General features: G+C 38.3%; 2 protein-coding genes across 2 annotated transcripts; both read left to right on the top strand.

Annotated features, from left to right (window-relative positions):
- The first annotated feature begins 12162 nt into the window (after positions 1-12162).
- On the top strand, positions 12163-24047 carry sult1st6 (sulfotransferase family 1, cytosolic sulfotransferase 6). The gene is made up of 7 exons (XM_067429847.1): positions 12163-12786; positions 18387-18515; positions 18644-18741; positions 18895-19021; positions 21453-21547; positions 21687-21867; positions 23490-24047. The coding sequence occupies exons 1-7, from the start codon at positions 12603-12605 to the stop codon at positions 23603-23605; spliced, it is 930 nt and encodes a 309-aa protein (XP_067285948.1). The 5' UTR covers positions 12163-12602; the 3' UTR covers positions 23606-24047.
- A 12434-nt stretch (positions 24048-36481) lies between these two features.
- On the top strand, positions 36482-71099 carry avl9 (AVL9 homolog (S. cerevisiase)). The gene is made up of 16 exons (XM_067429948.1): positions 36482-36944; positions 46000-46120; positions 50990-51075; positions 51320-51391; positions 51468-51557; positions 52042-52108; positions 52290-52330; positions 52448-52486; positions 52588-52657; positions 55084-55550; positions 57475-57609; positions 60015-60234; positions 63376-63493; positions 64479-64532; positions 68668-68756; positions 70436-71099. Exons 1-16 carry the CDS (start codon positions 36870-36872, stop codon positions 70546-70548), a joined length of 1857 nt encoding a protein of 618 aa, XP_067286049.1. The 5' UTR covers positions 36482-36869; the 3' UTR covers positions 70549-71099.
- The last annotated feature ends 990 nt before the right edge of the window (positions 71100-72089 follow it).

Raw genomic sequence — 72089 nt, 5'->3', positions numbered from 1 at the left:
GTTATTGATCCTGAGACCCAAACATTCTAGATGAGGAGCCAGGACCTGTGGGTTATCAATTGTGTCTCTGACTGGGCTATAACAAGCCAGTCGTCGAGGTAGTTGAGTATACGAATCCCTCTTAGCCTTAGCGGGGCTAGAGTTGCATCCATGCACTTGGTAAAAGTGCAAGGTCCCAGGGTGACCCTGGTGCCAGCCTGACCCTCAAAGGCGAAAGCTGACCCTCAAGAATGGCCTGTGGCGGGGGGCTATCTGAACGTGAAAGTAAGCATCTTTCAGATTGACTGTAAAAAACAAATCTGCCGGGCGAATGTGCGTGAGGATTTGTTTCACTGTCAGCATCTTGAACGAGCGCGTCATAAGCGTTTTGTTCAGATGTCTGTGATCTAGGATGGGTCTGAGACCGCCATCCTTTTTCGGGACGAGGAAGTAGTGACTGTAAAAGCCTGGATCGCTTAGTGTCGGGTGTACGGTTTCCACCACTCCCTTTTTTAATAGTTTCTCGATATCTCGCTTTGTTTTGTTACATATGTTTATAGTGCATTGCATGTTCATTGTTAAATAAAGACTAAGATAATTTTCCAATTAATTTAACACAATCCAAGATACACATTACAGGTTACATTTATTAGTACAAAGCAAAGTCCTCAGTGTTAAAGGAACACTGCTCCGTTTGCATATGGTCCCAATCTACAGGGTAAAAGTAACACTCGTCAGGTTTCCAAGAGCAGTGTAGATAGAAGGCAGAACAAATAAGATGCATTCAAATATACGGGGCCCCGCACATGATGTGCAAGAAACAAAGTAAATTGTGCACACAATTTACTAATTAGTTCTCTCTGTGTATTAATAGTGCACATGATTTAGCAAATCACAGAAACAAATCAGTAAATCATGCACACACTCTAGAAATCGCAGGAACGAATTATTAAATCGTGCACACAATCTAGAAATTGAGGGAACAAATTAGTAAATAGTGTGCACGATTTATTCTACAATTTTTTCCTGCATTTCATGTGTGGGGCTCTGTAGAAATATTAACAGAACACAAATCTGAACCTTAGAGTAGCATTAATGAAAATCAAAAACCAAGTAGGCCTACAGAAACACGGGCATAAATACTAGGAGCAAACAAAGGGAAATAATTAGGAAAGAGCTGAACAGAATGATTAATCAAATGATTCAAAAATTTGCTTGACCAGCTGCAACAGTAGCACAATGCAAAATAATTTATTTCCCTCCAAATTGCTTTGCAGAACATCCTTGCTCCCTGTTTGTCCCCAACCATTTCCTACGCCATAATCTTTTTATTTTCCTTCTTTACTCTGCAAATCAAGCCACAGAAAATTCGCAAGCTTTCTGCAGTATACTTTTAATAACAATCCCTATTGAAATGTAGTTTGCTGACCGGACAGAGCTGTCGGCGATTCTTCCTCTTGTACAGTCATGCAATGTAAAACCTCCTGTCGCAGAACATGCAATGTGAACACAGCAGCGACTGAATGATACCCCTGCAGTGTGAAAAGAGCAGGGATCCGACGAGTTTGAAAATCGTAGAGTCTGAACTTGACGTTAGGCGCTGCCTTATGCCATAAAATTGCTGAGGTGGTTCAGGACTGGTGAAGGAGGAAATCACAGTGATCTGACCCAGGCGGATCCTAGGGAGCCCAGTGAAGCCTGGTTGAGCCGATGGTCCCTGGTGGAGCCGAGGGAGGAAGGAGCAAAGACAGAGGAGTCAGGGAAACAGGCCGAGGTAATGGGATTAGATAGATAGATAGATAGATAGATAGACAGACAGACAGACAGACAGACAGACAGACAGACAGACAGACAGATAGACAGATAGACAGATAGATAGACAGATAGATAGATAGATAGATAGATAGATAGATAGATAGATAGATAGATAGATAGATAGATAGATAGATAGATAGATAGATAGATAGATAGATAGATAGATAGATAGATAGATTCTATCTAGTTCTGAGATGTTGGGTGTAGGGGAATGAATTATTTTTTGAAGCTGTGCGTGTTATCTTATTCAGTTTATTTTTGGTTGTGACTGACAGCATAGTATAAAACTAGTGGAGCAATATAACAAAATGGGCTGGATAATGCTTGTGTACAGTAGTAACAAAAGATGAGGGGCAATGTAAAGAGAACTGAGTTTTTTCGTAGAACATGCAGATGTTGTTGTGAGCGTTTATGGATATCTGTTATGTGATGGTCAAAAGTGAGCTTGTTGTCCAAGGTACGTCCCAGATATTTTAATTTCTCAACCTGTTCTATCATATTGCCATGAATGGTGTCATGATAAGCAGCAATGGTAGTGTGATTATTGAGTAGAGACAAAATTGCAGTGTCATCAGAAGATTTATAGTGTGTTGTACTGGGTGAAGGTCTAATACAGTCATTAGTGTAGTGTGTAGAGAAAAGGAAAGAGGACACAACCTTGAGGAGTTCCAGTGTTAGTTTTTATGGTGTCCGATGTGACAGACCCTGTCCTCACAGCCTGTGGCCTGTTTCTCAAGAAACTGTAAATCAGATGGATGTATTGAGGTTCAATGTTGAGCTGGTGTAGCTGGTTTTTTAATCATCTGATGACGTTGGACTGTATTAAAAGCTGAGCTTAGGTCCACGAAAAGAACAGCAGCAAAGTTACCAGATAGAGGTTGAAGGAGGGAATGAAGGAGACATACGACAGCATCCTCCATCCCTCGCTTGGCTTTATAAACAAACTGATGTTTGTCCATGTTCGTAACATTTGCTCACTATGGGTGTGAGAGGAACAGGTCTGTAATGGTTGAGCTCTGATGGGCGTGGCTTCTTTGGTAAAGGAATAATGGAGGAATTTTTCCATAGGGTGGGCCACTGTGCTGTACTATATGACTAATGCATTATGAAATAGAAAACCAGGGAGAGTTGCACAAAGCCTGAGCACCCTGGCAGGGATGCCGTCTGGCCCCATGGCCTTGCCAATTTTACACCTACTCAGCTCCTGTTGAACATCCACCTCTGTAAAGGGAGGAGTTGTTGGTGGATTTAAAGGGAGAGCATTAAGTAGCTCATTTCAGACAGCTGAATGGTCAGTGACGTCAAATCTAGAATAGAAGGTATTAAGACTATTTGCAAAAGTTGTGGGATGGGTGATTGTGCTATGATCTTGGTTCACATTCTGTCCTGTCAATATTTTTATTTTCTGGAAGGCTTGTTTTGTGTTCATTGTAAAAAACTCATGCTCTATTTTCTCTTTGTATTTAAGTTTTTCTTTAATAATGTAATTTTTCATCTGTCTGTCTAGTTTTTTTAAGTGAAAGCCAATCCTTGGATTGAAATATTTTGTGTTTTTCAACAAGTTTTTGTTAAATCTGTGGTGTAATCCAAGGCCTGCAGTTGGGGAAGTTTTGTAGGTTTTCGTTGGTATGCAGTTACTCATTCAAAACTTTATATAATCCGTTATAACTGACAGTCTCTGGTCCAAAGTGCCATTAAAGGTCCCGTTCTTCGCGTGTTTTCGAAGCTTTGATTATGTTTACAGTGTGCAATATAACATGAGTTCATGTTTCGCGTGTAAAAAACACAGTATTTTTCACACAATTTACTTATCTGTACAGCGCTGTTTTCTCTGTCCTAAAAACGGCCTGATGATTTCCTTGTTCTATGAAGTCCCTCCTTCAGAAACACGTAACGAGTTCTGATTGGGCCAGCGCTTCCCGTGTTGTGATTGGACAGCAGCTTAGCGCACTTTGCCCGGAAAGGTCCCGCCTCTTACCATAACGGGGAGATGCAAGCGCTGAATGCGCGCTCTTCTCCACGTGGGAGAGCAACAAGACCACGCCCCCTATTTTGCGTGTACTTGTGGGCAGAGGGTTTGTCAACAAACGGTTCTAGTGACGTCATTCAAGCCAGGAAGTGCAGAGGTGTAGTCCAAACTGGCCGTTCGCTTTAGGCTTTGAAAGGGAACTTCTGTTAAATAAAATATCTCGCTTGGCACTGAACTTTGAGCTTTATAATTTTACAGGTATTATTTATGCTCCTAAAGCAACATTTGACACTAACTAAAGTTTGAAAGATGGAATCGCGAAGAACAGGACCTTTAAAAACGGTCCAGTCTGTGCATGCAAGAGAACCTTGCAGAAATGCAACTGCATCCGCCGACCACTGAGGAGCGCTGTGGACTTGTGGCTTGATGCGCTTCAGTTCCTGTCTGTAACCAGGGAAGAAGACCAAAACATTATGGTCTGAAGAGCCCAGAGGAGGATGAGCCGGAACTGTTAATGCATCCAAAACATTCCCATAACACAGATCCAAGTACCCCTTCCTTGTGGGACAATGCACATACTGATGGAAGGAAGAAGTACGCTGTCAAGACTGCAGTTGTTGTAATCGCCCATATAAAAAAAGTGGGAAATTCTCTTGGAAGATAGAAGGGATCTAATGATAGTGTTAATATCTCTACGTCCAGTGTACATATGATGCTGTGTATTTTTATGTTAGTACACCAGCGCTTGTTTATAAAGACGCATAGTCCTCCACCCCTCTCCTTCCCTGACTGACGGGTCCTATCAGCCCGAATGGTCAAGAAGTTGTCCAGGCTGATCTCAGAGACAGAGTGGCTGGAATCAGAGCTTGCTATGTGAGGTTATCCAATACTGGCAGCTCCAGTTCAGGATAATCATTTTCTCCCATCGAGTAAATCAATTTTAGAGCTGCATCGTCAAGAAAGGAGTGCTTTGCCAACACACAAAGCCAGGCTGAACAATTTTAAAAAAAGGAAGTTCTTCTCGGGCAAGAGTAATAAATGGTGCTGCCATTTTATTGTTGTTTTTACGGTTGGTTCTTCTGCCACTATTGGTTGCAGGAAGACACATGATAATGAAGAATCAGATGTAAACAGTCTTAAATAGGATCCACAGGCAATTAAACACAAGGCAGGTAAGAAAACACAACCACAGTATAGACAAGATTGGAAAAAACTCAAATGAAACAAGGACTTAAATACACAGATCAAATAAGGTAATTCATGACAGACAGCTATGGCGACTACAGCAGGAAACTGACAATCTCGGTCCTGTAGGGCCACTGTCCTGCAGTTTAGCTCCAACCCCAATCAAACACACCTGGAACAGCTAATCAAAGTCTTTATAGGCCATAGTAAGACATTGATAAGCTAGTTCAGGTGTGTCTGATTGGGGTTGGAGCTAAACTCTGCAGGACAGTCGCCCTACAGGACCGAGATTGGTCTAAACACATTAGAACCATGAAGCAGAGTTGCATTTACTGAAATAAAGTAGATTCACTCTACAGTTGATGATTGACCACTATAACACCTGCAGTTAACAAGCAGGGTCACTGCAGATAAGAGGAACAACAAGAATAAAAAAAAAAAAAAGAGACAAGCAGACAGCACAACAACTAACCGACTTACAGCCTTAAATCAAATAAACTGCAAATAAAATCAATATCTCAATAAACCCAAACTTAAGACTGTTTAAATATTACATTATACAATATGATTCATATACAAAAGTCAGTGTCTGTTTGCAGTCACCATTATGGTGATTAATTTCACCTTTAGTTGGACACTTGACCCTTGACTTTGGTCAAATAAATGATCTTTCAGCAATTGTTGAAAGTGTATGCTATCACTATTTTCCACCATATGTCATGCTCCTGACTGCAATGACTTTTACTATGTGAATTTTTTTTTTTTGGAATATGTGACTAACAGATGGACTTTGACATGCGAGTTCTTAAATGAGCATGACAGTCTTTAAAAACAGCACGCTTCAATAGCTCCATTTTGCTTGAGAACAGCATGACTATGCTGGTCCATCAAGCACTATATCAGCACCATGTGCTGTTGATGTTGTGTTCTGCAAAAGAAAAATATGAGGGATTTTGAAAAAAATAAAAATAATTATAATTATTTAACACGTTAATCTTCAGATATCAGGATAAATGTGTGCACAGTCAGACATATCTCACCAGGGGCAAAAACCCCCCCAAAAAAAACGATTTATTGTAGGGGAGAGCAGAGGCCTGTTGCATGAAGCTAGCTGAACAAACTCTGAGTTTCAGAGTAGGTTTAGAGTTGACAAATCCAGATCAATCCAACCTGGTTTAGATCAAGTTCAACCGTTTCTCAAAACTCGGTATAAACTTTCTCTGTCAACTTCAGACAGAGGAGTTTGCTGAAATGCAGATTATTTGTTTATTGGTGTTTTCAGATCATCCTCACGCGAGAGAGAGCTCGCGTGGATATGGTTGCCAGATTGGACCATAGACCGTAAAAAAATATTGACGACTCGACATCATCCGTTTCCGCTTGGCAGATTTGAAGTTTTTAGGCGGCCTGCACGGCGCGGACATCTTGGGAACGAGTCTGCGTAGTAGCGATTTCGGGACCGGAGTTGTGCAGTAGAGCGCAGGAAGTAGAGCAGGAAGTACAGCTGCGATATCAAAAGCCCGCCCACACTCTCGCAGATGCAGAACAATTAATTATGTTGGTGTGAAATAAACAGTTATGGAAATGTAGAAATTAATGCTAAAGCTCCAATCTGCTCCCAAAAATTTCGAAAAAAGTCAGTTAGTGCCTCAGTGACAACTTCACTAAGAGAAGCCGTCAGTCTCAGCTGTCAATCATGACGTCACACCCCCCGTTTTTATAGCATCAAATAACTAACTCAAACTAAACTTATTTTAAAAAACGAACACTTACGGGGGCTAGAGGTGAAGCATTGATTGACTGATAGACAACTACTCTGTAAGTGTTTGTAACTTTTCTCATTTCATTGTTTGTTCATTTGTTGTTGGATAAGTATGTCTGTGTAGTGCAGTGGTGTGTATTATTAGTTTTGGTGTATTCTCGCGGTGTGTGTGGGAGTTAGCATTTGTTTGGTCATTGCCACGTTGTGAGTGAGCGTTTTTTTTGGGGGCGTTCCCAGCTGCTTTCAATACTCAGGTGAGTATAAATAGCGTGATATTCCGCGGCAGCGGAAGCGGCAGTGTGAAGCCCTCCTTGTGTGAAGACCGACGAGTGTAAAGGCCTCAACTCTTCCCTGTGCAAGGCTGACGAGTGTAAAGACCTCAACTCTTCCCTGTGCAACTCCTCCCGAGCAAGGACCCTGGCAAGGCACTTGAGTATCATCTTCCTTTTCATTATTTGTGTTCGGTTCTTTTCTAATTCTGATCTGGCCTTTTCTCTGATCTGTATTCACCATGTGCTTTCAAATCTCAACTATTACTACTAGCACTCGTAAATCACGCTCTCTACGCACAAGATGCCGCAATCCTAATAATTTGCGCTATATCCTAACATCCTAGGGGGCACCCTACTACCTGTCCACTTGATCCTATACCCACTCACCTCCTTCAGGCCATTTCTTCTTCAATCACTCCTGCACTCACTCACATTGTCAACACTTCTCTTCACACAGGAACCTTTCCCACAGCATTTAAGCAGGCTCGGGTAACCCCACTGCTTAAGAAACCCTCTCTGAATCCAGCACTTTTAGAAAACTACCGACGGGTATCCCTTCTGCCTTTCATTGCAAAGACCCTTGAGCGAGTTGTGTTCAATCAACTCTCTATGTTTCTTGAACAGGACAACCTCCTAGACAACAACCAATCCGGCTTCAAAAGCGGCCATTCGACTGAGACTGCCTTCCTCTCGGTAACTGAGGCACTGAGACTGGCAAAAGCAGCTTCCAAATCCTCAGTGCTCATTCTGCTGGATCTGTCTGCTGCTTTTGACACAGTTAACCACCAGATCCTCCTGTCAACACTTAAGAAGACGGGGATCTCAGGAACTGCTCTCCAGTGGTTCAGGTCTTACCTCTCTGGTAGGTCCTACAGGGTGTCATGGAGAGGTGAAGTGTCTAAGTCACATCATCTAGCTAATGGGGTTCCCCAGGGCTCAGTGCTTGGACCACTTCTTTTCACCATCTACATGTCATCATTAGGTTCTATCATTCAGAAACACGGCTTCTCCTATCACTGCTATGCTGATGACACTCAACTCTACTTCTCATTTCAACCAGATGATCCTACAGTCAGTGTTCGTATCACTGCCTGTCTGACAGACATTTCTGACTGGATGAAGGAGCATCACCTTCAACTCAATCTTGCAAAGACAGAATTACTTGTTTTCTCAACCAACCCAGCACTTCATCAAAATTTCTCCATTCAGCTTGGTTCGTCGACCATAACTCCATCCAGGAACCTTGGAGTTGTGATTGATGACCAGTTAAACTCCACTGACCACATTACTGCAACAGCCCGGACCTGCAGATTTGCTTTATACAACATTAGAAAGATTAGACCCTTCCTATCAGAACAGGCTGCACAACTCCTGGTTCAAGCTCATGTTCTCTCCAGACTGGACTATTGTAATGCTCTTCTGGGCTGGCTGGGCTTCCAGCATGCACTATCAAACCCTTGCAGCTGATCCAGAATGCAGCGGCGAGTGTGGTCTTTAATGAGCCGAAGAGAGCGCATGTTACGCCTCTCTTCATCAGACTGCACTGGTTGCCAATGGCTGCTCGCATCAAATTCAAGGCACTAGTTCTCGCCTACAAAACAACCACTGGCTCTGCACCAATATACCTAAACTCACTTGTTCAGACTTACACACCCTCCAGAAGCTTGCGTTCTGCGAGCGAGCAGCGCCTCGTGGTTCCATCCCAAAGAGGCATGAAATCACTCTCACGGACATTTTCCTGGACCGTTCCCACCTGTTGGAATGACCTGCCGATCTCAATTCGTGCTGCCGAGTCTATAGCCATTTTAAAAAAACATCTTAAGACACATCTTTTCCAATTGCACTTGACCAATACAGAATAGCACTTACTGATCACCACAGTAACGACCAAAAAGCGCACACTCCTGGATCATATCTACGTCTCTCATCCGGATTTGTGCCTTCAGGCGGGTGTGTTACATAGTTATCATAGCTATCATAATCCGGTGTACTGTATTTTGCGTACGTGAGTTTTTGTTGTAGATGGCTATTGCTGCGCGTTTAGCTAGAATGCCATACAAAACCAACCCATTGGGCCACTGAATCTGCATTAACGACAACAGTTGGGGCAACAGCCTTAGTCCTAATGGGTTGTTATCATGGCTATCAAAATCCAGTGTTCTGTATTTTGCGTATGTGAGTTTTTGTTGTAGGTGGCTATTGTAGATGGCTATAAAATAAAAAATAAAAAAATAAATTGTGTGTACTGTGCTAATTAATTGAGACTTCTTACAGCTCTTACAGGTTGTTGGCCTTGTTTGTTTCGTTGCTTCTATTGCTCTCCCCTTTTTTGTAAGTCGCTTTGGATAAAAGCGTCTGCTAAATGATTAAATGTAAATGTAATGTAATGCCTTCAGTGACATAAACTAACTTTGGGGAAAAAATATTTGAAGTGTAATTTTATTATTTAGTTTGCCTCGCGTCCATTAGAAAACACAGAGGGGCGGCTATACTCTATATGGGGAGGCTGCAGACCTGGGGGCGATCGAGGCGCGAAGGCTTCAGTAAATGAGAGGGAGACGGCAGGCTTGGATTGGACATGTTTAGGTAAAACACCGGAGAGTTAGCGATGAACTCTCAATGCGTGCACCTGAAAGTGTGACACATGCGGTAAACAGCCATTCACAGTCCGTTTGATTCACTTCACTTCTGAAGATTAAGAGATCGTTTTGAAAATGTGTATGAAATTAAATGTGTTTACAAGGAATAAACACTACTGCTACAGCGAAAGTTTGCGAAGCAGCTGAAGAAATATCTGACTATATCAATGCATGTGAATTAAAAAATATGCCTAATAATTATAGGTTCACAAAGAGCTCAAATGAATACACATTGTTTAAAAGAATTATGAATGCATGCATTATACTTATATTATTATTTGGACACTTGTCAATTAATATAATATTTGTATGAACATATTTTATGAATTCAAAGTGATTATAATTCATATAATATAAATAAAATAAATAATTACCAACAAAAGATGCACGTTATATTTCTTAAGTTCTCTTTTTATAAACGGCTTTTATCAGAAGGCGAGATAAAGGGAGTGTGGCTTTAATGCATCTTTGCCTGCAGCTGATTGGTCCAGATTGGGTTTGCAATCTCTAACCCAGTGTCAGTTACCATGGTGATAAACCAATCCACCTTCTTGAGCCCGAAAAAACAGAGTTTGCCCAAACTAATCCTGAACTTACCTGGGTAACAACTGAAACCAGCTTTTTGCAACATGCCACTGAGCACAAAGTAATGTGGGGTTAGTTGTAACACATGGTTTAACACTTTCCACACATGCCAGGATGTGAAAGAAAAGATTGCCAAAGAGTTGTCAAACTCACAAATCCATACCATTATTTTACTTGAAAATATTTATTTAATTAAAAATGTCAGTATTTTATTGCTAGTCACTTCCCTATCGTTTCTGCTGAAATTCATGATTCAAAGAAGTTTAGTGCTCAAATAGCGACAGTCAATCATGGCCAGCGGATTGTGTAACTTTATCAGATTACAAGCTTGGAGGCAAAAACAAAGTAAAGGAAGGTAGCCTCTGTGTGTGGTTTAATACATACAAAAGAGAGCACAACCGGCCAGTCACTATCGCACAGACGCACAATAAACCCTGACAGGGTGTTGCAGTGTCTTGGATATTTTTTTGATTATATCAGATAACATTTTAAGATGCCATTTGGACATGTTGCAATTAACCCCTACATGTTACAGTGTACCCCACCCATGAGGCATGTTGTCTCATTTCACTTCCATTCTTTCGGGGTATATCAAGAAAAAAGTATACACTGTATTAATGAAACAAAACCACATAATTGTACTAGACATGCATGATATTAATGTGAGAAAAAAATGATTCCCATAACCCCAAATGGATTTACACAAAATGAGCAAGTCAAATAGCGTTAGGTTGTGCCCGGCTCTCTCATAAGGGCGGCAATGGCTCATGTAGGTTGACTACAAACCAGAAGGTTGGTGGTTTGATTCCCAGTTCCACCTGACCAAGTGTTGAGGTGTCCATGAGCAAGACACCTAACCCCAGCTGCTCCCGACGAGCTGGATGGCGCCTTGCATGTTTGACACCACCGTCGTGTATGAATGAATGGGGGAATGTAAGGCAATATGTAAAGCGCTTTGGATGGCCATGGGTCTGTTGAAAGCGCTTTATAAATGCAGTCCATTTACCATAAGGAAATATAGATGATTAATGCTCTAAATATCTTAAAATGTTAGCAGACTTAACTTTTTTTTAGTGTTTCATTGAATTATTTATTTATTTTGTACATAATGATCAAGTCAAATGATGGAGAACAAAGTCTGTACAGCATGTGTTTGTGGTTGGTCTTTGTGGGCAGACTGACTTCTGACACAACTAAAACTTACAAAGATAACCCATGCCAGATGAGGGAGTGTCTGTAAAAGGTTGATGCGTAGATGTTATTTACATGCGAATTAATATTAAACGGGAGGTTGAAACTCTTACATGACAGTCTTTCTTTGGTTTAATTAACATTTCTTATTAGGCCTGTGTCTTGTAGAATCAGCATCATTTTAATGTTATAGCAGTACATGAAGCAACATGGAAATGATGTTGAAATACTGCAATTTAATCCATGATGTATAAAAAGCTTTTGTTTACCTGGGCATACATAAACAGGAAGCCTATACAATGGATGGATGGATGTTTTTAAGAGTGTAAACTTTTTTTATTAAAACATTTTATTAAAAAAAAAATATTTTTATTTTTATGGTTATGTATGTGTGCATGCATATACCAAATTGTATGTATGTACCTATATGACTTTTTATGGCTATTTTGTGTAAAATGATTGCAACTGGAATTTTGCTTGTTGATCAAAAAACTATGGATTTCAAACATTAATTTATGTTTTAGTTTTTCTTCGGGATTAGTATAATACAGAAATTCAGTTTTCTAAATGGTCACATACATAATTTGAGGGGTTTTCCCTTCTTTTTCTAAATCTCTGGGCTTTAAGAGGAATTCTGGTCTGTACACTTTTTCCATTTAAAGTGGTACTTGTCAGACACTCCCTTGAACTCAGATTAACAGTTAAGATAACATTGCGGAAAGATTGGAATTCAGCCCTGGCTGTCCAAGTTATATAAGTGCCCTGCACTTCAGGAACTTATTACAGTAACGCCCAAGGAGCAGAAAGAAATATAGGGACAGTTAGGAAAAGCAAATAGGCTGAGAGAGAGAGAGAAAAAAAGAAAAAAAAAACACAAGAATGTTGCTCATAGGAATGCTATAATTCTAGAAGAAAGACACTTTGGACAGCAAACAGAACATGAAAACAATTTAAAAGAGTTTAAGCAACTAACTACAACTAACTTTAGGAGTAGGCAAAGACAGTGAAGGGGAAGTGTAGATTTAAGGCTAATAATCCAAGGATCATTTAAATTAAATAAATGAAATTTCAAAAGCAGAGCCTAAAGGAACAAGACAGGGACACATAACTCCAAGGGGACATTTTAAAATAGAAAGATTTCAACAAGAGTAAAGAGGGAGGACTAAAAAGGATAAGAGGATATTCCAGACGACGTATTTGTGGTGATGGAAAAGGAACTGCTGACCTATGAAGAAGCCATTTGGAGGGCAGGCGATGCTATTCGTCGGTTTCCTCTAATAGATGTTCAGGGTGTCCCTCTCATGAGCACCATTGCCGACAACTGGAAATCAATCTGGGAATTCTGTCCTGACCCATCAGACCTACTCATCTCTACTTATCCTAAAGCAGGTAAAAAAAATTACTTTCTAATCATCCAAAAGTCTAGTGCTTTTTAATGTTTACATACTATATGACCAGACTACACATACTGTGTACTTTGAACTCTGTCTTGACACAATTTGAGCATTGGATTTACAGTCCACCCAAAATTAACATCATTTTATCCTTTACTCACCGTTAATATGAATGGATATCTGTCTTCCGTTGTGAGAATACAAAATGTAATAATGTTTAAGATCCACTGATTCTATGTCCTGACATGACATCACATGAAAAACAAATATGAACCACATGATGGGTGAACATAAAGACATCAGTTTAATTATTCGATTAAATAGTTTCCATCCAGGGAGTTCTGCCAGTCTCTGATCATACTGACGGTCAAACTATGTGTTAATGTTGAAATGTCTCAAGTTCTCATGACCAGATTCTTAAACCATTTGGAGGTAATGTTATCTTTAGGGACTAGGTCTGCTGGAGCTCACAGTTAGGGGTAATTTCTTGCGTTGTCTTTAGATGCTTTGGTAAAAGTGGTGTAAGAGAAAAACTGTTATGGACTTCCCACTGAATGTGTAAAATACAAGATATGTGTACTTTAGACAGACTTGAAGACTTCAGTAAGAAATAAAACGATAAACTAACAGAAAAAGTACTGGCAAATAATTACATTTCATGACATTTCCATTTACACAACACAATGCAGTAGTGCACAATGCATACAAAACACCTGCAAAAAAAATCCTCAAAATATTATTTCAAACTAACACAATAGATTTAGCCTTATTTTTATGTGTTTTCTTTAGAGCATGTTCTTAAAAAAGAATCCTGTTAAAGAGATGACTGCCCAGTTGCTCTTGAACTCAACAAAATGAAAGAAAGTCATGTTTCTTGCGACTTTACTAGTCCAATTCTTTTATCTTTTTTTATTTTTATTATAATAATTTTTTTTTTAGATGTAACATTTAAAAACAAATATATCTTAACAACCGGAGCAAAATCTTTCTCTAAGCAAACATCTCATATCATACACAAGTTTTTTTTCCCTCGGTCAGACAAACACAGTCATCCACACACACGCACACACACACACACACACACACACACACACACACACACACACACACACACACACACACACACACACACACACACACACACACACACACACACACACACACACACACACACACACACACACACACAACACACACACACACACACACACACACACACACACACACACACACACACACACACAGTACAAAGTACCCTATCCCTGTGAACTGCAAGCCTAGTACTGACAATAAAAGTGAACAACAAAATGGGACATTACACATTTCATAGAAAAAGTGTCATGTCTATTATTTTGCATTTATACTCCACAAATTAATGGACAGATCATTTGACATATTTTGTCATCAGATTGTTTTGTTCCATCCATTTGTGTGGTTATCTCTGTCAATTGTATTTAATTGTGCATTTAAATACAGCTGTTAATCCAGAAACATTTCAATGTGTATTTAGCAGCATAAAAACATAGCTATGCAGAAAGCGAGCAAAGATCGCTGCCATTATAAATCACTGAAGCTGTCATTTACAGTTTGTCACAACTGGTGTGGTAGTTAACAGAATTGAACAATGATGATCAAATACTAACTTTTTTTAATAAACACATATAAATTAAATAGATGAAGGTACAGTGAATCATAACAAACTACTCACACTACATACGAGAACCGACCATGAATGAGACTAGGGATTGTCATGGTAGCAAAATTCCAGTAGTCAGTACCAATACCATCAAAATTTGACGGTACTCTGTACCAATTTCGGTACCACAGCAAAAATAAATAAATATTTATTTTATTTTATTTAACTATTTTTCAAAAATGGTATTCAATTAAATTAGTTTATTATTTATGATGATAAAAACTATATGTAAATAATGCATAAACATTTAAAGGATAGCCTTTGCTGTTTAAAATTAAACATTGTTTAAAGGTGCACTATGTAGTATTTTTGCAGTAAAATATCCAAAAACCACTAGGCCGGTATTATATATTTTGTTCAGTTGAGTACCTACAATATCCCAAATGTTTCCAACTATTTGTAAATTGTGAAGTGATGGTTCATGGGTTTCGTGACTTTGTGTCCTCATATAGTGACACAAGGCAGTTGGCAGAGACTACAAAGACGGCACGTGAGTGATACGGGCGAGTGTGTGCACACGCTTCCGCGACTCTCATTTACACAGAGACGCAAAACATGCAGGAGTACTATTTAAATAGTATTTTGCAGTTTAATATTCACATACATTAGTATATATTTGGCTTCAGTCTGGAGCCCTGCTCCATATTTTTGTTTTTGAACCTTTGGTTTTGTTACCAAAGCTTCAGTACGCTATGACACTTGTATATTTGCCGTGAATGCACTCCAGATGCTCTAAAGAATGCTATAGACGAGCAGAGATGAGAGCTACAGCTCTCTGCTTGCAGTATGTCAGTGACGCTCATCAGGTAAATGAGTGAAACACACAAAACACACATTTTTATCAACTTGTATGTCATTAATAGCGGTTCACTTCCGCGATTTAGTACGATTGCGTTCACATCAGCAGCGAACTGTACCAGAGTTCACATGAAACAAACCCCAGACCACCTCTTTAAGCGGACTCGGGTGCGGTTTGTGGGTGCGCACCAGAGTTCGGAAGACTGCATTCACATCATCCAAACCAACCGAACTCTAACGTCAATCGAACCCGGGTGCGCAGTGTGAAAGCACCCTAAGTTATTTCCGTGTTGGCATCGAGAGACTGCGGGAGGTTGCCGCTTGGACAAAACACATCTCTAACATTCGCTGGGCAGTGATTCCATTCAAGAATGATTTTATATTATTGTTTTATGATATATATTTATTTATTTTTGGAAAAATAGTGATTAGGGACATACAAGGTTTCTGTCCGATGTATATGCAGTGCTGAGTAGATTACATGCACATTGTAGTTGGTTACCGATTCCAAATCGCATGACAAGAACATTTTATTACACATTTAAGATAATATCTGATTACTTTTTGATTACTTTTAGATTACTTCTGATCTAACTATTCATCCCATTGATTTGATAGGATAATCTTGTAAATTGTGTAGTATAGTGATGGAACTTGTAGGGGTTTCGTGAGTGTAATAAAAAGCAAAGTAATTACACCATAAATTATTATTTTATTTTTTTTGTATAAAGTTTTAAAATAAATTCAAATAAAACACTCACTAAAAAGATTATAGAAAATGAAACAAAATATATTTTATTTGTTTACCTGCATGTCAGGTATAATTATAAAGAACTGTGAACATACATTTATTATTTATTATTATTGACATAACCTTTAAATAAACCTAAAAATGTTTTTTTGAGATGTGTACAGACTGCACATCATTAATACATTTTACCAAGAAGTGGAAATTGGATTTTTTTTCTGAGCAAGTCTGTTCTTCCGGGTTGAAAATCAAAGTTGAAGCAACATGACGGAATGTGAGGTAGAAATGTGCCTTCTTAGTGTGGCTTAGTGTGACTGGCTGTGAGCATGATTCTACATCAGCTGGACCCTCTCCATTTATTCATGAGTCTGAACTCCTTTAATCCAATCATTGCTCTGTATTATGCATGAGATAGCATTACAGCAGAGAATTCAAACATGCACATGAGAGTGGTTTCTGGACCCATTTGTCATTGCATGTAAATACTAAATGGCGTGAAGTTGTACATTTTAGTGTGTTTGAAAGACAAAAGACAAAAGTATTTCAAAGGGTCTGTTTTAATGTAGATGAGCAAAATAAAGTAATCCAGTTAAATAAAAAAAAGTTATAGCAGTTCAGAGTATAGAGTAAATAGGAATACACACACCTTGTAGGTATCTTAGTACTGCCAAACACAGGGAGACAGGGAAACACTGGCGATATAAAGGAGACAGGAACTTTGAAAAATACAGTCTTTCTTAAAAAAGACCAGACAAAGTAGATATCCTAGGTGTGCGCTTAAGTAGGGGGAGTTAATGAGATGAATGGTGTCAGGTGTGGATCAAGGCCAACCTAGTGCATATGTGGCTCAAGGAGCATGATGGGATCTGTAGTGCAGATGTGACTAAGCAGCAGAACGGAGATCGTGACAGTACTCCCCCTCTCGGAAGGGGTATCCTTGCACCAGGAAGAGTACCACCACCGGGGAGGGACCCTGGGTACTCCAGCAGACCGGACCAGGCCTTCCCGCTGCCCCAGCGGCAGAAAGATGGACAAAAGATAGGGCAGACCTCGCTTTACCATAACCCCTTCGCCACAATTAATTTTTAAGGGGTGATGAATTGAGAAATCAACTTTCCCTTGATCTTTTGATATATATAAGGTCATGGTAATATAAGATTATCCTGTAAATTTCAGAGCTGAAAACTTCCTTGTTAGTCAAAGTAAAGCTTTTATTGACACCAAGCCCAGAAAACGATTGTGTGCTTCATCCTGACGTCATCTAGTGGCCAAACACTGCCTCTACAGAATAATAAGCACGTGTAATTCAGTAGCCTTGCACCATTCCTGCCAGATCCAATATAAAAGGTACAACATTGTGTCTGCAAATCCAGCACTTGAGGCTTGTTTACAAATGATTCTGTAGTGAAATTAAGCAAACACACAAACGTTTTTCCCCACTTGAACTTCATTAAAAATCGGTCTCATCGGACCACGAAAGAGATGTCGAAGAAGATATTGTGGAAGAACACAGTTGCTGCATAAGCTTCCTTTGGATCCTAATATTAGGAATGTGTGATACTACATTTATTTATTTAAAAAAAAAAAAAAAAAAAAAACTACATTTATTTTTAATGAAGTTCCAGTGGGGAAAAACGTTTGTGTGTTTGCTTCATTTCACTGCGGAATAGTTTGTCAACAAGTCTCAAGTGCTGGATTTGCAGACACAATGTTGTGCCTTTTATATTGGATCCGACAGGAATGGTACAACAAACTGTGAGTAAAACGTCTTTTTTATAGTAGGCTAATAGTAGTCCCGGGGCTGTGTGTTTTCCGGACGGGCAACCAAAACGTACGCCGGTCGCAGAAATAATATTTTCTTGTTCACGCTTATATCCACAGAACGTGCAGGCCATGTAGTACAGAAAAAATATTCCAATCAATTGCGGGTGGATGAGAAATAAATCATTGTGTTGTTTGATAAAGACGTTTATTATTATTATATACTGTGAGAGAATCCCAGGTGCCGCTTTCAAATCAATATCTTCCTCATGTGAACTAACAGGGGAGCTAATTAAATATGCAAATCTTATCCAATCCAATCAGTGCAGTACGCCCATCAAAACCCAGCGTTCAGAAGAGAGCCTCAAAACCAGTGTAGAAAATAGCCTATAACTAATTAGTTATGTTTTTGGATGTAAAAACCACACAAATGTCATTAGTTGACCTCAGACAACAGTATAAAAAAATGTAAAAAGCCAGTTCATGACACCTTTAAGTCATCTTGTGGCCCACAGAAATTTTCTGAGGCCCCCTGGTGGGCTCTAGCCCCCCAATTGAGAACAAATGGTCTAATGTTTGTCTCTGTGTTAAGGCACAACTTGGACTCAAGAGATAGTTGATCTTCTGCTGCACAATGGAGATGCTGAGGTGTGCAAGAGAGCGCCAACAGCTGTGCGTATTCCGTTTCTGGAAATTTGCGCTCCTCCACCTATACCATCAGGTACACATTTATGTGCATGCTTCATCTATACTTACCACAAGGTTTTTATTATATGAAGGATATGTCAATAAACCTGTGTCTACACATCATCCATGCCTTGTACATACTTATACTTATGCTTCATTTAGGACTTGACTTACTTAAACAGATGAAACCACCGCGGGTCATCAAAACTCACTTGCCAATTCAACTAGTGCCTAAAGGATTCTGGGAAAATAAATGCAAGGTAATAATTCAACTTGAACAACGAAGTATAATTTTGATCATTGCAAACACAGAGTCAAAGTGTGTACTGGTGTATGCTGAAACCCCTTGAAGTACCTCTGACCACAGAGTACCACAAATCATGCCCACTAGTTGCTCTACTTTTTTTTTCTAGGTCATCTACATGGCCCGAAATGCTAAGGATAACCTTGTAAGCTACTTCCACTTTGATCGTATGAATCTTACCCAGCCAGAGCCAGGACCTTGGGATGGATACATTCACAAATTCATGAGGGGGCAATGTGAGATAAAACTAGGGAGAAAGTTGACCAGGGACAGTTGTAACATTTTTTGCCATTTTTAGCCATAGATTAAAAAACATTTATACTGGAATAACCAATTTGTTGTATTATTAACTTCAATCTGTCAAATTCTAAAACAATGTATTTAAGTGCTTGTATGCATTTACTTCAATGTATTTAAGTGCGTATAAAGTATTGTTCAAAATAATAGCAGTACAATGTGACTAACCAGAATAATCAAGGTTTTTCGTATATTTTTGTATTGCTACGTGGCAAACAAGTTACCAGTAGGTTCAGTAGATTCTCAGAAAACAAATGAGACCCAGCATTCATGATATGCACGCTCTTAAGGCTGTGCAATTGGGCAATTAGTTGAATTAGTTGAAAGGGGTGTGTTCAAAAAAATAGCAGTGTGGCATTCAATCACTGAGGTCATCAATTTTGTGAAGAAACAGGTGTGAATCAGGTGGCCCCTATTTAAGGATGAAGCCAAGACTTGTTGAACATGCATTTGAAAGCTGAGGAAAATGGGTCGTTCAAGACATTGTTCAGAAGAACAGCGTACTTTGATTAAAAAGTTGATTAGAGAGGGGAAAACCTATAAAGAGGTGCAAAAAATGATAGGCTGTTCAGCTAAAATGATCTCCAATGCCTTAAAATGGAGAGCAAAACCAGAGAGACGTGGAAGAAAACGGAAGGCAACCATCAAAATGGATAGAAGAATAACCAGAATGGCAAAGGCTCAGCCAATGATCACCTCCAGGATGATCAAAGACAGTCTGGAGTTACCTGTAAGTACTGTGACAGTTAGAAGACATCTGTGTGAAGCTAATCTATTTTCAAGAATCCCCCGCAAAGTCCCTCTGTTAAAAAAAAGGCATGTGCAGAAGAGGTTACAATTTGCCAAAGAACACATCAACTGGCCTAAAGAGAAATGGAGGAACATTTTGTGGACTGATGAGAGTAAAATTGTTCTTTTTGGGTCCAAGGGCCACAGGCAGTTTGTGAGACGACCCCCAAACTCTGAATTCAAGCCACAGTACACAGTGAAGACAGTGAAGCATGGAGGTGCAGGCATCATGATATGGGCATGTTTCTCCTACTATGGTGTTGGGCCTATTTATCGCATACCAGGGATCATGGATCAGTTTGCATATGTTAAAATACTTGAAGAGGTCATGTTGCCCTATGCTGAAGGGGACATGCCCTTGAAATGGTTGTTTCAACAAGACAATGACCCAAAACACACTAGTAAATGGGCAAAGTCTTGGTTCCAAACCAACAAAATTAATGTTATGGAGTGGCCAGCCCAATCTCCAGACCTTAATCCAATTGAGAACTTGTGGGGTGATATCAAAATGCTGTTTCTGAAGCAAAACCAAGAAATGTGAATGAATTGTGGAATGTTGTTAAAGAATCATGGAGTGGAATAACAGCTGAGAGGTGCCACAAGTTGGTTGACTCCATGCCACACAGATGTCAAGCAGTTTTAAAAAACTGTGGTCATACAACTAAATATTAGTTTAGTGATTCACAGGATTGCTAAATCCCAGGAAAAAAAAATGTTTGTACAAAATAGTTTTGAGTTTGTACAGTCAAAGGTAGACACTGCTATTTTTTTGAACACACCCCTTTCAACTAATTGCCCAATTGCACAGCCTTAAGAGCGTGCATATCATGAATGCTGGGTCTTGTTTGTTTTCTGACAATCTACTGAACCTACTGGTAACTTGTTTGCAACGTAGCAATAAAAAATATGCTAAAAACCTTGATTATTCTGGTTAGTCACATTGTACTGCTATTATTTTGAATAATACTGTATGTACAGGTTGCAAAATTTATTTTAATACAGTCTCTCCACTGTTACAACCATCCCAGTGTACAGGGACGGTTGTAACATGTCAGGGATGGTTGTAACATGTCTAAAATAATGAATCAATTCTATACTCAAAATGTTATGATGACTATTCATTTCATGTTTTAAATAATGATTACCTTTTTTCATACTACATGACAAACAAACAAAAAAAAGACATCATCCATACATAACATCATCCAAAAAAGTACATCAGAAAGAAAAGTAATTTTGTTCCCCTTAAAAACAACCTTTTGTGAATAACTCCTTTAGGAAGTTTCAGGAATTCAAGGTGTTACAACCGTTCCCTGTTACAACTGTCCCTGGTCTCCTACATATTTCAATAGATAATTCTCCTAAAAACGATTTTCATATCATCATCTAATCATCTACTTGTTGTTCCAACCTGTATGTGAGAACAACCATGAAGCAAATAATTTGGCTAATGTTTCAACCATTTCAAATGAGACCATGTTCCATTTTTGTGGTGAACTACCCCTCCACTATACAATAATTTAGAATGTAATGCTTAATATGGATTCTTTGGTTACTCTGTCCTCTAATGTTTTTTTACAGTAGGTTGGGGCTCTTGGTATGACCATGTAAAAGGTTACTGGAAGGAATGCAAGGAAAGGAATATTCTCTACATACTATTTGAGGACATGAAGGAGGTATTTTTTAATGCAAAATATCCATTATAGTCCTGACATTTTCCTAAAATGTTATTTAACTTCTCTTTTATTTTATGACCCCTTCTTTTTTGGCTGACTTTCTTGTATTTGTTTTACTTTTTTTTCCCCTCTCACCAAGAATCCTCTTAGGGAAATTAAGAGAATCATGCACTATCTGGACTTGTCTGTTTCTGAGGATGTGATAGAAAGGATTGCGCAGCTGACATCCTTTCAAGTCATGAAAGAAAATCCTATGGCTAACTACTCCTACATCCCAAAACCAGTGTTTGATCAGTCCATTTCTGCCTTCATGAGAAAAGGTTAATATAAAACCATACTAGATATCCCTAAGTAGGGGTGTGACAATACACTCACGAGAAGAGATGATACACGATATTGGATTCGTGACAAGACAATATTTTAACACTATTTCTATGAAATCTTCAATGACAAATAAACTGGGAAAAATAGTCTTTTATCTGACTGAACATCACAAAATGTGAAACAATACAGGCGCATTTTCAAACGTATTAACTAATCTAATTTCTCTTCGCAGTTCTAATTTCTGAGTATGAATTACCATATACAGTAAAATATACCAATATAATGCAAGCACTGTAAAAGGTTTTGTTACAAACTCAACTGGCCATGCTACCATGAGACAGCTTTTCACTTTGACGATATTGTTATGTCTCAATACACCCCTACTTATTAGAGGATATTTATCTTAGTTATTTAAACTTGTAAATGTTTTTAGTTATAGAATGAGAAGCAGGACCTAATATTGCCCAAAAAATAAGACTGGTGTACCCCTTTTATGGCTGCCAGGAAGTTAGATACTTATAATACAGAAATATTTTTAGACTTTAAGGAAAACAAAGAGTAGACACGCTTTTAAGCAAATACAGGGATATGAAATAGCCTATTGATTTTATGCAAAATATTTTTTCTAGATTAGCTAAGACTAGTCCATTGCAGTATAGAAAACAATCAGCCTATAGCAAGATCAATTTTTCAACAATATTACAATTTTAACTTTAAAATCGAGCAACAGTTAAGAAAACGTAATTATTCATCAAGAAATACTGATGTGTTTCGGCTTGAGAGCCTTCCTCAGGGTATATAACAAACACAAAACATAAACATTTTAAAAACATCTCCATATTAAGCTAATCCTTCAGTATTAGGAACCAAAGAAATTCACAATATGTAAAATATAAAAATGTTAAAAATAAAAAAAAATAATAAAAAATTGTAAATGTAAAACAACAGCTGACAAGCTCTACTCACAACGTCACATTCCATTTTAGGGTATGCTTATGTGACAACAATGTACTAAAATCAGACGACAACATTGTCAAAATTTATAGTTACATTTTGTTGCAGTAGTTGAAGATGTGGCTTAAACACCTGTGAACATGTAATACGCATGCACATGACATTACTGTTTTCACAGATTTGCATATTTGTTGTTTACATGGAAACGGTAAAAGTATCGTTTTCAAAACCTTGCACTTTGAAACCCATTTTCAAAAGCTTGTGTTATCAGGTCCCCAAACGGCTGTATTCGTGTAAATGAATGGCCAAAATGGTTCACAGTTGAAAACGGTGTTGTGTAAACATATCCTTAGGAAAATAATTAATGATCAAGATGAAACAATCATCCAGGCAGAATGCATTCTTATCAGATTGACATGTCTTACACTATCCTATCGATAATTGTAAGGAATTCAATCAGCAATCATCAAGGTAATAATTTATTTTTAAAAACACACCAGACATTTACAATACAACAGTCAATGCAGTCATTATACAAAAATATTTTGTTTTACCACAATGAGCAATCATAATCAAGTATCCCGAGGATCATGTATATGATGAATAAGAAATTATACAGCCTATTGTGTTCAAAATGAGTGACTAAGCATGTCTGTTTTCACAGGAGAGGTCGGTGACTGGGTTAACCATTTCACCCCAGCTCAATCCAAGATGTTTGATGAAGACTACGCAAACCAAATGAAAGATGTAGACATTCCTTTCCGCTTCAGCATCCCTTGATAATTTGTGCAACACTATAAATGCAATATCACATACTACTCAACTGATCTCTTTATTACAAATAATATGCATGACAGAAAATAAATCTTTGTTTTCTCTCTCTCAGAGCAAATTAAATTGGTATTTCTATAAAGGTTTAGGCCTCAGACTTTGAGCAACAAGCTTGTGCGTTCATGCACTTAAGCATTATAATGTTTTAATAGCTTGATTTATTTACAGTAAAGGAGAAAATTAACAGGATGGAACCTAACAGGATGGAAATAAAGAGCTAAAGTTAGCCATTGTTCAGTGAGGGACTGAGAAAAAGAGGACATGATGGTGTCCAATTTAAGATTATCTAGATTTTTTTATAACCATGTTGATATTATCATGCAGATCTGGATGTAATGTTTTAAATTTACACAAACCAATAAAAAACTAATACCATAAAACATCAAATCCATTAATTGTGTTATGTTGTTTTCCTCTCTAAAAATTATATTGCTTTTTGGAAGATGATTCATTAATGGCACTTTTGTTAGTTAAAGGGAATTTTCATCCAAAAATTTAAATTATTTTATTAATTACTCACTATCATGTCATTCCAAACCTGTAAGTCTTTTGTTTATATTTTGATTTGATCAACACAAATTAAGATCTTTTTGATGAAATCTGAGAGCTTTCTGTCACTCCTCTGACAGCTATGCAACTACCCCTTTGACACTTCACAAATCCATATGAATTAAGTGTGGTTTAGTCCAAATTTTCTGAAAAGACATGATCAGATACAGATGCTCAGATCATGAACAGATTGAATTTAGGTTTTTATTCCCATTGCTTTAGTATTTTGAAGGGCTAACTATCTCATTTGTAGCTGATTGTCCTATTGCTGGCATTTGCATGCAAGTAGACAAGAGACTTCACCCACAGCCGATGAAAAACCAATAAATATATAGCCTAGCCTACTGATACAGCAAAGACAATGTCAGCAGTATTGACGGCAAAATAGGCTACAGAATATTTTGTTCTGTATTGACAGGTGCAATATTTCAAAATAATTTATTAAAGGTGCACTATGCAACTTTCCGTCCACTGGAGGGCGCCTATTCTAAACAAAGGCGTAGTTTGATGACACATCGTATAAGCGCAGTATCTCTACATGTGGTCTTCACCTCACAGCCGGTGGAAAATAGGACTCGGGCAGAAATCATGTTAATGGATGCTGTACTGTAGTGTACTGTAGTGTAAAGCAGAGCAGAACAGAGTGTTGTAGAGCTGAGCACGGCCGCTGGAGCGATTGTTATAGAAACACACGGCTCGCGAGTACAGGGACTTTTATTATGACGGGACACAGTCGCCGGGCACACACACTTCCGCTTTTTCCGGTTATGATTATGAGGTAAAGCAACTCTGTTTATCATATTAGATACATTTAAGTGTGTTTAAAATTATGTTATGACGTTACTCTGTGCGTTCGCTAGGCGCTGCTGTGACATGTTCACACTGCTCGGAGAAAAGCGCTTCTGCAAAATAAAACCGAGGGAAACGCAGATATGACGCAATTGACAGTTGTTGTAAGTACTCAACTGAACAAAATATATAGCACTGCCCTAGTGGTTTTTGGATATTTTACTGCAAAAATACTACATAGTGCACCTTTAATTACAGTTAGGCCTATATCTACATGTACGCCAACCTAGAGACTTTCAAATATCAAAATGCAATGAATAATTTGTGAGGAGCTCTTTTCCAAAACATTATAAATCCATTTTAATAGTTTTCATGAAAAGGTCATTTTTTTACCCATACATTTTGTTAATATTCGATTTATCCTGTGAAAATGGTCTACTGGCTCAGTCTGAACATGTTAAACAATGATATTTAAATGAAACCACAATATTGTTGATTATAAATTAAAAGTAAAAACTTTTTTGTTTCAGAACGCTACAAATCCATAATTTTTTTATATGTAGCTAGTTGGTTTATGTCTTTTTTTTTAAAAACAACAACAACAACAATAACAACAACAAGCAACACATCGCATGCAGCATATGACATCATGGATCAAGACGATTGCTGGTTACAATCGCGTCCCGGTGGGGGTTTTGTAGATTGCCGGTAAGAATCGCATTCCGTACAGAATTCTGTTCCGGCCAGGATCACGTTCGCGGGGGTACCGCAGCGCGATCGAAAAGGCACTCACTTTGAAAGGGGCAGGGGCTAAAGACGAGACGAGAGGATATATCGCATTTAGTCTAAAAACAGGCTCAATGCTTATAGCGGTTTGGAAAGAAACGGCATCTTGCAGTACATTTAAACAAGAAAATATAGCCATTTGGAACCAAATATTGATGGAGCAGAGAATAGGTTCATTACACCGCAAAATGGCATGACAAACTCAATTTTTTTTGATTTGCCGTTTATCCCGTTTTGGAAAAGAGTTCTTCATGTATTCATGTCAAAATTACATACAAACAACTTTTCCTATTGTATTTTGCCTGGAAATGCTTCCAACACACTTGTGTCATGTGAAAAATAGGCGTTGATTCCATTTCTAGCATGCTTGCTTTTTTGGCGCAGCTCAACCCACGCCTGAGAAGCGTGTCACACAGGCAATGTGCAAGCTCTAACCTATTAACATGGGAGCCGAAATAAAAATGGACACGCTACGCAGCCAGTGTGTGGCCGGATTTATGCTGCAGTTGGCCGATTTAGCTCTTTTCGTTGTGTATGTGAGGTAACCCAGTGCTTTAAACCCAGTGGTTAAAACAATCATACTAAATACATTTGAGTGTGTTGAAAGTTATATTATAACGTTACTAATAATAATAATAATAATAATAATAATAATAATAATAATAATAATAATAATGATAATTAGTTATACATTTATATAGCGCTTTTCTGGGTTCTCAAAGTGCTTTAGCTACAGAAGGGGGGAAATCTCCTCAACCCCCACCAATGTGCAGCATCCACCTGGATGATGCGACGGCAGCCATATTGCGCCAGAACGCCCACCACACACCAGCTGATTGGTGGAGAAGAGATGGAGTGATGAAGCTGTAGTGGACAGCAGAATTCCAGGGCCCAGTTTATGGCCGGGCCCCTCTTTGCCCATAACAGTGGACAAAGGTTTGCTCCATTTTGATTGGATATTGTTGGACTAGCACAAACAAGATGTCCAACCCATCAGATAAAGATGCTTGGACAACATCCAGACACCTCTTTGAGGGCAAGAAGAAGACCTCTAGTACCAAGCCCAGGAAGGACAGGACTTCTCATTGGTCCACATGCAGTCTCTGCCCTTCACCCATCTAGAGACGGATCCCTAATGACCTGATTTGTGACGGCCATAAACATTCCTCGGGACTTCAGCAGTAGTGGGTGAAACAAAGAAAGACCAAAACTGATCCATCCAAATCCATTCACAACTATGTTTGGAAACCTTAAGACTGATACAAATTACACACATCCATTTCATACTTATTCAGAGAAATAAGTATTCTCAGTGACAGCTATTTGTAATGCAACATCTTCCACAAACTCAGCTGTTAATGAACAAATGAATGAACACATGGCAGTTCAATCTTTTTCCATCATGTTTGGTGTCTATGTGTTTAGTATATTGCCAAGGGTATTCTGATGGTGGTTTGGAAAGTGAGAAATGCATTGATGAACTTTAAAGACCCTTTAAAGACTTCTAACTGTGTACAGTATGCAAATGAGTTCCACAGGGGAAAGAAGGGTGGGCCACACTGTGTGCCCTCTCTGATGCCAGCAGCCAATTGCAACACTGGAATGGAGAAGCGCCAAATTGCAATCTCCTCCTATTCGGAAAAGGATAAAGGTACCCTTTCAATAGACACTCCTGGTTCTGAGTCTGTCCATTGAGGATTAGACTGTGACAGAGCAATCAGGTTCTGAGTCTCCACATCCGAGAGACAAACAGTTCACCAAGTTCTGAGTCTGTCCCTTGAGGATTAGACTGTGACAGAGCAACCAGGTTCTGAGTCTCCACATCCGAGAGACAAACAGTTCACCAAGTTCTGAGTCTGTCCGCCGAGGATTAGACTTTGACAGAGCAACCAAGTTCTGAGCCTCTGGTTTAACCAGAGAGACAACACAAGATCCGAGGATCTGAATCTACAGCTTGTGAGGCAGCAACAGATACGACAACGTTCTGAGCCTCCAGCCTGTGAGGAAAGAGACATTAACCAACACTACGTTCAGAGTTTTAGTCCAGCGAGACGACTACAGCACGTCCCGAGTCTCCATGCTAAAGAGAACAGAGCAGATTGACCAACTTCTGAGTGTCTGGTCCAAAGAGGCAGAAGACACACAGAGACATTTGCAACAAGGTTAAGCTCAGGAGAGCAAACCTTTACTTCAAGGTTCCTTTGTCTGCGTGTTCCAGATTAAGGACCTTCTGCACCTACTTCAGGGCCTCATCTGCGTGTTCCAGATTTTAGGACCCTTTGGTGCCCCAGGAGATCCGCATCCCACAGATCTTCGTGTTCAAGGCTGTTGAAACAGATTCCAGCTCCTTTCTTCACTGCACTGTCTCCCAGCAAAACCATTGGAAGAAGTCATCACCATCGGACTGCTTACTCAACCACGTGGAACGTAAATATCACTTAACCAAACCTCTTTCTAGAGACCTTGGCATTGTTGATTATTATCAGTATATGATTTTCTAATTTACATTAGAGGTAATTTAACTGATGCTAGTTAATAACAAATAATCTTTCGTTTATTTGTTTGATACATAATAAGGTTCTTCACCTTAGTTTCAGAGAAACAACAGTTTATCTTTCCGTAAGATAACGTATCTCTTCTATAGCCACACTTAACTTACTCACATGTATTTTACGCATTGTACGCACTTTATTCCTTTATCATTCATTGTATTCATTTAGTAGTTGTGTTAATTGTTCTGTTTATCTTTTGTTAATAAAATCTATTTTATTACAATTGTGTCTTCCTTGTGCTGATAAGGCAGAAAAGGCTCTACAAGTTAGAAATCTCACCAATCTTTCAGATAAATCAGCTGACCAACTCTTCCCCCTTTACATTCATTATAAATGACTGGGCAGCCTCCTGTGCGGAGTGTTCTCATACAGCCAAGGTAAAAGGCCTTGACTAGTGTCCCAAACTAAGAGGGGGGGAAGGTGGTCATCTGATGTACTCATAACCACACCTTAAGTGACGTGTGATCCAAATTCACAACGTCAGCGGTGACGTGAGTACCAATCACTCTCTTACTTAGTGTCCTTGGGTGGACAAAAGTAAAAATCACTACATAATTGGCGTCCCTGGGTGGGCTAACTTAGAATGAAATGAGCCTTCTGTTTTGTCAACACAAGTTAATACACTGAAAGATAAAAAAGGAAGTAACTTTAGCAGGAAACTAAGTCTTTCACCTAGTCAGAAACCAATTGCATCGCAACGAGTGGTTCTCTCTAAGCCTGATTGATTGTTTCCCTGCTCAACTCCTTGGTACGGTTTATGACTAGGATAAGTTGCAAAGTGTATAGAATTGTATTGTGGCACAGAGCTCGCAATGTTTTTTAGCACACGTTGTAATTGTTAATTATAACTAATTGCTAATATAAGAATAGCATATGGTGTTCACCTAAGTCTACCATACTGTTTTATAATTTTTATGAACGTGTCAGATAAGGGTAGTGCCTTCTGACAAATTGAAGACAAGTGCTAGAATTCTCACCCCTTAGTGTGTGTGACATTCATTGTCGTAGTGGCTTAGAGCTGCTTACACTTGTGGTAAACTTTCAGAGTTTAGCTAGTTTGGGTGGTGTATTTATTTATTATATATACACAAAACAAGTATATATATTAAATAAAGATGGCTGATATGACCGCTGAAGCAGTGGGCCAGGCCTTAAAGGGCGCTTCACTAATAAAGCTTCTTTCTAGCCTAGCACTAAATTGGCCTGTACAACAAAACCAAGCCACAGACAAAATATCCCTCGCCCAAGAACAGAATAAAGATTTGTTCCAGGAATTCAAAAATGACCTGTCTGATCTGCGTAGGGATAATTTGAGATTAAGAGCTAAAATATGTAGATTGTCATCTGAGACAAAAAGCTTACAGTCTATTACTGAGATTCAGGAAGCAGAACTTAAAAGAGTCAAAACTGGCATGGTCACTCTGCAGACAGAGTTGGCCCATACCCAAAATGACCTGCTAGAACAGACAGAGAAGTTAAATTCTCTGAGCTCTAGTGAGACAAGGACTAAAGCTGAGTTAAGTTCAGCATTGCTCAAAATTTCTGAGCTGAAGAAACTCCAACAAATTGAGCATACAGACAGGATAAGTCAACTGGATAGAGTCAAGTGCCTCCCCCAGCAGAAACCTGAACTACAAAGTGTGCACCCCCGCTCCTTTGGTTCAGCTGGTAGGGACCCCCTGTTGTATAGCTTTGAACAGAGAAAGCATCATCAGGACAGTGATGTCATAGTCTCAAGCAGCCTAACTGTGAGTGACTCTCCTAAAACTTTCCGCTCCTTACCTAAGCTTCCTAACATGCTACCATCTAGCAACAGACTGCATATTCTTAGAGAATTAGCACATGACATAGAGGTTTTTAACCCTGAGACAACTAAACACAACATAGAGTTGTATTTAAAGGATGTAAATGCAGCCTTGACATACTTTCCTGAGGCCAGCATGACAGACAAAGTCTTTCTTTTGAGAAAGACCACATCACAGATTGTCCATGGCTTCATGGAAAGACAAAGCCCAGATATTGCTAACAATTATGACAAATTGTGTAAAGCTCTTCTGGTAGAGTATACTCTACATCAGAACCCATCTGCCTCTCGTCTCTCAGCTTTCCGAATTAAGCAAGGCCGCCATGAGTCTCCCAGAGAGTACTATGAGCGCTTAAGGAAAATGTATTTTGCTGGCAAAGATGACCCCAAGGCAGAGGAGGATGTTATGTTTAAGAGTCTGTTTGTAAGTAATCTTTACCCTACTGTTAGGAAACCACTCATACTCCTGGTAGATGTTGAAAATATGTCTGCAGGAGAACTGAGGCAGCTTGCCATGCGAGCCTGGGACAGTGGGAAGATAGGCTCAGACAGACAAGACAGGCAGCCATGTTCATCTGTGCTTGAATCTAGACATGACTGTAAGACTCCCATTCATATGGTAGAGTCAGAACTTCCCCAAAACAGATTAGTCCATTGCAGCAATTTCCAGCAGAGCTCCCAGAGCCCTAAGCTCTCAGGTTACAGGGGTCATAACAATCAAAGGTATGCCCCCAAAAAGGAGAGCAAGCAGTGGCAGTGGGAGGATAGATTGCAAGGACCGAAGAAGAGTAGAGATTACTCTGAGAATGGCCAAAAACAGAGAAGTCAGTATTTGAAGTCTAGAGGGACTGAACGTAAGGATGCTGAGAACTTAGCAGAGATCCAGCACATACTTCTTAAAGCCCTCAAAGACCTCAAGTCAGAAGAGTTCCACTCCACTGACAGAGACTTGGTCTTCTAAGCTTGATCAGGTCAGGGCCCTCCCCCTCCACCTAACATCTCAGACTGTGGACAAGAGTCAGGGGAGAGAACAGTAGCCCATAACTGAACAGGGTCTTTCAGATTCAGCAGACATCAAGTCCCTGTTACCTTTTAAACTTCAACTTCAGCCTAAGAAGGGTTCATAAATTTCCATTTTAGTTTTGCTTCAGTTTAGACTTTTCAGTCAAAATCTATAAATCGCAAGGTTATGATTTTGCATGCCCATGACAATCCCTTTGGATGTCATGAAAGGGGGGTCAAAACCTCCTATGATATTTACGATCAACTAATTCACTGGCCACTCGTACAGTAAAATATTGCAGATCTCAGCCAGGGTTAGATAATTTGTTCTCTATTCCAGCCATTCAAACTTTCTTATAGGAGACCTCCAAAAATTAGAGATAGTGGACTAGACCTGTGGTACAGCCTTCCAAAGGAAGCTGCAAACGTCAGGCAGAGCAATCAAATTCCCAACCCCCAGTACTGGTCAACATACAGCCGCTTGAGCATCTAGCATAGCCAAGATAATGGATGTCATACAACTTGACTCCTCCCATTAATTAGTCTGTATAATAATGCAATTATTACTTGTGAGCTTTGCTCCTGATAAGGCGATGAAAGATAAAATCTTGTCATTGGTGGTACCAGGTGATCTAGTTAAGGATTCTGCTAATCAGGCAATGCAAGTAAACCAAGCAGGTGCACTAAGCTTACAGCTTGGATAGTGCTATACCAAATTATGTCAATCTAGACATTTAAATAATTGGTTTCCTGCTAAATCTGATTAAACATTTCAAGTGTTTACTCTCACAACGAATACTCTTTTGATATTCTAAACTGTTTAAGCTAAATTTAGGAAATGTAATTTTCATCCACACATAGGTACCTTCTCTAGAAAGCTTCTAACCTGTTTAGAAATTATTCTACCAAACCTTTTATTTGGCTCATTTAACTCTGTAAAGAAAATATTGAGCCAAATTGTATTTCCAATGCCATTGGTTAAAAGGGAGAGGTGAGGTGTGTGTGTTTTGTTCCTGCTGTTCCATTTCAGTGCATCGCCCAGATCAACGACTTCAGGTCCTCGATCAAGCCGATCAGGGGGGTATGTAGTGGACAGCAGAATTCCAGGGCCCAGTTTATGGCCGGGCCCCTCTTTGCCCATAACAGTGGACAAAGGTTTGCTCCATTTTGATTGGATATTGTTGGACTAGCACAAACAAGATGTCCAACCCATCAGATAAAGATGCTTGGACAACATCCAGACACCTCTTTGAGGGCAAGAAGAAGACCTCTAGTACCAAGCCCAGGAAGGACAGGACTTCTCATTGGTCCACATGCAGTCTCTGCCCTTCACCCATCTAGAGACGGATCCCTAATGACCTGATTTGTGACGGCCATAAACATTCCTCGGGACTTCAGCAGTAGTGGGTGAAACAAAGAAAGACCAAAACTGATCCATCCAAATCCATTCACAACTATGTTTGGAAACCTTAAGACTGATACAAATTACACACATCCATTTCATACTTATTCAGAGAAATAAGTATTCTCAGTGACAGCTATTTGTAATGCAACATCTTCCACAAACTCAGCTGTTAATGAACAAATGAATGAACACATGGCAGTTCAATCTTTTTCCATCATGCTTGGTGTCTATGTGTTTAGTATATTGCCAAGGGTATTCTGATGGTGGTTTGGAAAGTGAGAAATGCATTGATGAACTTTAAAGACCCTTTAAAGACTTCTAACTGTGTACAGTATGCAAATGAGTTCCACAGGGGAAAGAAGGGTGGGCCACACTGTGTGCCCTCTCTGATGCCAGCAGCCAATTGCAACACTGGAATGGAGAAGCGCCAAATTGCAATCTCCTCCTATTCGGAAAAGGATAAAGGTACCCTTTCAATAGACACTCCTGGTTCTGAGTCTGTCCGTTGAGGATTAGACTGTGACAGAGCAATCAGGTTCTGAGTCTCCACATCCGAGAGACAAACAGTTCACCAAGTTCTGAGTCTGTCCCTTGAGGATTAGACTGTGACAGAGCAACCAGGTTCTGAGTCTCCACATCCGAGAGACAAACAGTTCACCAAGTTCTGAGTCTGTCCGCCGAGGATTAGACTTTGACAGAGCAACCAAGTTCTGAGCCTCTGGTTTAACCAGAGAGACAACACAAGATCCGAGGATCTGAATCTACAGCTTGTGAGGCAGCAACAGATACGACAACGTTCTGAGCCTCCAGCCTGTGAGGAAAGAGACATTAACCAACACTACGTTCAGAGTTTTAGTCCAGCGAGACGACTACAGCACGTCCCGAGTCTCCATGCTAAAGAGAACAGAGCAGATTGACCAACTTCTGAGTGTCTGGTCCAAAGAGGCAGAAGACACACAGAGACATTTGCAACAAGGTTAAGCTCAGGAGAGCAAACCTTTACTTCAAGGTTCCTTTGTCTGCGTGTTCCAGATTAAGGACCTTCTGCACCTACTTCAGGGCCTCATCTGCGTGTTCCAGATTTTAGGACCCTTTGGTGCCCCAGGAGATCCGCATCCCACAGATCTTCGTGTTCAAGGCTGTTGAAACAGATTCCAGCTCCTTTCTTCACTGCACTGTCTCCCAGCAAAACCATTGGAAGAAGTCATCACCATCGGACTGCTTACTCAACCACGTGGAATGTAAATATCACTTAACCAAACCTCTTTCTAGAGACCTTGGCATTGTTGATTATTATCAGTATATGATTTTCTAATTTACATTAGAGGTAATTTAACTGATGTTAGTTAATAACAAATAATCTTTCGTTTATTTGTTTGATACATAATAAGGTTCTTCACCTTAGTTTCAGAGAAACAACAGTTTATCTTTCCGTAAGATAACGTATCTCTTCTATAGCCACACTTAACTTACTCACATGTATTTTACGCATTTTACGCACTTTATTCCTTTATCATTCATTGTATTCATTTAGTAGTTGTGTTAATTGTTCTGTTTATCTTTTGTTAATAAAATCTATTTTATTACAATTGTGTCTTCCTTGTGCTGATAAGGCAGAAAAGGCTCTACAAGTTAGAAATCTCACCAATCTTTCAGATAAATCAGCTGACCAACTCTTCCCCCTTTACATTCATTATAAATGACTGGGCAGCCTCCTGTGTGGAGTGTTCTCATACAGCCAAGGTAAAAGGCCTTGACTAGTGTCCCAAACTAAGAGGGGGGGAAGGTGGTCATCTGATGTACTCATAACCACACCTTAAGTGACGTGTGATCCAAATTCACAACGTCAGCGGTGACGTGAGTACCAATCACTCTCTTACTTAGTGTCCTTGGGTGGACAAAAGTAAAAATCACTACAAAGCCAATCAGTATATGGGGATAAATGTGCGGTGGGTGTTCTGGCGCAAAATGGCTGCTGTCGCATCACTTAGGTGGATGCTGCGCATTGGTGGTGGCTGAGGAGATTCCCCCCTCTATATGTAAAGCTCTTTGGATGTCTAGAAAAGTGCTATATAAATGTATGAATTATTATTATTATTATTATTATTATTATTATTATAATTTGGAGGCCATGATAAATAGAGGCCAATTAGCACATTTGGCCAGGATGCTGGGGTTTATCCTGGGGATATTCTGGAATTTTGAATGACCACAGAGAGTCAGCACCTTGGTTTAACGTCGCATCCAGCTGCTTGTCTCACTATACTGGGGTGTTAGGATCCACACAGACCAGAAGGTGAGCACCCCCTGCTGGCCTCGCTAACACCTCAACCAGCAGCAACCTGGTTTTCCCAGTTGATCTCCTATCCAGATACTGACCAGGCTCAACCCTGCCTAGCTCAGTGGGAAACCATCCCTGCGTCCCAATTCGCATACTATCCATACTAAATAGTATTCGAAAATAGAATTAGTATGTCACAAATCATAGTATGTTAAAAAGAGTATTCCAAAGATTCCCGGATGGTTTACAATTTCCGGTCCGAATTCGAAGTATGGATCGATGGGCACTCTAACGGTTGATATTGCCCACAACCCATTGCGAGTTGGACGAAGATTCGATTAGAACTACAAACGCGGATAAAAAGCGTTATACTTATTTATACTTTTTATTCTTTCATTTATATTTATACAATGTTTCCCACATTATATTTCATCTGCAGCAGCATTGTGAACTTTTGTGATGACACGCTTGACCATTAACTTTTAAATGCATCATTATATTTAAACTGCAAACACATGAGGAGAGTCTCTGCATTAAAGACCTACAAATGGCAGATCAACATGCAGCTACATTTCTCTCCGATAAGGTAGGAGATTAAACTGAATGTGGAGGATTTGAGCTGTGACGAATCTGACGATGCCTTACAGGGCAGTTAAACGGTGACGGGATGCACGTAACTAAGCGACAGAGTCCGTTAAAGATGGCGAAGTAGTATGTCTCGAAGCTTGCATACTGTTCTGCTACACACTCCAAAGTATATACTTTTTCTTCACAAAAAGAGTACATACTTTTAGGACGTAGTATAAGTAGGCGAATTGGGACGCAGCAAATGTCTTGGGCTACAGGGTGATATGGCTGCTGGCTAACTTGTGTGTTCGCTCAGTGGCTGTTATGAGAGACTTGTTGCATTTTGCAGTAATCTCGATCAAGGCGACACAAGGACATGAGCCGTAACACTGTTTAAAACAAATGATTTCTCTGGATTTAAACATTGTTGGAAACGTTTGGGTACACAGGTCAACAAAATATATAACATTGTTCTTGTCGTTTTTGGATATTTCAATAAAAAAAATCTTACATATTGTGCCTTTAACGTTGTCAACATACAATTAATTCAACGTTGTTATTTAAAAAAAATGTTTTTGTTCTTTTATTGGTTTTAAAGAATTACAACCAGGAGTACATTGATTAAACATAGATTAAAAAAGAAACAAAGTTAAATAAAAACATTATAATTTATGTGTCCAATTTTAGAAAAACATAAAAATAGAAAAGCTTTCTTATTTTTCAAACCAATATTGGTTTAAGGTAGACAATTAAAGCAGTCTTTAAAATAAAACTCAATAAAACTTACGGCTCATTTCCCCAAAATGTACATTTATGATTACCAAATTTAGCTTAAAGAAGTTGCAGATTAATTAAATAAAGTTCATTGTCATGTCATAGGAGAAAAAACAAACAAACAATCAAACAAAGCATTTTCAAAACACAGTTGAAAGCTGGCTATGATGTGAGCGTTAATAAAGGAAATCTGACCCCAAAAAGCTACTTTTATGAGGACAACTCTAAAATAAATGAAAGCATGTTTCTGCATGTAAACCGCAAAATGTAAAAAATATCAATACACAAATAAAGGATCACTAACCTGGTGACGTCATCAGAACGTGTGTTTGCTAGGAAGTGTTCTTGTTGTTCATAAGGTGAATGATGTTTTTATTTTGTCACTACCTCATTCGAAAAATGAATTATAATGTTATACAATAGCCTATTTGAGACTGTGATGAACTGACCACCGACACATGATAAGCGCTTTGGAAATGGATGGATTGCTTGATGGATGATCTTTGCGAGCCATGGCGCGCCCTCTCTCGGCAGCCAACATGGCTGCTTTTGCCTTGCTATGTTTGTTTGTGCTGGAGGCGGAGCATCGCGTGACATACTAACTGACGGGCAAGGTTGCGGAAGTTATCGACTCCACACATTAAACCTATATTTTACTTTTTATTTCTTCTCTTTTGACCTCTTATCTAATTTTAATTGAGCGGATGGAGTCGCAGTGTAAAGAGGAACCGGTGCTGCACATCGTAGTGGTGGGATTTCACCATAAAAAGGGCTGTCAGGTAAGAGACTGTTCTCATGTTTGTTTATTAATATTAATTTGCTTCAAACGTGTCGTGCGCTTCACTATCACCCTTTACAAAGAATGTATGTGGTTTTACTATTGTATAATTTATTATTTGCCATTGGTACTTTGGTGTAGAAATGCAAGAAAAAACAATATGTAAAATTAAATCTGCTGAAGGAGCTCGACTTCACTGAATGATCATAAATTATGAACTTCGCCTGTAATTCAATACGGATGGTGTGAGATCCAACATTGCCCTCTTCATCTCATCCCAAAAAATAAAAAACAAAACAACACAACAACAACAACTCTGTTATTTGTGAATGAATGGCACTTTAATATGTCGTCCACGCACATGAGAATATTTGAGTCATATATCATAGTGTTAAGCTATCAATAGCAAAAGCTGTTTGATTCTTTATAAAGGTGTTCCTCATGCTGGCTGCCATGTTGATATCATATCACATGACCAGCTGAATAATACTCACTGACTGTTTGAGAAAGAGGTTGTAACGCATCAAAGCATTATAATAAGGCTGTTATACATCAAATCAGTATAAAAAAAATCCATCTTTGTGATGTGGCATTTAGATGTATTTAAACAGAATGTTTAATACGTTAAGATAAGAGGTAAAATTAATTAATATACACTACAATTACAATTTTTGCATTTTAGCTGGTGTGGGACCATGGCTGATGTGTGAGAAAAGATATTCAGCTTCAGTTACAGAACCTATAGTATTCCACAGACAAAGTATTCCTAATATTTTTGGACCTTTTGTTGAAAGTAGCCTACCTTTACCGAAACCAGGGTCGATGTCAGAAATGTTCAAGTAGGTGGACCTTCATAAAACATGTTAGAGTATGAAAACTGCTCACCAATACATAAACCGGAGAGCGTTATAAGAAAACATATAATTCATAAAAAAATGGTCATTTCAACTTAAAAAGTTCTGTAATCAAATGGGCTATCTGAGTCATTTCAAATTAATTTATATTAAAACTGAAAAATCAAGTTATAACAATCTTGTATAAATTATAGAATAAGGTTTTTTTTTTTAATAATTTATTTTAGTTAAAGCAATGTACACTGAACATGTTATATGCTGATTAGACAGCATGATTATTGTGCAGGTGTGCCTTAGGCTGGCCACAATAAAAGGCCACTCTAAAAAGTGCTGTTTTGCGGGTGGGGGGTGGGGTGGGGAGTCAGTATCTGGTGTGACCACTATTTGCCTCACGGAGTGCAAGATTTCTTCTTCGCATAGAGTTGATCATGTTGTTGATTGTGGCCTGTGGAATGTTGGTCCACTCCTCTTTAATGGATGTGCAAAGTTGCTGGATTTGCAGGAACTGGAACACGCTGTCGTATATGTCATTCCAGAGCATCCTAAACATGTTCAATGGGTGACATGTCCAGTGAGTATGCTGACCATGCAAGAGCTGAGATGTTTTTAGCTTCCAGGAATTGTGTACAGATCCTTGCAACATGGGGCCATGCAATATCATGCTGCAACATGAGGTGATGGTCGTCATGGCATCTCTGTGCATTCAAAATGCCATCGATAAAATGCACCTGTGTTCGTTGTCAATAACATATGCCTGCCTATACCATAACCCCACCGCCACTCGATCCACAATGCTGACATCAGCAAACTGCTCACCCAAACAACACCATACACACTGTCCGCCATCTGCCCTGTACAGTGAAAACCAGGATTCATCCGTGAAGTGAACACCTTTTCAAAGTGCCAGACGCCATCAAATGTGAGCATTTGCCCACTCAAGTTGGTTACAGTCTCAAGCATACAGATGAGCTTCCTTGAGATGGTTTCTGACAGTTTGTGCAGAAATTCTTTGGTTATGCACTCTGATTGTTGCAGCAGCCATCCGGGTGGCTGTTCTCAGACGATCTTGGAGGTGAAGATGCTGGATGTGTGGAGGTCCTGGGCTGTTGTGGTTACACGTGGTCTGCGGTTGTGAGGCCGGGTGGATGTACTGTCAAATTCTCTGAAACGCCTTTGGAGATGGCTTATGGTAGAGAAATTGAACATTTAATTCACAGGCTACAGTTGTGGTGGACATTCTTGGACGATTCTCCCGTCACTTTATTTTTGTTTTTCAACCGTTGGTTTTGTTACCAAAGTAATAAAAATGACCTTCTTCTTTTAAATAATAATAAAATCAATAAAAACGACATTCCTTTTCTAAATAACAAGCGTCATTAAGAATAAAAACATAATAATAAGAAGAAGAATCTTACAAATTGTCATGTAGGCTAATTATTAATATGAATGAATGGTAGGCTACTCCACATCACGTCATCATCACTATTGTACCCCAATACATGTGCTGTGATATGAAATTAAATGCTAATTGTTTCAAAACGTGCTGTAAAATAATACATTGTGATGGTAATTTATCATCCAAACAGCTATTTAAACTGCTGGAGTGTGCTTCTCAACCTCCACACCATTAACAGTACTCGTAATTTGGGTTCATATTTTGTTTTTGTGGGTGCCTTTAATCCCACTCTTTAAACTCCCAAATAAAACCATTTCGTTTTTTTTTTTTACTTCCCTGGTGATGGTCTCGATGGGCGCGTCTCAATCATCTCACTAGTTCAGTAGTCAGGGCTCTGATCAGGGAGTCAGCCCATTGACTTATGTCCTAATCACTGCCCTGACTAGTGGACTAGTGAGATGATTGAGACGCGCCCGATCTCCACGTCGGAGAAGTTTCGCTTCTTTGCCGTCTTCTGTTTGTCCATGGCGTAAAATGAGGGCGTGGGAGAGGCGTATTGCGTATTGCGTATTGCGTATTGCGTACACCTGGATTGCAGAGGTGCGCACAGTTTCATAAATCAGGCGGTGAGAGGAGTGTAAGCATAATCTTACGCCAACATATACACCAGTTCTACGCAAGATTGATAAATGAGGGCCATGGAGTGGGGTCAAGCAGTCAGTATTGTTTTGAATAAAAGTCTTTCTTTTAAGTAAATTTAGTTTTATTTTTCAATGAGCGAAGATTTCTAGTGTAGCCTATTTACTTATTAGGTAGTTTAATATCTATGGTTTCAGAGGCAGCCAAAATCAGAATTTGAATGGCCCAAATAAAGCTCTCTCTGCAGGCCTGACGTGCGATGCTGCACTGATTGACATATGTGCATGAATCACTGTCTCACGCAAAGAAAAATCAAATTTGAACAAACTGAATAATACAGCATCACTGTACACATGTTTAGCTATGTCTATGTCTTTTAACTATTAGAGTATTTTGAAGGACAAAAACAAAGTGTACAACCAGAACAGCATGTCATGTTCTTTAGACAGGCTATTTATTTTATTTTTTACTGTACAACTAGTAAAACATGTCCTGTTCTGTAGACATGATTATTATTTATTTATTCATGTTGTACCAGTCCAATATGACTGACGGTTGAAATAAACCTTGTGTTGTAAGAAAAAGTTTATTTTTTATGCATCTATTTTGATGCGTTTTCCTTAACTTTTGTAATTTTACATAGACATAAAAATATAGAAATTAATATCGATATCGCAGTATTCATTATCAATATCGCAATATCACATTTTTGTGAATATCGTGAACCCCTACTACAGAAGCAGGTGTACATATTTATCTGGTGAGGCGGTGTTTCCCCATTCTATTACATCATTGTTTAATATATATTCTAGAGCTCTCGTTTGCTGGGCCTGGTGTCAATAAAAGCTTTTCTTTGACTAACAAGGAAGTTTTCAGCTCCGAAATTTACTGGATATTCTTATATCACAATTAACTTTTATCAAAGGCTCAAGGGAAAGTTGATTTCTCAATTTATCACCCCTTTAAAGAAATCCCTTGCCTCAGGGACTTTTTCCCCCTCAGGGATAACTTTAAATCAAAATGCTTAAGAAGTTTCATGTAAACCTGGGCCCAGATTACCAGTTACCTTTCCTTTTTATACCCTGATATTAAGGGTCATGGGTGTCGGAAGAAAGTAAAAAGTGGGTGGGTCAGTAGCGGCTAAGACAAAATATGATCGGTGGGGAAATTGTTTTGCGGGGGGGTCTGTGGGTTCTCCCCCAGAAAAAAAATGATTTCATAGATGTGATTTCCTGCATTATGATGCGTTTTAGGCCATATCCCTTTCCTATACCAAAAAAAGACCTCAAACCAGTCAATACCAATAGTCTAATAAAAAGGCTATATTCATTAAACTGCTGTAGAAATCAACAGTTTCACAGATAATGATAATGAACAAGTTGCATGTTTTTTATGCTCCGTGTCCAGACAGAAAAAGTGCCGTTTACTAAACGATTGATTGGGCCAGACAAAATTACAGAAATCACTGTATTATTTACTGTGGGTATAGAGTAGGGGTAAGACGCATGGCATCAAGTTTTGATGCATATAATATTATCGTTTCTCTCAACATGAAAATGAGAAACAATACAAACACGACAACCATATACCGACTCGTGTGTGTGTGTGTGTGTGTGTGTGTGTGTGTGTGTGCGTGCGTGTGTGTATGTACGTTCTGCACAATAACATGGTTATTCTGATTTATTAGTGTTTTCTCCGGTCGCGCTGCTTGAGCTTATAATACTTTTGTTCTTTAGGCATATCATTTTTACACATACTGTTTAATGTTTTAAAACCTTAAGATAAAATGTAAGCGTGTTGTGTTCATTGCCTAATCATAAGCTTGTTCAGAAATGGTGACATGTTGATAAAAAAACACACCAAAAAAACTTCAAAAAAACTCTCTCATTTTCTCAAAATACCTAATTTAAATAAACAAATATTCAAATATTAGATTTTTATGAGCCCAAATATTCGAATACAATATTTTGGGAAAATGCCCATCCCTACTGGTTACCTTGATGCACGTATCCTTGAGATGAATGAGTCAATAAGTTAAATGCAGACTTGATGGTACTTTATTGCGAACCTCAGGACCTCCCCGTAGAGCAGGTTCTTCTCTCATGGCAGCTGTGATCTGATCATCCAGAGTCCACTGGATCAGACACACAAAGATGGCTTTAGGAAGAATGTTCTCAACTATTTGGCATGTTGGGAACTCCTTGCAACTATTTGATGTTGGGTTTTTGCCAGTTTCTGTTTCAGATTAAATTTCTTCAGCTTCAAGTAGAGTTCGTAGTCTCTGAGGCGTTGAAGGACCAGCGCAACATGTTGGTTGGGGTCAATCGAGGTTTCGGGAGTATATGAGGATATCATCAATGTAAATGATAACAAATATCTGGACCATGTTCAGAACACCTCATCCATAAACACTTGTAAGACTTTATGTTTTAATCATGTAGAACTGTGTAGTCGATGCACGGCCACAAGTTCTCTCCATCCTTCTTCGCTATGAAGAAAAAGCTTGAAGCAGCAGGCGATGTAGATGAACTCTTGTTTGAGTGCCTCCGTTATGTATTCTTCCGTGGTCTGTGTCTCCAGGATTTATAGTGGATAGATTCTACCCTTGGGCAGGGTGGCACCAGGCACCATCTTGATTGCGCTGTCCCATGACTGATGAGGTGGAAGTATTGCTGCCAGCTGCTTGCACAAATTCTAGAATGCCTGATTAGGGCTGGACGATATGGCCAAAATTCATATCACGATATTTTTCTTAATTTCGGTCGATACAATATAATTTCCGATATCGATATGAATTATATAAAAGCTTTAGAAAAAACTACTAAGAACTGCCACAAAGGATGTCTGTACCTACAAACTTCTGAAAAATGTATTTGCCAAGTCTATGAATAGTCCTCCTATAAAACTATATAATTTTTTAGAAATAAAACCAGTACAAATAAATTAATGTTCACCTTTTATTTGTATTTAGCCTTTATATGAAATAGAAATGTGACATCAACATCAAATAAACATAAGACTCTCACTTTATTAATATTAATATCTTTAAGTTTAAACTATAATATAGGCTGATTATATTATTCTTAATATAGATTAAACAAAAGAGCTTCAGCATATTCTAGCGGATGGATCTTCTTCAGATGGTGGATCTGCTTCACAGCGTACAGTGCTCCTATGCCGCAGACGCAGTTTATTGAGCATTTTCTTTTAAGTTTTAAATTTCAGTGAAGAACAATTCATAGCGCTCTATTTTCCATTTATGCAAAACTATAGCATATATTTAATGCTGCAGTTATTTAATTAAAAATGCAGTAAAAAACGTAATACAGTGAAATATTCTGATCTACATCATCTGTTCACTACGTGAATATATAGTAAAGTGTCATTTATTTCTGTGATCAAAGCTGAATTTATCATCATTACTCCAGTCTTCAGTGTCACTAATCATTCTCATATTAGGATTTGATGCTCAACAAACATTTATGATTATTATCAGTGTTGAAAACAGTTTTGTTGCTCATGATGCTCCTTCATTGCTTTCATATATTGTCGCAATCCTCTGACTGTCGTCGTCACCTTTCAGCTCATAACGATTGTTTTCCTTCAGCTGCAGCTCCAGTGCGACAGTAAGTTTCTACGAATCCGCTTTTGGACTTTCTGTGAGAGCGCCCTCCTCATATTTAGATACGAATAAAATGACAGGTCATGCATAGATTATTTTTTGTCTCTGAAATTAAATCTTGATGTATTCACGTTGGTTTGTATAGGCTACACTTGCCCGTGACCTCAAGAAGCGCGCAATCAACCGAGGTTAGAGAAAGCGGTCTATAGCATTCCTGTTAACTTGCCCGCCCTCGCTCCAGGTAATGCCGTTTCGAATCCCGCTCGGAGCGGGTCGACTAGGACCGGTGAGACCCAGTAAATGTGCGGGGGATGAAAATACACTTTATTAAAAGTGCAGGGGACACGCCGAACCACTTCCACCCCACTGAATTAACGTTAGTCTTTCTTCTCTTATCAACTATTTCTTTCTCCTTACTTGTGGAAGTTCGTTCAGTCACATTTGTGTTGCGGTCAGGGAAACTCTTTTTGTAGCTAAAACTTGCCGCGTTGGATCTATCAGTCTACTACTGCTGAGCACTGACTGCGTTTCTGTGGTGTACTTCATCGTGCAAGTAGCCAATCATGTTCTGCTCTTTCTGACGGCTGCGCCCTGAACGTCAGTCAGTGAGGAATGCTGTAATGTATCGAAATATCGGAAATGTGTTTAAAAATCATATCACCGTTATTGAAAAAAATTATATCGCGATATATATTGATATTGAATTATTGTCCAGCCCTATGCCTGATATTCCTCTGGTACACTCACACAGTTGACTACACTTTCGATTGTGATGGAGTCGAGGAACAATGATTGAACCAGTACCAGTACATTTAATTATCTCTTCACGTGCCCAGGAAATGGTAGGTGAATTTATCTGTATCCAGGGGCGTCCCAGAATGATGTCCGCAGTCGAACCTTCCAACAACATAAGCTAGATTTCCTGCCTATGCAGGTTGCCACTTACTGTGGTGTATAGTGAATGATTATTCCTTGGCTTACCCAAAATGGAATGGATGTTCTGGGTTTATGAACAGGGGAGTTTCTTGATCAGGAGATAGTCGAGAAGTTATTTTGTGATAAAATTCCCAGCTGAACAGTTGATGAGGACCTGAACTGTAATACAACATCAAGGAGTAGTCAAGTTAGGGGAAAGACCCTGTCAATAGGCAGTGATTTAAAGCAGCCTCATTCCAACAGCTCGCAGCAGCTATGGTGCGAAATCGCCCATGGAGGATTTACCTTGATGGAGATTGAAGAGTTGATCATGGACAGAGATAAATTTGTGGCTGGTTTGACCAAAAACTTCCCTGAAGTGTTCGGTAAATTTGTCTACTTGGTACTAATTGGTACTAAATCGTCTGTGTCCACTGAAGAGCTCTTTTCAGTGTGGAAATGGTGAGCTTGCATTTAAAATTTCAGAGAACATTGGAACAGAAATCTGCTGGAATCTTCCGCCACTCTAGAGAAGGTCGCTGGCTGAATGTGACTAATGCTGAAGAATTGGAAGATGTGGAAGTGGTGACTGGTTCTTCAAGTGATTGGGAGATTGCATTGTGAATCCTTGTAAAGGAGTCTGTGACTATAGCACAGCCTAGCTACAGTAAATAGTACATATACAAACATAGATAAATATATACAAATAAAGACACACAAGATTATTTCTGTAACTTTTACTGAAAAATAAAAGCAAGAAAACAAATGACTTATGAGCCAGTTCTTTTAAAATTAATCATTCAGAAATTTGCACAAACTCAGGAGTTGTGCGTATTGTGGCTTCACAAATGCTTTGCTGCTTACCTCAGTTGTAACGAGTGGTTATTTCAGTCAAGGTTGCTCTTCTATCAGCTTAAATCAGTCGGCCCATTCTCCTCTAATCTATTCAGTTTGGAGTTCAGGAGATTGTATTGACCAGGACCACACCCCTAAATGCATTGAAGCAACTGCCATGTGATTGATTGATTAGATAATTGCATTAATGAGAAATTGAAAAGGTGTTCCTAATAATCCTTTAGGTAAGTGTATACATCAATGATGCTTTTCACAGAGCACTTACACAGATACACACAGAACGTTTGAATGTAGGCGTCTACCAGCCTACCGGTCCGCTGGTTGAACACTGCTCCTACTTTCAAAAGCATCACATTTTTTCAATTTTAGAACCGATTTCGTATAGCAGTTGGTACTTTTAACAACACTAACTTTCATGCATTTAATTTTCCATTTATAAGTGAGATTTAACAATCAATGGACATGTAATACAAAATTGATAGGTACATTTTACAAACACTGTAAAGAGACTGTTCTGAAACAGAATGAAATGAAATAAAAATAATAAAATGAAAGTATTTTTCAAAAAAATTCACTGCTTTACTAATTAAAATGTTGTACATGCAGAGGTATTATATTATTTCCAATGCATATTAAGGTCACACTGCATGCAATAAAAAAAGTTTTCATTGAAATTGTTGGGTACAAAGCTGTTGATTCTTGATTCTTGTAGTTTTCAGATTGCCTTTTTCCATCATTGACCTCAAATCAGTCTACTTTTTTATTTTTATTTCAGGTAGAATTCTCATATCCTCCCATTATTCCCAGTGCGGGTCATGACAGTAACACTCTCCCAGAGGAATGGAAATACCTGCCTTTCCTGGCATTGCCCGACGGAGCGCACAATTATCAGGAAGGTAAAGTCTCAATCTACACTTGATTAAAAACTGAATCGTTTTTTTTAATTAGTTGTATATTTCTCTACAATCTGACACCATTTGTGCAAAACCTCTTGAAAAGCCAATGTGAAATATTTTGCACTTTCAGATTGTCAACTCACTGGTTTGTTTTAATGCCCTTAGACCAGTGATCAATCTTATTTTTTTTTAAATGTTTTTTACATTAACCATCATCAGTCAAACAGGTAAAACTCATCTTCTCGCCTGCTTTCTCGGCAATCTGTTCCTCACTGAGCTCAGTCACATCAAGCTTGTTTTCACATCAAGAGACATGTTTTTAGGAATTTGTAGGGTTTTAGTTCAGTAGTTTTAGTAGTTTAGTTCACACAAAAATGAAAAATATATCGTTAATTACGCACCCTCATGTCGTTCGACACCTGTAAGAACTTTGTTCATCTTCAGAACACAAATGAAGATATTTTAGGTGAAAGCTGATGGATGAGCAAGGCTCCAGATAGGCCTCCATTGACATTCAGTACATTTACACTCACAAGACCCATAAAGGCACTAAAAACATCGATACAAACTCCATCTCACTGCAGTGGCTCTACAGTAATGTTACGAAGCGACGAGAATATTTTTTGTGCGGAAATAAAATTAAAATAACGACTTTATGCCACTTTTATACTGCCACTTCGCGAGTAATTTTGAGCTGGACATAGGTAGTAATACAAGCACTTTATCTTCCGGTGCTTGAACCCCTGGCTAGTATGGACATACTTTAGACATAGAAATAAATCAATGTTGTGTTGTCCTGGTGGATATCAAATTTAAAAAAAAAATTGGAAGCAAATGAGAAAACCACTTGTTAGGAACAAATCCCTCTGTGCAGATAAAGGTATGTTTATAACTTAAGGCCAAATGTTTTCTGTGATGCAGAGGGAATCCCGGAATCCAGTCACGACAATTGATTTAACTGTATAAAGCAGATGTCACATAAAACACGCAAACTGATGGATCAATAAATAACTCGAAAGTAGAGCTGTACAATAAATCAAATTGCGATATGGTCTGTGAAATATTAAAGGGTTACTTCAGTGATTAGCATATGGCTTTGTATCAGTAGAAACCCTGGAGTATATTCAAATGATTGTGCTTTCCCCCCTCATATCCCCCTAAGACAAGAGATTTATGCATTTTATTTCTGGAATTTTTTTGTTGAAAATTTGCATCAAAGAAGGAATGTTTGGCCAAAGGCTAAAGACTATTTCCTCATGTTTTACACCTGGGGGGATGGGAGATCGCACTCACAGCACTCAGCTCGCAGCTGCAGCCTAAGGAATTCATGGAATTTCTATGAAAGTTAAGCTTCCAAAGGCATGAACTGAAAATGCGCCAGACTGAACACGCTTTGTGAATGTATGCCGCGAATGTGGTCGCGATTACCTCCGCTCTCGAGTCTAACCTAATCATCTGAATCAACTAATTAACTTTAAACACCTGCATAAGATTCCTAAGGTTTTTAAAAACTCCCAGCCTGGTTCATTACTCAAAACCGCAATCATGGGTAAGACTGCCGACCGACCCTGTCCAGAAGGCCATCATTGACACCCTCAAGCGAGAGGGGAAGACACAGAAAGAAATTTCTGAACGAATAGGCTGTTCCTAGAGTGCTGTATCAAGGCACCTCAGTGGGAAGTCTGTGGGAAGGAAAAAGTGTGGCAAAAAATGCTGCACAACGAGAAGAGGTGACCAGACCCTGAGGAATATTGTGGAGAAGGACCGATTCCAGACCTTGGGGGACCTGCGGAAGCAGTGGACTGGGTCTGGAGTAGAACCATCCAGAGCCACCATGCACAAGCGTGTGCAGGAAATGGGCTACAGGTGCCGCATTCCCCAGGTCAAGCCATTTTGGGCTACAGAGAAGCAGCACTGGACTGTTGCTCAGTGGTCCAAAGTACTTTTTTCGGATGAAAGCAAATTTTGCATGTCATTCGGAAATCAGTCATCAGTCAATGGAGGAAGACTGGGGAGAAGGAAATGACAAAATGCCTGAAGTCCAGTGTCAAGTACCCACAGTCAGTGATGGTCTGGGGTGCCATGTCAGCTGCTGGTGTTGGTCCACTGTGTTTTATCAAGGGCCGGGTCAATGCAGCTAGCTATCAGGAGATTTTGGAGCACTTCATGCTTCCATCTGCTGAAAAGCTTTATGGAGATGATTTCATTTTTCAGCACGACCTGGCACCTGCTCACAGTGCCAAAACCACTGGTAAATGGTTTACTGACCATGGTATTACTGTGCTCAATTGGCCTGCCAAATCTCCTGACCTGAACCCCATAGAGAATCTGTGGGATATTGTGAAGAGAAAGTTGAGAGACACAAGACCCAACACTCTGGATGAGCTTAAGGCCGCTATCGAAGCATCCTGGGCCTCCATAACACCTCAGCAGTGCCACAGGCTGATTGCCTCCATGCCACGCCGCATTGAAGCAGTCATTTCTGCAAAAGGATTCCCGACCAAGTATTGAGTGCATAACTGAACATAATTACTTGAAGGTTGACTTTTTTGTATTAAAACAACTTTTCTTTTATTGGTCGGATGAAATATGCAATTTTTTTTTGAGATTTTTGGGTAGGAGCTGTATGCCAAAATCATCAGTATTAAAACAATAAAAGACCTGAAATATTTCAGTTGGTGTGCAATGAACCTAAAATATATGAAAGTTTATTTTTTATCATTACATTATGGAAAATAATTAACTTCATCACAATATGCTAATTTTTTGAGAAGGACCTGTAGAGTGTAGACTAAGTAAGCAGTTTTATATTTGAATATTTAATTTCTTTCTTGACTTGCTACTGTTAAATAGATCTAATATAGCTAAAAAAGAAAGAACTGTTTTTGTCATATTGTTTGTAATTTGCATTTTTTGCTTATTTTTAAAAACGGATACAATTAAAAATCTATATTATAATTATAAGATTACATTTTTAAAATTATTAAATTGCTCTTATCATGAAATACAATTTTAGTCATCCCAACCTGTTTAGAAGTGAAAGATTAGATAAAGATAACATGATTGATAATGTGATCTCTGCAAGGATGTTCACACTGGCATGCAGTTATGCCAGTATCCCACAATATTACTGTTTTAACTGTAGTTTTGATTAAATAAATGCAGCTTTGGTGAGCAGAAGATAAACATTTAAAAAGCTGTCAGTTAGCACTGCATTATTCATATGATATAGGCCTACTTTATTGTCAATAAATAGCCTACATTGAGATGGCTTAAAAAACACACATAAAGCATATATATTGTAGCAATCGTCTGATTGTCGTCGTCACGTTTCAGCTCATAACGATCGTTTTCCTTCAGCTGCAGCTCCAGCGTGACAAAGTTTCTACGAAACCGCTTTTGGACTTTCTGTGAGAGCGCCCTCCTCATATTTAGATACGAATAAAAGGACAGGTCATGCATAGATAATTTTTTTGTCTCTGAATTTAAATCTTGATGTATTCACATTGGTTTTGCCTGCCCTCATGCCCTTTGCTTGCTACTGCTAAGGTTTAGTCGCATACAATAGTCCATAAACCAAATCATGTCATTATAAACCACGAGTAAACCCACACAAATGTTGACAGGCCACTAAATACAGTAACTTGCATACCACAGAGATGGACGTCCTGCTGCTGCTGTTTCTCCTGTTCAATTTATTTCAGCCTCCGGATCTGATTCTGGATCATATGTATTAGTTGAATCTGATTGATAGCCATAGTTTATTAGGGTAACGTTTTCTTCTCCACACTTGAGGATGTCATAGACGCTCTCAATACAATATCTGCGCGCGCTCGTGATTCTTTAGCTCCGCCCACACGATACATGTCAATCCGCTCGTTTTTTCCCCGGAAAGACTCGATACAGCCTATCTTTCTTTTATAAATATAATAAAACTAAAGACTTTTCGGAGATATGAAGGATACAATACTACTTTATATGTACTCAAGTATTCCACATTAACACATCTTTATTTCGTTGCATTTTTTGCTAAATATATGTTACTTTGTACACATTTCACAGTCCTGCAAAGATGACAGAAAATGTACTCGCATGCTATGCTGTAGATGACAGGATTTACTCGCATGCTGTAGTTCCTGCCATAGTGACATAGTGATTGTTCCCTTGTTTGTCTCCATAGTAACCTATGATTTTCACCTGTGTCTCATTTAGTTACTTTGTTGCCTTTTAAAACAAGAGTAGACTTTAAATTATATGCATCTGTGGTGAAATTACTAGATTTTCATGTCAATACATGTTTATTTTAATGCAAACAATGCTCTGACACTTTAATTCAGCGAGTGCAGCACAGTAAATAATAGACTTGGATTGCCGTACTGGTGTATACATATCGCTCCTGGAACAGATTGCCGGAACGCATCCGTGTGCATTGTGGAAGCTTTAATAGGTACAGAAAAAAAACGCACCGTATACGCATTACGCACTGCAAACGTAGTATGTGTGAAACAGGCATAATAATAATAGTTATAATGATAATTAATAATGAAGTGTTATTTGTCTTCATTGTGCGCTGCTACTCTCATAGTGTGACAATGACAAAGTGTCCTCATTGTTTTTTGGGTTTTTTTTCCTGTGTATTCTCGACACAGTTTAATTTGCTCCAATTGTGTGTTTGTGTGCGTTAGAAGTTAATTTAAAAAAAGAAGAAAATCCTTTTAAAAAAATTATTTTTTTGTATTTTGATGCAAGATGTTTGATACAAGGGTCTTGTATGTGCAGAATGAGCTATGATCATAAATGCAATCAATAAAGAATTGTATCAGCATATCAGTTTTTAAACTCCACATTGTGTTTTATTTTTATGGACAGACACTGTCTACTTTCATTTGCCTCCTTTGGATGGACAGCTGAAATGTGTTTATGGAGTGTCTTGCTACAGACAGATGGAGGCTAAGGTTTGGCCACAATAGTTTATGCTTACAATGCTTTGTGTAAAAATTTATTTTTAAATTAAGATTAAGCCAGTGAAAAAATGACTTAAATATTTGAATTACCTTACATCATAAGTAAACAGTTTCCTCAATCCAACATACATTTCTTTAAATAAATAAACTAGTAGTGTTGTTTTTGTTTTGTAAGATACTGTAACAGAATCACATTATATCTAGTCTGATATTGGTGCAATGCTGTGTTTTACAGGCACTGAAAGTACGAGAGGCAGATATCACGAGAGAGACGGTTCAGAAAAGTGTTTGCGTTCTCAGTCGATTGGTGAGATGCATAATGCTAGAGAATCCTTGATTTACATAAAAATACAGATTATTAATTGTATGTATTGTTGTTTCAGCCACTGTTTGGTATGATACAGGCTAAACTTCAGCTCATAACTCACGCTTACTTTGAAGAAAAAGATTTCTCTCAGATCTCCATCCTAAAGGCAAGATCTTTCACACACATTTTATTGTAAGATATTTTAAGAACTAATACAGCTAGAAGATGTAAATGACCAGTAAGTTAAAATGTTTGACACTTATAAAATAAAAATATAGATAAATAAAAACGTTTTTTTGATGCAATTTGTTCATTTTGAATTCTAAAGTACATCTTTAGACTCACATCTACAATTAAATGACCTGCAAAAAAATGCATTATTGGAGATTTATTTGCAGTGCTAATATCAAGTACATTTTATTTTATGTTTTATGTTCAAAATGTTTTTTTAGTATAAAATACATTACTTTCAAGTCTTAAGAGGTAGGAAGTAACAGTTATTAGTAAAACATAAAATAAATGATCAAATTAGGGGAGGTTTGAGGTATGTATACCTCTGTAAATATTACTAAAAATTGTACACCTTAGTACACCTCTCGCCAAATCACTTAGTACACCTCTCATGTATGATTGTTCTTGGTTCTCTGTAGGAGCTTTATGATCATATGAACAGATCTTTAAGCTGTACAGCGCTGGAGGGATCACAGATATATCTCGGTAATTTAACTATAATGGATCATTTCTCTCTTAACTCACCTTAAATTAATTAGTGTGATGTCAAATTTAACCGCTATTTACTTTACAAATACACATTTTAGTCTTATTGTGTGTGACCGACCAGTGCACATTATTGTGAAAAAAATGTTTTACTCATATTTTTTCTTTTGTTTTTCTAAAGGTCTGTCTGCCAGAGATTTGATCCTGCACTTTAAACACAAGGTAAAGGACTAGACACTAGACTCTTTTTAAATGCTGCTTTTTCCTTTTGGATAATACATATTAATTTTGTTTGATTTTGGAGTAAATGTTTGTATTGTTTCTTCTTATTTGCTGTAGATTCTAATTATTTTTAAACTGATTCTGCTAGAAAAGAAGGTAATTATTAACATCTCAATACACACTTTGTAGTAAAGTGGGTTCTCAAGGATGAGTCTAGTCTTAAATACACACATACTGTATTTACTATCTCCCTATAGATCCTGTTTTATGTGACTCCGGTGAAGAGATTAGTAGAAACTTTGATGACTGTCCTGTCATTATTTCCAGGTAAAAATGCTGTAAAACAGGTAATGCGATATGCTGTCAGATTTGTATTGGTGGGTGTGTTATTCTAACTGACTTAAAAGTTAATAGAAAAATAGTATCACTGCAGAGCAACTAGGGGAAGATACTGTACAAGAAGATACTGTAAATGTTATTAGATTGTCAGTCACATATTCCCTGTCTGTTTGTGGACTTTTATGTTATTTCCCGTTGTGTGTTTTGCTTTGTAGTTCTTTGTAGTTTTTCATGCTGATTTAGTTCTCCAGGTGTTTTCAATCTGCCACGCCTCCTTTAATGAAACTATCGAGGTGCTGCATCCCAAATCGCCTACTTATACTACGTCCTAAAAGTATGTACTCTTTTTGTGAAGAAAAAGTATATACTTTTGAGTGTGTAGCAGAAAAGTATGCAAGCTTCGGGACATACTACTTCGCCATCTTTAACGGACTCTGTCGCTTAGTTACGTGCATCCCGTCACTGTTTAAATGCCCTATAAGGCATCGTCAGATTCGTCACAGTTCAAATCCTCCACATTCAGTTTAATCTCCTACCTTATCGGAGAGAAATGTAGCCGCTCGTTGATCTGCCATTTGTAGGTCTTTAATGCAGAGACTCTCCTCATGTGTTTGCAGTTTAAATATAATGATGCATTTAAAAGTTAATGGACAAACATGTCCTTATAAAAGTTCTCAATGCTGCTGCAGGTGAAATAGTATAATGTGGACAACACTGAATAAATATATTTTTGTCAGGTTAAATATTGATAGTTGGTCACTCAAACCCCTTTATCTAAACTTCTCTACTTAACCGGACTCGCACATCCGTCATGTTTGTAGTTTTTTATCGCTTTTTATCCGCGTTTGTAGTTCTAATCGAATCCTCGTCCAACTCACAATGGGTTGTGGGCAATATCAGCCGTTAGAGTGCCCATCGATTCATACTTCGAATTCGGACTGGAAATAGTAAACCATCCGTGTATCTTTGGAATACTCTTTTCAACATACTACGATTTGGAACATACTAATTCTATTATCGAATACTATTTAGTATGGATAGTATGCGAATTGGGACGCAGGGAGGGTATGCATCGACGACACTTTCCTGCCAAAACACGCCCCCTCAGCAGGGGCTGGGTGTCAGAAGAGCTGCTGCGTGACTGCAGTTAATAGTGGAAAACGTGAGTAGAGAAAACTATTCTAAGTTTAACTAAAGGTTGGGCTCGATATAGTGTTCCTTACAACTTACCAAAGATTCAGTGATCCATGGATAATGACATGCAGCCAGGAATCATGTTTTCCTGAGTTTATGAGCCTGATTTTGAAATGATTATTTATAACTGTCAGTCATTAAATTTTTTGAGTGAATCCCGCATGTATGCGGATGGGTCAGTGTATTGAAGCGTGTATGTGGCAGCTTTTCACGAATGGAAAAAAAAAGTTTTAATTCAAATTCTGAATATTATAGAGCTCTTAATAAAAATGATATTGCCTAGAAAGTGCGCAAAGAACGCTACCTTTATAATCACTAAAAGCTGTCACTCATTCAATAAACACAATCTCACAAAGTTTCGTTTCGTTTCAAGCCTCCCCCTAACCCCACCCAACCCTCCCACCCCATACCCAACACCCCACCCCACCCCACCGGGCCTGGTTTTGTGTGTTTTCGCTGCATTCACACTGTAAACCAGTGCTGCCTCTCAGTCTTTTTCACGGGCGCAGTCGCTCCACCTGATGGTGACATCATGTGCATTCCCTCTATTCCCTAAATGAAACAGGAACATCCAGGAATTCAAGACCCAAGACATGGACAGGTTAACAGCAAACAATGACCAACAAAAGACTACTGAATAATACAGACACAGACAGAGACACAGACAGAGACAGAGACACAGACAGAGACACAGACAGAGACACAGACAGAGACACAGACAGAGACACAGACAGAGACACACAGACAGAGACACACAGACAGAGACACACAGACAGGGACACACAGACAGAGACACACAGACAGAGACACACAGACAGAGACACACACACAGACACACACACACAGACACACAGACACACACACACACACACACACACACACACACACACACACACACACACACACACACACACACACACACACACACACACACACACACACACACACAGGCAGACAAGCTTAAGATAAAAAGGGGGTGTTGTTAATGGGAAACACCTGGGGAGACTAATTTCAAGACTAACTTGAAAAACTACAAAGAACTACAAAATAAAGCACATGAAACACTTCAACGTAAAAGTCCAAGGTCACAGAGCACATGTGACATGGTAGAATTGGGATGGTGGGCCTGGGCCGTGGAATTCTTTTAAAGAGTAAACAGAATTACTTTATGAATATTATTCTTAAGCTTGATAAAGTGACTTATTAATTATTTCCCCCAGGTATAATAGAGCATGGGTTGGCAGATTCCTCTCACTATCAGCCCCGTAGGAGCATCTCAGATGACTTCAGTTCACCAGAAATCATATCTGCAGATGAAGAATCATTCTCCATGTCTGCTACAGATATTACTGACATACCAAAAGAGTTTGATTGCGGGTATGATGTCGATGACCAGCCAGATCAGTCAAAGCCTTGTAACACTGCTCTGGACACACACTACAGTCAGCCTCACACAGGAAACTTGCTGGACTCCTCAGAGTGTGAATGGGAGACGCTAGAGCCTCATGTGATGGACGATATTGAAGAGAAAGTAGACATAGCTCATTCAGAGATGTTTGACACAGACTCAGGGCTGCCGATAACAGTACAGCCACAGTCAGCCACAGGACAGGGAACGTTGACCTCAGGCCTTGTATCTGGACTGCAAGAAGACCAGTATGGACTACCACTCGCTATATTTACAAAGGTTTGCACACACAGCCACACAAAGACACAAGCTACATTCACCATAATATGAGTAAAACGTTCAGTAATTTTAAAATGCTTGAATATATTAATCATAACTATTTATAAAGTTAGTTTATACTATATTTAATTACATTTAGCATATCTCCTCAAAGTCTTAGTTTTTTTATTATTCAAAGGATTCAGAATTTGAATTGTAGCCTATAAGGTTTTACAAAAAATATATTAACAGTCTGTCTGAGAAATAGATCATGCTCTGTACATTTTAAAACAATTATAGAGTCATTTATTGAGTTCGTTTTTCAACAACACAAACCTTCCAGTCTCAGCTACAACTACAGCATTTGAGGGCAGTCAAACTAGACATTGTTCATGGGCAGCTAATGAAGACCATAGGCTGGCAATATGCAAATGTGTTAGATTGTTAAGTAGGTTTGTAATAGAAAGAGAAACTTAAATGTCTGATGACTTATTTTAGCAGTTCTGAATCAATATTTTTTTTAGGAGAAAGATTACTTTATTTAGCATGCACTTGGATCTTTAATACACAAACAATTATTACACTTTGCATGTAAAGAGATATTTGAAAAATCTTAATGTGGAATGTCATCACAGGTCATAATAAAATCAAAATAGACAATTCTTATGTTTTTATGGAATATTACAGTATTTATTATAAATCATTTATCTGTGCCAAGTGGCAGCCTCTGCCAGTTTCTCTTAAAGCCAATACGGAAGGGACTTAAACTGCAATTCATCGACTGGCCGCTAGAGACAGGATCCAAAAGGGAGAAGAATCTCATTGAGCTCTTATTTAGTTCAACCAAAAATGGAAATTATCCCATGATTTATTCACCCTCAAGTCATCATAGGTATATATGACATTCTTCTTTCAGACAAATAAAATTGGAGTTATAGTAAAAAAGTCCTGTCTAATCCAAGCATTATAATGGCAGTGAATTGTTTTTTCATTTATGAAGTCCATAAAGTGCATCTATCCATCATATAACCGCTCCACACAGATCCGGAGGGTTAATAAAGCCATTTGAAGAGAAGCATTGCGTTTGCGTAAGAAAAAAATCCATATTTAAAAGTTTATATACTAAAATAATTAACTTAACCCCCCACCCCCACCACCACATAATTAGGTTTAATTATCTGAACGTGCTCCTCCTGAAATGTGTTAATAAAACATCACTAAAAAAGATATTTTAAAAATCAACAGCATGTTGAGAATCTTTTACAAAACATTGCGTTGTGTAATGTGAAGAACAAGCAAATTATCTCTTTATCTGAAAGTTGGTGAGCACACCTGAAAGTCATCACAATATCGTAATTGGATTGTGATTGAAACAGCCAGATGTGAGAGAGCCCAATATGTCAGCAGTTCTTTAGTTTTGTGTAATACTTGTTAATATGCTGTAAAACTCTCACAATATTCACCCTAATCCTATCTTTGGTAGCAGAAAATGCACTCTTGCAAGAATTTCAACAGCACAAAGGTTAAGATGGAACTGAGAATTTGCTGTGTCAAAGTTTGCGTTTATTCAGCCTGTTTCTTCAGAAATTATGTGATCGTACTCATAAATAAAAATATTGATTTAAAATACTGATGTAATGTCATGAGAACAAGAATCACTAATTTATTATTGTACCACCCCAATAAAATTAGTTTAATTTATTTAATATTTAATAAAGAAAAAAAAACGTATGAAGTCAAAATGTAAGCAGACTTGCACATTAAGTAGCAATGTAGTAAATGACAAAATTCCAACAAGAATGACAATGCAGAAACATTCATTTTAGTGCGGAAAATAGAACTTCTACCAATAGGGACTAACTGCTAACTAGCCGAACCCTGACCACTGGATTAAATATGCATGTTTGATTTGCATGACCTTTTGACTTCTTTGCCCCATTTCCAGGGATACCTGTGCATGCCATACATGGCACTCCAACAGCACCACCTGCTATCAGACATAAGTGTTCGAGGTTTTGTTGCAGGAGCAACCAACATCCTCTTCCGTCAGCAGCGCCACCTAAGTGATGCCGTTGTAGACGTGAGTCCATCCATTATTTTGTCTTTTTTCTGTAATGGAGGCCGACATATGTGATAAATATTTTGGTAAATCTCACAAGCCTCTCAAGAATGTGTGCAGCTTATATTTCATGTATTCAGTGTATTTTTTGGCATTATTAATGACAGTTAAGTGATTATTATGAAAATTTGTCCTCTAAATTCTCATTACTGTAATGCGTCTGGGTTGTTTACTTTTGATTGTAATTCTCTTTATTCTCGATTATGATTCTCAAGGTTAATGTAATATAGTCATGAAAATGGTTCAGCTGGTAAATTGAAAAAAGCTCTTGATTAAAGGTAAAGGTTTGAGATATGATCATTACACTGATGTGTTTTAGATAATAAATTGACAGGACAAACTATGGCCTAGTTTAACTGTATTAGTTTAGCAATAGTGCAGTCACACTATGATTTTACTGCAACCTTTTGGTTTAGTGGTAGTAAAAGCTGAACCAAAAGGAAATTGGCGATAGCTCAAAATAAGTTGTGCAGGATTATATTGAAAGTAAATCCACAGTTGAATCTGAATGATGAACATTTTAGGGGACTTTAAATATTATTATTTTAAATATTGAAAACTTTTCTTAAATTGATGTTGGTGTTTAAAATAATAAAGAAAAGGGCTCCTAGTTACCTGACAGAGTATTATGTACTTGTGAGAGGTGTCCATAGTCATTCCACAAGGGGGAGTAGCAATGATATTATAAATAAAAGGATAGCCTATATTTAAATTTAATTTTTTATATGCTAGTTCTATAGCCTGGAATGATTTATGTTGTTGTATAAAGCAGATACAAGTTGAAAGTGTTTTATAAAGGTATAAATTGCTTTTTCTAATTGATGGGTTTGGCTATGTTAGCTACAGCCAATATAGCAGCAGATGTATAAAATCATAACTCATCAGACATATATTTTCAGTAGAATGAAGCGTATGACATTAGACGACATACAGTACATCCGGAAAGTATTCACAGCGCTTCACTTTTTCCACATTTTGTTATGTTACAGCCTTACTCTAAAATTGATTATTATTTTTCTCAACATTCAACAAACAATACCCCATAATGACAATATGAAAGAAGTTTTATTAAAAATAAAAAGCAAAGAAATCACATGTACATAAGTATTCACAGCCTTTGCCATGTCACTCAAATTTGAGCTCAGGTGCATCCTGTTTCCACCGACCATCTTTAAGATGTATCTACAACTTGAAAGGAGTCCACCTGTGGTAAATTTAGTTGATTGGACATTATTTGGAAAGGCACATACCTGTCTATATAAGTTAACAGTGCATGCCAGAGCACAAACCAAGCCATGAAGTCCAAGGAAATGTCTGTAGACAGTGTCCGAGACAGGATTGAATCAAGGCACAGATCTGGGGAAGGGTACAGAAAAATGTCTGCAGCATTGAAGGTCCCACTGAGCACTGTCCATCATTTGTAAATGTAAGACGTTTGGAACCACCAGGACTCTTCCTAGAGCAGGTCGCCCGGCCAAACTAGGCGATCGGGGGAGAAGGGCTTTAGTCAGGGGCCGAGAACACAATGGTCACACTGACAGAGCTCCAATGTTTCTCTGTGGAGAGAGGAGAACCTTCCAGAAGAACAACCATCTCTGCAGCACTCCACTAATCAGGCCTGCATGGTAGAGTGGCCAAAAGGCACATGACAGCCCACCTGGAGTTTGCCAAAAGGCACCTGAAGGACTCTCAGACCATAAGAAACGAAATTCTCTGGTCTGATGAATCAAAGATTGAACTCTTTGGCCTGAATGGCAAGTGTCATGTCTGGAAGAAACCAGGCACTGCTCATCAGCTGGTCAATACCATCCCTACAGTGAAGCATGGTGGTGGCAGCATCATGCTGTGGGGAAGTTTTTTAGCGGCAGGACCTGGGAGAATAGTCAGGATTGAGGGAAAGATGAATGCAGCAATGTACAGAGACATCCTTGATGAAAACCTGCTCCAGAGCGCTCTGAACCTCAGACTGAGGCAAAGGATCATCTTTCAACAGGACAACGACCCTAAGTACACAGCCAAGATGACAAAAGAGTGGCTACGGGAAAACTCCGTGAATGTCCAGAGCATCCAGCCAGAGCATCCACGACTACAACATTACCAGAAATGTGCTTATTATGGAGAAATAATAACCCACATGGCTCTACCATTACAGAAAGCATAACGGTCAACTTCAAAACATGTTGTATAATCACTTTATAACCTTGATGTCGCTGAATCGCTTTTAGAGTTTTATTTCTTTATGGTTTTGAAGTGAAATATGAAATTGGTCTGTTTTGTAAGAGAGATGTAAAGTTTAGGCTGTTAATGTCTTCTCAGATGTTGTACAGCTGTTGAGATTTAATTGTTTTAAATTTGCCTGTGTGCAGGTGGATGAAGCACGTATTCAGATCCATGACCCAGAGCTGCGCAAAATGTTGTATTTGAGTACAGCTGATCTGCGATTTGCTGATTATCTGGTAAAACATGTCACTGAAAACAAAGAGGATGTGTTTCTAGACGGGACAGGCTGGGAGGGTGGAGACGAGTGGATAAGGGCGCAGTTTGGCCTATATGTACACTCGCTGTTATCTTCTGCTATACAACAAGGTGCATTACCACACACACACACACACACACACACACACACACACTTATATTAATTTGTCCGAAATGTTTTAGAATACCTGTTTGCGTTATGAATTAACATTAATTATTAACAAACAATAGTATAACAATAGTAAGAGGTGTAACAATATATTGAGTCATAATATATTGCAATACAAACATTTATTTTTAAAATATTGAAATCGAGATAATCTGTTATCTCCAACTTGTGATGTGATATGCAAAACACCCACGCATCTAATATCCAAACCACTTATCCTACTGCAAGGGTGGGCACTTCCAGTCTTGGTGGGCCACCAACTGCCCTGTAGAGTTTAGTGCCAACCCTGATAAAACAGTATGTAGGGTCATTGGGATGCTGGAACATACCAGAGATGGATGGCCAGTCCATCACAGGGCTAACATTATATGTACCTACCTATCAGTGAAGCACGGTTCAGTGTATAAACAACCTGCACCCGGCCGACGTTTTCAGCTAACCTGCCCGCAACTTGGACCGCAAAAAAGAAAATATTGTAACGTAACCTGACCCGCTATCTGATCCGCATATTTTAAAAGTAGTAAATGTTCCCTGGCATTATAATCCATTAATCCGAAATGTTAATGAGAGAAATGTTTCAGGCACTGACGTGGTGCGCTTAGAGTGCGAGAGAAGGCAGTTCTTGAGGTGGACTATCATTGTCCATTTCAGCTCTAGATGCATTTTATTGATGAATGCGATGTTTATGTTTTGACCCTGCTTGGAGAATTCATCAGGAGGTCAACTGAGAGAAAGCCCACTTTTGGAAAACTGTGAAAGCCCTTAGGAGCGCAAAGTCGCTAACTGTTCATTCTCTGAATGCTGTATGATATAGCCTAGTGTTGTATAATAAGGCTTGATTTATTCATTCATTTCATTTAGTTTTCTTAACAATTAAGAAATGCACTGCATGTGTTTATCCAGTCTAATCGAAGTGTGTGTCTCTCCCCATACTTTCCCAACAAAAATCCCCCCTGGAATGTATTCGCCAAAATGAGTTTTATGCACGGTTTTTCGCGTGCAAATTATATGCACTTTATGGCGTATTATACGCACAAACCACCCACCCCGTCACCCCCATGATCCTACCCAAGAGCATGTCATTTACGCACCATAAAGTGTTTATCATATGCACGGCAAAACTCATTTTGGCATTTACATTCCATGAGATTGCACACTCGTACTATTGATACGCATTACCATGTGATCGTGTTGGACATTACTGAGCTATTTGCGTTTTTAAAAAGGATAGCCTAAAATGGTACAATTGCATTGCTCAGTTCAACGTGTTGGGAAATTGGGTATTTTGTCCTGCATCATCTTTATTTCAAACGACCCGACCGACCGCAACCCGAATATCATTCAAAATATTTTTCAATGACTCGTAACTGTAGGTGACCGCAGGCACCCGCTCATTTTGGATCAACCCGCGCATCACTGCTACCTATGTACACACATACACAATGACACTGATATTTAGGTTCTTTGGATTGTGGGGTAACTGTAGTACCCAGAGGAAACCAACACCAACACGGGGAGATGCAAACTACACACAGACATGGCCTCTTGGCTCAGCCAGGACTCAAGCCATTGCCATTCTTGCTTTGAGGCAAGAATGTTACCCATTGAGCCATCTATTTATTTGAAGGGATAGTTCACCCTAAAATGAAAATTAAGTCATAATTTACTGATGTTGTTCTAATGCCATATGCCCTTCTTTCTTTTTAAGAAGATTTTTTTTTTTTTTTTAAATGTCCCGCTCGCGCTAGTCCATATAATGGCAGAGAATAGCGACCAACGCCAAGCTTTCAAAAAAGATGCGAAAGTATCACAATGATTCCATGCAACAAGTAGCATATATTTTATGTTGCATATGTTCTGGCGGTGTATGATAGGGTTTGGTGGAAAAACAAACCGGAATGTAATGTGTTGTATATCAAAAATCCTCCTGACCTTGGCAGTCGGTCTTCTGTGCACAGCACATGTTTATGACATTCGCCGACATGAAATGACAGGAAAAATCAAGATTGATAAAAATGCAACACTCCTAGAAATCCCCCAAAAAAGTATCTAAATACTTTTCTCACTGAGTTAAACATATCTGAACCGGAAGTCCAGTTCTCAGATAAGAACTGAGATGGTTTTCACTAAACCCTATTGTACACCCCCAGAATACATTACATGTGTACCAATCAATGATACTTTAGCATGTTTTTTTTATTATATTTTATTTTTTTAAGTTTGATGCTGGTTGCTGTTCACTGCCATTACAAGCATGAGTGCAAGTGGTAATTTTTTTATTTTATTTAACTGTTGTTGTGGTCTGAAAAAGAAGGGCATATGGCACTAGAGCAACAGCAGGGTGAGTAAATGATGATTTTCAATTTAGGGTGAACTAGGTCTCTTTAAATAATCTGTTATCTTTGCTTAGAGCAGGGGTGGCGAACTCAGGTCCTGGAGCATAGATATCCATAATAAAGGCTAGATGTCTCGTGTGCGCAGTTGGCCAATGGAGGTCGTCGTCCGCAACTGGCAGCCATCTTGTCACAGGCAGCTCGCTGACTCGTAACAGTGTGTTTTAATGGTGGTACTGTTAAATAACCATAACTTGCTCAATTTTCAACCGATTTTCAAACTGTTTCGTTTGTTATAAATGTCAGATGTTCCATAGAGCCCAACAGAAAGCTTGCCTGTGACAAGATGGCCGCCGGTGATGACGATGGTGACTCTGCCGTAAGATAGCTAGCCCTTATTATGGATATCTATGTCCTGGAGAGCCACAGTTTTGCTTTAACCTTAATCAAACATACCTAAACAAGTTAATTAAGGTCTCAAGGGTTACTAGGAAGCTAAAGAGAGGTGAGTTTTATCAGGGTTTGAGCTGAATTTTGCAGGACTGAGGCTCTCTGGGGCTGGAGTTTGCTACAGGTGCCTTTTCACTATTTTACCACATCCAGGAAATCAGTGCAAAAAAATGTTTTTCGTCAACAAGGTCAAGTTACTTACTGAACACCTATCACTCTTGGTTCATGCATGTGTAATGTTGTGTCGTTGTGACCGTGAAGTTTTATATTGTATTTTTTTTAAATATTGTATGTTTTCAGATCATGAGCGGCTGTTGGCGGATTATGGACCTGCATTCACATCTGCCTGGAAAATCACAAACAACTACAGACTGTGGATCAGCAACAAGCATCCAGCGATGGCCAATATAACTCCAGGGTATGAGACAAATCAGAATATAATACTAGCATTAAGTCTGCTCCTGCTTACTATTTTTTCATAGTTTGCCAAAACAATGTCAACCATATTTTAAAAAGGAACTGGCTCATTCAGAAAAATATGTGAGACCAGGGATGGTGATAACACGTTTCTCTTTAACATCTGTGATGTTATTTTATCTCAAACTTTGACATTAATAATCCCATATTTGTCTTATTCAACTTTTTCTAAACTGTTATTCCTAACTGGAGGTTAAATGCGAAAAGTTGTTTTTACAAGCTAATCCACTACTGGGAGTTATAAAAGAAGTCTGGGAGGGTTGTAAAATTAAACAACAAATGCTTTAACTTTTTATTTTTATAATTACCTAACCAGATATTTTTTTCCCAACAATTATTTTTTATCCTGTAAATCCTTCATATGTTTACACACAGGTTTTAAACTTTTACTGTAACCTTAAAAGAATGATGGCCATGTTTGATAGCGATGTCATCCCTGTAGTTACTTTATAATTTTGAGTATTTAGATTGTATTACAACAATCCCTGGTCTCCACTATTCAAACATGGAAGATGTGCATTATTACATAAGAAACTCAGAATATTAGGTCACAAATTGTTAAAAATATTTAAAAAACTGTGATGTGAATTACCTTCAGTAGACTGTGTGGAAAGGAACACACTAGAAACATAGTTATAGACTTAATAATTTATAAATAAAAATGTGTTCAGTTCATGTTAATTTGCAAAACATTTTACATGCACCTTCCTACACCACCCTTTTTTTATGCAACATTAGCAGGTGTTGCTCAGTTGCTCAATGATTTGAAAATAAATTTGACGTTTTTAGCTGTGCTGAATACCGTTTTTTTTTTTTTTTTAACTGGCCAAGCATGTTTCTCTTAAAAAAGTCATTTTCAACAAATGTTTTACAATAACACAGAAAACTTGAATTTTGACCTCAGATCACTGACTCTGTATTTTTAGACATCCATTCCAGGGTCAGTACAGTGTGGCCGATGTAAAGATCCGCTTGTCACAGTAAGTGTTACACTTATTCTCTTGTTTACATACTCCTTCATAAGGTAGTTTTAATATCCATATACTATGTATAATTTATGTTAAATATAATAAGAGAGACATCTAAAATGCCTCACTAGTAAATGTGCAGTGCAAGGTATTCTCCCCACTTTTTTCCCACAAGGGAGCTTACAGTAGTAGCCAAAAGTGGGCCAAAGGGGATATTTGTTTTTAATTACCCTACAAGTTCAATTAAACCATCAAAATATGGGGAAAATAATATATATAGTTATAATATATATTATAGGAAGAAAAAACACTTAAATTGGTTATGGTATAAAAAAAAACTACAGCTACAGATTTTATTTTACTATGAAAAAAAGAAAATAAGGGTTTCCACTCATCCTGGAAAACCTGGAAAATGTAAGACACATTGTCCAGTCCTGGAAAACACATGGAAATTGAAGAAAAAGTAAAATGTCCAGGAAAATAGTTTTTATAAAGTTCTTCTGTTTTCTTTAGCCAAGAACAGAGTTCATCACTGGCCCAAAAAATACAGTTAGTTGCAAAAAGTGCTATGTTCAGGATTGCTGAGTTTTGACATGTGAGAGTAGTATTTTGAATGATGATGTTTAGTCTTGTGTTGCTACTTGCAGCAGTAAGCTAATGTTATTAACTGCTCAGATGTATGTAGGGGATGACAACTGGTAAGCAGTTACCTAATTCAGAAATTTACTAACTAATAATTTCAATTCCATTTAAGGTCAATAAGGGATTATACACTGCGATATGTGCAGTGTAGTCAGCTTCATTGATTATACCAGTAGTTTTCACAACATAACTGTGAGCTTGCTCTAAAGTTATTGACAGCTACAGTGAGTATAAAGTGTTATAAAAGTGATATACAACAGTGATATAAAAGTGATATGCATAGTGATATAATGTGTTAGAATTTCAGAATTGCATTATAAAGTCAGAATTGTGAGATATAAAGTCAGAGGGCCAAATTATTTATAGAGCACATTTAAAAATGCCAAGTGTATGCCAAAGTGCTGTACATCTACACAAAAATATAAACTCACAAGTGTGTGTTATTGTCAGAATTGTGAGATATAAAATCAGAATTGCATGATATAAACTCACAATTGCGTTATAAATTCAGAATTGCGTGATAAACTCGCAATTCTGACTTTTTCTCGCAATTGCAAGTTTCTTTTTTTACGAGATATAAACTGGCAATTGAAAGTTCTAAAGTCCAATTCGGAGGAAAAAAAGACTGACTTTTTTCAGAATTGTGAGTTTATCGCACTAATGGTAGTTTATCTCACAATTCTTACTTTATAAATGGCAACTGCGAGTTTATATCAATTCTGTAAACTCGCAATTGTTACAAAAAGTCAGAATAGCAAGATAAAAAGTCACAATTACCTTTTTCATTTTTGATTTTGTGGCGGAAACAAGCTTCCATAGTCATAATGTATGATTAAGAGCTCATATCATGTCTTATAATTAACTCATGGCCAAAAACTGTATGCATTTTAAAGAGTTATAGAGCAATATTTGGCATGATCCTTGTCTTTTATTCCCACCGTAGTAAAATTGAAAATGTCCTGGAAAAATGCTGAAAACGCAAAAAAAAAGCTCTGTAAGAAGGAAGATTTGTCCACACGTACAATAAAACTTTTACAGGTGCTAGATTAGATGAAACATAAATCAAAGTAAACAAAACCCAAAGGGTCTTTGTCAGGCAAACAAGCACAGACAGGCATAATTTGTATCCGTTGTAAAAATAAAAAAAATAAAAAAAGAAGTAAATTGTAAAAAATAAAAAAAGTATATATTTTTCATACTGACAAATTATTAAAGCATAAATTGACATAAACATAAATTACAAACCCAAATGTAATACAAAATGACATCTTAGAAAATATGAAAGAGATATATGAAAATACATACTGATAAGTTCATAAAGCATGAAGATTTATGTCGATTTAATAATTTGTCAGTATGAAAAATATACTTTTTTTTAAATAGTTAAATTCTCTTTAACACTATATTGGATGGTTGGGTGATTAGCTCACTAATGAGGTCAGGTGTGATGGTTCACACCGATACAAATTATAGCTGTTTGTGCTTGTTTTCCTGACGAAGACCCTCTGGGTCGGAACATAAGCTGTGTCTCATTTCGTTAAATTTCGAAGGCTGCGTCCTCCGGAGGACACGTCCTGTGTAGGATGCAGTATACAGAGTGTCCTCAATCTGAATTAAACGAGACGTCCTTCGTAGGACACACAGGCAGGAAGTATCACGTCACTATGCCAACAAGTTCAGCCTCGTTGCGCTCTCACGCCAGTTTATATGAATGAAAATTATTTATAACTTGAAAATTACTTTGAAATGTTTCTTATCTTGACAGCAATGTACTGTTCTAAACGTTTAAAAAGCACTAAAGCGTTGTAATCCTGTTAACCACAACTATCTGTTTGAGGTAATAGAGCTTAAAATAAAAACAAGCTTGAACTTACATTTTAAACACCACACCTACGCTCGCATGCATATCTGGCAGTGGTGCCGTTTTTTCATATAATATAAAAAAAAATATTTATGACGGTTGTTAACGGCGACGCAAAGAATTATGGGTTATCTCCAGCCGCGAAGGCTACACCTCATGCACACTCCGAAATCCTGTGAAAGAAGGACGCATTCGAAGGCCGCATTTGGAGATTCCTACTCACTTTTTTGAAATAAGACGGCCTTATGACGTATGCACCCTTCAAATGCGACCTCCGGAGGACGCAGCCTTCTGAAATGAGACACAGCTATGGTCTTTTTTAATAAATCTTTGGGAGCAGCAACAGCAGTGTGCAGATTTAATTTACTTAGAAGAAGAAAAAAAGCTCACTAGAAAAAAACATGTTGACCTCAACATAAGCAGTTATTAATACTTCATCAGATCTCTTGTTTTTGCATGCGTTCATAATTTCTCTGTATGACAGCCTGGTCAAAAATGATATTTGCAATTTCTGCACATTTCATTGCAATCACAAATAAAACAACTGATTCCAAACACAACTATGCAATATGCTTACAAAATCTTTAACAATTTTGTAAAGATGTGCATTTTCCTTGGCCAGACATCACTTTTGGCCACTATTGTAGTTTTATTGCCACTGATCAGCAGACAAAGACTACTTTAGGTAATTATCTCTACAAAGTCATCTAAAATAATTACAAATAAATTCAATATAATAGATTTAATTTAGCCTGACATGGTCATACTCGATTCTAGTCAGAATACGAGTCTGAAACTGCTCCATTGGGCTGTGATTATGGGGCGTGTTTCAGCCGAACCAGGAAAGACCTCAATTGGATAGACCTACAACCAATCAGAGCAACGAAGTGACGTCAACAGAGCTCAACTGCACTGTGTAGCCAAGTCCACATTTTTTTTCTTTGTCCGTGTGTTGAAGCGACTATTATGTGATATATAGACCCATGAGTGTGAATTTTAGCAGGCAACCGTGCCAACATAACACTTATTTTACCCCCCAAATGCCTTTTTTTCCGGAGAACCACCCAAGCTATTGTTTAGGGCTAGTAGTTGGCGGGTTTTGTTGTAAAAACTTGCTCTGCACGCACGCTGAAATAAACGATCTTTGCTAGTTTTGTAAAAAAAAAAAAAAGATTTTAATGATACACAGAGTACTTACCCAACATGATCATCATTTTTGAGAGAAATTGTGAAGGTGATTGCATATACAAACAAGCTCTCCGTTTAGGATTTGAACAAATATAATCCAAGCCCCTTTGATGACGTGCATGATTACGTTACTGTTGATCCTCTGTCCGTCATCGTCTTAAGCCCGCCCTGATGATTTCATTGGTCCGAACAGTTTCTGTTCCTGGATAATTACTCCTCTATGGAGCGAGGCCAGACCGAACTGCCCGACCTAAAAATGTTGTGGGCGGGGCTGAGTTCAGCTGACATCCAGGCTAGATTTAATTAGCATTGACTGCCTAAATATAAGACACCTAAATCATAAATGGAGTGCATCCCCATGTATTACAGTTTGATCTCAGAAGGGGATAATAATGGAATTGTGCAAGAAATTGTAAAATTGGTAGTTTTTGTGATGGCTCACGCCTGTTATTTCAGTTCAATGCAGAACAGCGAGCGTGGGAAGAAGATCGGGAATGCTGTGATGTCAACGAGCAGAAGTGTCGTGCAAACAGGAAAGGCTGTCGGTAAGATTAACAATAGATTCAATTGTTAAATCTTTCTTATTTCACATGAAACTTATTTTGCATACAATCTGTTGCAGCAGTACAAAACAGCGACACACTTTATGGAGCATGTAGTACATGCCATGTACAGTGTCTTGCGAAAGTATTCATACCTTGCATTGTGTTCCAGACTTCTTCCATTAAGAATTATGGAGGCCACTGTGCTCTCTTTAATGCAGCATATGTTTTTTTTGTAGCCGTCCTCAGATCAGTGCCTCAACACATTCCTGTCTATGAGCTCTAGACACAGTTCTTTTGACCTTGTAGTTTTTGCTCTGATATACTGTATGTGTGTTCAACTGTTAGACCTGTAAATCAGCATAGACTGCAAACTCTCACAAAAAAGATGAAGTATGACTGCAAATATAACAGGGCTATATAAACACAGGGCAAACAAAGAATCTAAAGGAAATACAGGTGAAAGTAATTAATAAAACAGGAAACTTTTTGAGCCTGTAAGTTACGATTTCAAACCATGACTTGCTTTGTAACGTTCCAGGCAAACGCCAAACTGCCTGAGCGCAAGGAATCGCGGAATGCGGTAGCTAGATGTAAACAAAGCATGCCAGACCTTATGGGGTTTATGCTCATTTACAACAATTACTATCGGCAAAGGTGCTTACTCCTTGCTAATTTGAAGGGAAACAGTGGAGAAAAAAAACGGTGCATAAGGCAAAAGAAACTGTTATACCTTATATTTTACATAATTTGTATAGTTGGAAATGTATTTGGTATTAATTTATTCTTGCACTCAATGGACTGATAACTAATGATAGAATAGCTGCTGATAATGCATAACATTTGCTGATAAATAACTTTAGAGCAATACATTATATTAATAAACAATTTGGTTTTTAATGTATGACTTCCATAAACACCGTATTTTGTAGGGGCTGCTATTGTTGTTTTCTGCGCTATGTGACATCAGAACTCGATGAGGTACAAGGTCACGGGTGGGAAGTCACGAGTTTAACGGCCGTTCCAGTGCACTTTCACCGGTAGAAGGTTGGAAGAAAGCGGGTTACTAATTGCCGGAAACATTGCATAACAAGAAAGTAATGAGTATTGAAAAACAGAAACTAATAATAATAACTAAACAGAGTGGAGAAACAGAAAAAAGTCAAATTAAAAGATGTGTGCCTTTTTTTAAATCATGTCCAATTAATTGAATTTGTCGCAGGTTAATTCCAATCAAAGTTTGCAATGTAATTATTTTAGGGTTTTTTTCATACATTTTGCTAAGCTATCACAAATCTGGCATTTGTTTTGCCATTACAGGTTACATGAAAAACAAAATTATGATTTAAAGCATTTTAACATAAAGTTGCAACATCACAAAAAAAGAAGAAAAATAAATAAATACTTCCGCAAGGTGCTGTACAATGTGCTTTCTGTGTGCACTAAAATAAGTTGCTGAAACAAGCAAAATGTAATTGTTTGATTTTGAATGTATAAGAATATATTAGAATGTGATGCTTTCCAGATGCACTATATAAAAAAAAACCTTGGCTCATACTTATTTTATTGTACTATTATTATTGCTGTAATTGTTTTATTTATTTATTTTTAATGTGCACCATGTTTTATAGCTCCTGCAGCTATTTCTTGCTTGGCTTTAATTTATAATTATTATTTTTTAGGTCAGTCAGTAGGTGGAGCTTTGACCGTCGCTAAATCAGCCATGTCGTCCTGGTTCTCCATGCTGGCTCAGCCGACCGCAGCAGTCAGTGCATCTCCACAGTCTACGGACTGATGTCTACTACTAAATACTAAAGAGAAGACAATACTGCAGACATTGCACACATCTTTGTTGTTAGGCTATATGACAATGAAGATTTTTATACAGAAAGAGAAATTGTAAATAAAGAGAGGATTAGTGCAGCTTGATTCTAGTCTAGTCTTGGTTTTAGATTTAGTACTCATTCGAGTAGTTTTATTGTAATAAATACTGTAGTGAAATCATTTACCGTACCTCTGACACAATTCCCTATATTCAGGTGTTCCATTTGGGATTGTTAATGGTTTTGGGACTCACCTTTGTAAGTCATGAAACCTCTCTATTCTGAGATCAGGTTACCAAATGTTTTTATAGGTATTTTTCCTAAAAATGGCACACTGATCTTCTCTAATGGCATATGAAAAATAAACATTGTGGTCACAATCGGCCTATATTACTTAAAGATGTTGCTGTCCACTTTTCTCACAAATAAAAAATAGTGGCACTATAGAGTCTGTGTATAAATTTGACCTACATCTTGTTCAGATCAGTCCTGTAACTTAATAAAGATAATGCAATTTAACAAATATTACACACATTTTTGTATTTTACATTTATTGATAAAAATTATCCAAAAGTGCCCTAACCAGACACAATGCTGTAAGATTCCCACGACAAGCAATTTGTCTGCCTTGGGGGTGTTTTTCTGCACATGGGGAGAATTGAAGATGGGTCGAGGCTGGGTCTTCCAACATGACCCGAAGCACACAGCCAGGATTGCCAAGGAGTGGCTCTGTAAGAAGAATATCAAGGTTATCGCGTGGCCTAGTCAGACTCCAGACCTAAACCCAATAGAGAATCTTTGGAGGGAGCTCAAACTCCTTGTTTCTCAGCGACAGGCCTGAAACCTGACTGATCTGATCTGTGTAGAGGAGTGCGCCAAAATCCCTCCTGCAGTGTGTGCAAACCTGGTGAAAAACTACAGGAAACGTTTGACCTCTGTAATTGCAAACAAAGGCTACTGTACCAAATATTAGCATTGATTTTCTCAGGTGTTCAAATACTTATTTGCAGCTGTATCATACAAATGCTGTAAATAGTAAAAAAAAAAAAAAAAAATCATACATTGTGATTTCTGGATTATTTTGTTTAGATTATGTCTCTCACAGTGGCATGCACTTATGATGACAATTTCAGACCCCTCCATGATTTCTAAGTGGGAGAACTTGCAAAATAGCAGGGTGTTCAAATACTTATTTTCCTCGCTGTATATCCAAATTAGGACTGAAACTATTAGTCAACCTTATCAACAATGTAGACAACAAAAATTTGTTGATACATATTTTTGTCAAATAATCGTTTAATCTGAACAATTTTAAGGGTCTGCAATGACACGCTTTGACCTGTGGGGTACTGTATCGCAATTGTAATGCAGAATTCCCAGATGCAATGGAATTCTGATTTATGTGGTTCCCATGCACGAGTCATGACACACGTCCATTTTCTCAAACAGTGCAATATACATCGCAGAGAAAAGAGGACACTGAAACCGAACACAAAAAAGCAGGTTACTTTTG

Source organism: Pseudorasbora parva, chromosome 21 (genome assembly GCF_024679245.1).
Source record: "Pseudorasbora parva isolate DD20220531a chromosome 21, ASM2467924v1, whole genome shotgun sequence".
Taxonomy (NCBI): domain Eukaryota; kingdom Metazoa; phylum Chordata; class Actinopteri; order Cypriniformes; family Gobionidae; genus Pseudorasbora; species Pseudorasbora parva.
This window is presented reverse-complemented; position numbering and strand designations above follow the sequence as displayed.

Excerpts from the sequence above, each read along its gene's own strand:
- avl9 (XM_067429948.1), top strand. The coding sequence starts at position 36,870 with ATGGAGTCGCAGTGTAAAGAGGAACCGGTGCTGCACATCGTAGTGGTG. Across the intron at positions 46,121-50,989 it reads AGCGCACAATTATCAGGAAG|ACACTGTCTACTTTCATTTG; the intron begins GTAAAGTCTCAA and ends TTTTATGGACAG. Across the intron at positions 57,610-60,014 it reads TAAGTGATGCCGTTGTAGAC|GTGGATGAAGCACGTATTCA; the intron begins GTGAGTCCATCC and ends GCCTGTGTGCAG.
- sult1st6 (XM_067429847.1), top strand. The coding sequence starts at position 12,603 with ATGGAAAAGGAACTGCTGACCTATGAAGAAGCCATTTGGAGGGCAGGC. Across the intron at positions 19,022-21,452 it reads CAAATTCATGAGGGGGCAAT|TAGGTTGGGGCTCTTGGTAT; the intron begins GTGAGATAAAAC and ends GTTTTTTTACAG. Across the intron at positions 21,868-23,489 it reads TTCTGCCTTCATGAGAAAAG|GAGAGGTCGGTGACTGGGTT; the intron begins GTTAATATAAAA and ends CTGTTTTCACAG.